The sequence below is a fragment of the Puma concolor genome, chromosome B3 (genome assembly GCF_028749965.1).
Source record: "Puma concolor isolate L17-30 chromosome B3, mPumCon1.1.hap2, whole genome shotgun sequence".
Lineage (NCBI taxonomy): Eukaryota > Metazoa > Chordata > Mammalia > Carnivora > Felidae > Puma > Puma concolor.
The window spans coordinates 3,325,979-3,394,655 of NC_141672.1; the positions used below are offsets into that span (position 1 = coordinate 3,325,979).

A 68,677-nucleotide genomic window follows, 5' to 3' on the forward strand; every position below is an offset into this window, starting at 1 on the left:
TGGCCACTAGAGCGTGGAGATGCTGAGTGCTTTGGGAAGTCGCCCTGTGAAGCTGAGGAGAGAGGGGAGGCTGTTCCCAAGGGGGTGTGCTGTAGGCAGAATAGCGCCCCCCAGCGATGCCCGCCTGACGGCTCCCCCTTCCACCGCAAAGGGGGAGCGGAGGATGCGACAGAAATAAGGTTGCTGATGAGCTGACCTCACAGAGGAGCCCACCCTGGCCTGTCTCGTGGCCTGATGTCATCCCAGGGTCCCTACCAGGGGGAGAGTGAGGCAGAGCTGAGACCAGATGCGAGCCAGCCACTGCTGGATCTGCAGATTGGAGGAAAGGCCTGTGAGCCTAAGAGCACAGGCAGCATCAGGAGGGTGGTAAAGCAGGAAATAGGTTCCCTCCCAGGGCTGCGGGAGGAAGGAACACACCCCAGAGACGCCCAGCCAGATCTCTGACCTCTGGAACAGCAGCAAGGCAGCATCAGGAGGGTGGTAAAGCAGGAAATAGGTTCCCTCCCAGGGCTGCGGGAGGAAGGAACACACCCCAGAGACGCCCAGCCAGATCTCTGACCTCTGGAACAGCAGCAAAGAAAACTTGCAACTTGCATGGTTTAAGTCGCTAAGCTGGTGGTAATTTGTTACAGTGGCAACAGGAAACTCCCATGGGATACATGGGGTCCAGGTCGGGGACTCTGAATGTATCCTCGGAGCTCTCTGGCTAGTGGTTAAAGCTGCCATCTGGGTTGCTGCAGATCCAAGTTTCCATGTTGGATGCAGGAGACAGAGCTGGCCTGTCAAATCAGGGCACGGGGGAGGGGACACTGTTTGGTAACCACCACTGGAAAGCAGGTTCTCCCCACGGAGAAAGACGGCACCGGATCCCTACCTCACACCACACTGGACAGAAGCTGCTCCAGGGTTTGGGCGATGCCGCTGGCGGCAGTGTCCCCGTGAAGCCTCCTGGGAGGCGAGCGGTGGCTTCTCGAGGATGCCACCCACCTACTCGGGCAGTGAGCACGTCCAAGGTACGTGAGGCTTTCGGAACCACAGCGGTGATACCTCCTCTGTCGGTGAAAAAGAAACCAGAGCTACAAACTGAGAGCAGGGACTTGAACAGACACGTGCACACATGTGTCCAGAACACCATCATTCACAGTAGCCAAAAGCCACCCAAGGGTCCACGGACAGATACGTGGACAAACAAAGCGGGTCTATCCATACGATGGAGCATTATTCTGACACCTGCTACGTCAAGGATGAAACTTGAGGACATTAGGCTAGTCACAGAGGGATAAACACTGCATGCTTCCACCTATGTGAGGTCCCTAGAGTGGTCAGAATCACAGACACAGCAGGTAGGATGGTCTCTGGGAGCCGGGGCCAGGGGAACAGAAGTTCACATTTAACGGGGGCAGTTTTCGTTTGGAATGACAAAAAAAGTCCTGGGGATGGATGGTGGTGATGTTTGCAGACCTTACTGGAAGGGTGTTGCTCAATACCCCTGACTTGTACACTTACAGATGGTTCGAATGGTAAAGTTTATGTTGTCTGTGCTTTGCTGTAATAATAATGAAAAAAAGAGCTCTCACTTCAGCTGCACATGCATTAAAATTGGAATGACACCGAGAAGATGAGCAGGGCCCCTGTGCAGGGATGACACAAATTTGGGAAGTGTTCCGTATTTTTAAAGCCTGTTTTATAAAAAAAAAATAGCTATGAGTAATTTCTTTGTTAATGACAGACTTTTTTTTCAAGTTTATTTATTTTGAGAGAGAGAGAGAGAGAGAGAGAGAGAGAGAGAGAGAGAGAGAGAACACAAGTGGGGGAGGGGCACAGAGAGAGAGAGGGAGAGAGAGAATCCCAAGCAGGCTCACACTGTCAGCACAGACCCTGAAGCGGGGCTTGAACTCACAGTGAAATCATGACCTGAGCCGAAACCAAGAGTCCGATGTTCAACCGACTGAGCCACCCAGGCGCCCCAAATGATAGACTTTTAAAAAATCTGAAGAAGTGGGCGCCTGGGCGGCTCAGTCGGTTAAGCATCCAGGTAGGGCTCAGGTCACGATCTCACAGTTTGTGGGTTCGAGCCCCACATCGGGCTCTGTGCCGACAGCATGGAGCTTGCTGGGGATTCTCTGTCTCCTCTCTCTGCCTCTCCCCCACTTGCTCGCGCGCTCTCTCTCAAAATAAATAAATAAACATCCAAAAACCCAAACAAGAGTTTATTCTCACTTTTCGACAGCAACGGTGGGGTGGGAGTGTGGTGGTGGTGGTGATGGGGGTCCACTGTGACCACAGGCTTCACGTGCTCTGCCTAACTTCCCGGCCTTTGCTCCGACCTGGGGTTGGCTCAAGATGTCAGGGAAACATTCCTGGACCGAACAGTGAGACTACCACCTCTTTGCCCTGGGCAGTGAGATTTGGGGACTTCTCAAAAGCATTAACAGCCATATTTTTAAACACAAGAGGAAATTTCTCTGGCAGTCACCCACTTCCTCCTATTTCTTTTGTTTGGCAGAGAGAGAGAGTAACACGCCCCGTGACTCAGAGGCTGTGCCAGGTGTCGGTGGGGCCAAGCCGCTGCCAGGCACTAGAGCAGTGGGATGGATCTAGTCCACAGGAAGGTCTTCTGGGGCAGGAGGAAATCCAGGCTCGGAGGGGAAGAAGCTGGGAGCGAGTGTGGACAAATCCTGCTCACTGAGCCTCAGGGGCACCCGAGACGACAGCCCAGAGGCCATCCTTTGAACCTAAGGAGGATTACCGGGTTTCTGAAAGGACTGCACACAAACAAAGGGCCCCAGAGTGTCATTCCTCTGGACGAAACCTCCCAAGGTATGGGCGTCGTCTTCGCATCTTTGTACTGTTTCCCCATCTTTTGCTTGCTCACTCGGCCTTTCTTTCAATACGTACGGCGTGCCACCCTCCTGGGTGTCACTCGGAGGGTTGGAGGGCCCCACGAGGGGAGGGGGGCCGGCTTGCTCACCATCACCCCCCGCCACACGACAGCCGTCACGGAGCCGGGCTGCTAAGCGCACGGGGGCTCTGATGCGTGCTGGGGAGTGAGAGAAGCCCCAGAACAGAGCGAACCGGCCCGGCCCGACCCCACCAATATTCTTGCTAAGAAATAGCAACGCAGTCGAGACCTCAGGACGTTGTAAGGGCAGGTCTTCTGTTTTGGGCGGGGGGTGGGGGGGCGGATCGTGGCCCCCTGCCCAGAAAAGAGCCAGGTTGGTGTGGGATAAATCGGAATCCCATGTTGGAGGTCGAGGGGCAAGTATATTCTAGGCTCGTGCTGTCTGAGGAGATCGAGTGTGAACCGGGCAGTGATTTCAAGTTCTCAGGAGTCACAGGAAGCATTGAAAAAGAAACGGGTGAAATTAACTTTAGTAATATCTTTTCTTCAGCCCAATAGAGCTGAGGTAGTATTTCAACATGTTTCAACGTTCAATCGGTATTAAAATTAAGGTATGCTACATTCTTTTTCTTCCCCCCTGCTAAGTCTTGGAAATCTGGTGTGTGTTTTACGCTGACAGCACAGCTCAGGTTTGACGTTTTCAGTGCTCAGTAACCACGGGTGGCTCGGGGCAGCCGTGCTGGACAGCACAGCTCTGGAAGGAAGGGGAATGATGTCCAGGCAGCCCCTGCACCTGGTGACAGCCACAGAGATTCCAGGGGTCACGGTTCCTATTTCCACATCCAATCTAATTAATTACTGTCCACAGGGAGCCATCTATGAGAAGTAGACAGGGAATCTCCACCTTCAGAATAGTTCAAGGCTGTCAAAGGCTGTCCTGCTTGGGGCAAAATAATTTCCAACCCACATTCCACTCCTCCTCAACTCTTCGTATTGTTATAAGTTCAGCTGCTTTCACTGAGACGCCCAACAAACAGTGGCTTAAGATAAAGCAAGATAAAACGTGCTTCTCTCATGGAAGATTTGGGTAGGTGGTCCAGGGCTCCTCCGCGATCAGGGACCCAGACCCCTCCACCATTGGACCCCTCCACCGTCCTCCACATGGGGTTCCTGTCTCGTGGCCCAAGACGGCTGCCCAGCTCCTGGCATCACACGTTTGTTCTTGCTAGGAGAAAGGAAGAATAGGAAATGGGGGGAGGGGCATGCGTTCGCCCTTGACGACAGGAAGGCATTCTGCGCCCCAACTTGAAATATACCTGCCTTCTCGTTCTGAAGCTTCCAGGGAGAATTTAAAGTTCAAAACTGCCCCTCCAAGTTGAAGTCCATAAGAATCAGTGTCCAAGTGTTCAAGTGCTTTGGACAGCCCTGTCTCCCAGTTCCTCTCTCCCATCTGAGTCTCATCAGAGCCCGCCTCCTGCAGCTGCAGGCTGCAGTGTCTTGCTGAGGCTCCTCTGGGACCCAAGGCGGAGTTCTTCCCTTCGCATCCCTCCCTCCTTGCAGAGGACCGGCACTGTTGGCACCCCCCTGGGAACCTGTCCCAGATGCACATTCCAACCTGGGCTTCAGCGAGCCCTCCACGTGGTCCTGATGGGCATTCCTTTGACCCTATTTCCTACTACCTCTGTTGGACCCCCCTGTCCGTGCCTCTGGTCGGGAAAGCGCCTTTGCTGCCTCAATGTCGGCTTGACAATGCGCCGCTGATGAAAGCGCAGACCGTGCATCGCCCTGGGCGCTTAGAGGCTCATGGGAAGGAACCGCTCGTGTTAAGCTTTCCTGCTGCAAGGGGGACACGGTGGAAAGCCTACCAGTCTTCTGTGACCCTCGTACAGACTCGTGCCCTGCTGATCCTGACTGGCCGCAAGGAGCCCCGTCCCCAAAGGCTCTTCAAGCCACTGCCTCATCTTCGTGCGTGGTTCCCCTGACACCAGCTCAGCCCACACCCACCCTACTCTGGGGAAGAATCCTGGGCGGGCGCCCCTCCCCCTCCCCGGTTTCCCCCATTCTTCCGAGTCCCTCCTCTGAGCCATCCTTTTGGGTTCTTTTCTTCCAGGCTTCCAACAGTTGGTGCAGGAGGGGAAGTTTCGGGAAGCCTACCTGAGTGTCTCCGCGTCAGCATGGGAAGGGCAGGACTGCGGCCCCCAGTACCAGGCTCTGGCCCAGAGCATGTGGCAGGTGGTCCAGCAGGCTCTGGAGGGCGTCAGGCACGGCGAGGAGCTGGAGCTGAAGCTCCAGGCAGTGCTGGACACTGTGGAGTACACACAGGACAAGCCCCCGAGCCCGGAGGCCGGTACCCTCGAGGATGGCACAGTTGCCACCTGGGGCAGTCAGTTGGAGAGGCTGCTGAGAAATGACGCTGAGGCCCGAGTGCCCACCTGGGACCCCAGGGACAAGCTGGGCCCTTTCCTGGAGAAGCTAGAGGAGGCTGTGAGACAGGGCCTGGGGTCACTGAGGGCGAGCCAGCTGGGGGCCCGCCTCTGGACGATCTACAGCACCTGCTTCCAGGAGGTCCTCCTCAGCCGCCTCTTGGAGCTCAAGCACTCCTGCAGTGCCAGCTGGAACAGCTGCTGCGTGCTGTATGCCTGGGGCAGGACGACCTTGTTTGGGCAGCTGGGGTGAGTCCTCCTAGAGAAGCTTGGGGTCCTGGGTGAGGGCCCCCAGGCCAGGGCTGCGGTCGACACAGAGCCTTTCGAAGGGCCACCTGGGCGGGGCTGGTGGCCAGAGAAGGCAGATGCAGCCCCAGCCTCGGGGACACATGCGTGTCAGTGTGCTTGTCGTGTATATGTGCCGGTGCGTTAGTATGTTAGGGTGTGTTTTTGTGTGTGTGTGGGGGGGAGGGGGGCTCACGGTCCACACTTGTGTGTGACCAGAGACTAGTCTACGCCAACAGAGCCTCTGGCTCTGGTTTCTCAACCCCAGCTGCCCTCTCTAGTCACTGGGCCTTGTGCAGGGGCGAGGGGCGGGCAGCACAGGCTGGGGAGGGGGCGAGGCCCGGCCTGGAGTCCACTGCCCTTAGCGCTGAGCTGTCCTCCATAGCCCAGTCCCTCCCCCAACCCCAGCTCAGCTCTGTGCCCCTCATGGTTCCTTCCAACCCGGCAGGGAGACGCTTCCGAATGCACCTTCCACCTCCCAGAAGCCCACGGCCGGGTACCTCTTGGACTCCATGATGTTTGTGACCTGGATGTCCCAAGTGCAGAAGAAGCTGGTGGGGCTGATCCAGGTAAATGGGTCCAGGAGTCTCCACCACCCAGAGGTCTCCTTGTCCCACATCTGGCTGGGGGACAACAGGAAAGGGGATGGGCCAGGGCGGGCCCCGGATGGTGGGCTGGAGCCAGAGCCCCAGTCCACTCCTAGGGCTGCAGGGGTGATGCCGTGCCCATTCTGGCCCTTGAGCACTGTCACGTGGGAAGTAACCACGTGCCGTGGGTCTGAGGTGTGAGGCGTATCACGGGCCCGGAGAGAGCGCGCCAGACCAGAGGTCACTGTCCTGACCAGTGAGCGCAGTCTGGCCACTTCCACACCGGTGGCTACAGAGCAGGGCTGGCGAGCCTCGGGTGGAAAGCCAGCTGCCCCAAGGTGGGTGCATACGGTTGATCCTTGGCAGACGGAGAGGACTTAAGGGGACGTCGCGATTTCCTACTATGGTCTTTTTTTTTTGTTTTAATGTTTATTCATTTGTGAGAGAGAGTGTAGGTGGGGGAGGTGCAGAGAAAGAAGGAGACAGAGGATCTAAGAGGGCTCTGTGCTAACAGCAGAGAGCCTGATGCGGGGCTCGAGCTCACAAACCTTGAGAGCGTGACCTGAGCTGAAGTCAGACGTGCAACCAACTGAGCCGCCCAGGCGCCCCTATGATCGCTTTTAACAGACGTGACCTCCCATAACGGCATCCCTGGCCGTGGCACAGACACGTCTAGTGTCACGGGCACCTGCGGAAGAGATGTTTTGGGAGGCAGGGAAGCTTTCTGCCTATCTCAGCTAACAGACCGAGAAACTAAGCTTTACGACCGTGAGGTAGAGAATCGGTATCGGCTTAACGGGAATTTTCCAGTAGCTGGTGCGTAAGTGCCCAGCCTTTTCCTCGCCGGCAAACTCAGGGCTCTGAGTTTTGAGGCCCCTTGTCCTTCACGGCTCTCCCCAAAACCGTGGCGTTGCAGTCTGGGCCGGATCAGGGAAGACGGGGCTCCTCACTCCTCGCTGTTCCACGCTCCAGCCGTCAAGGGCTGCGCTGCAGTGTCCGGTGGGCAATTCAGACAGGCAGCCGGAGCGCAAGCAACGGTGCCGCCTTCCGGGTCGTGGCGCGGCCATGCCCGCGAGAGGCACGATGCCGGGCACCCGTGTCGGGTGAGGGCTAGCACCCGCCGTCAGTGGCGTCGGGCAGGCAGCCAGACATCAGCTTCTGGCAGGGCTAGGAGGGAAAAAGTACCGAGGGCTGAGCTGGTGGAGACAATCAGCTTCCAGGCTGCCCCTTTCCACGGCCCGCCAGGGGCCTTCAGATGGAGGTACCTGGGCTAGGGAGGAGACCCAAGTGGGAGTCTGGGCAGCCAACCTGAGGACGCCCCCCTCCCCCGGCCGCACTGTGTTGGCCGTGTGGCCAGCCGGGTGAGGAGGACAGCTTCCCCTGGGGGGACCTGCTAGGGACAGCCTCTGTCACTGCCTGGGGTCGGGCCTGAGAGGTCACACTCAGGTTTCTTCTGGCCAGGAGCTGGTCTCCAGGGCCCTGGGTCTCCCTGGTGCAACCTGGTCCCCAGTGGTCCGTGGTCCCTGTGTCCCCAGACTGTGTGTCTCTGGACCCTGGCGGCCCTCTCAGCTCTCAGCCCACGCCCGCTGATGGGCTCTGCTGTCCGCGAGTGGGAGCTGCCCATCACCCCCAGGCAGATGAGCGGACGGGGATGGGAGCGATGGCCTGGCCAGGAACGAGGAGGAGGGTGTATCTAGACGCTGGGTCCCTCGGCGGTGGGCGGATTTCAGGCTGCTGGTCAAGGGGGGGAGTTCCTGGGCGGGCTCTGGTTCTTACTCGCTCTCCTGTCCTCAGTTGGGGCGGAGCCCTGGAGAGAAGCCTGGGGATCAAAGTTGCTTTTACTGTTTTCTGGGCAGGAAAGGCTGGAGGAGACTCTAGAAAATGTCCTGATCTGCGATCAGAAAAAGTGGGCCCCGTTCTCCCACCCAACGTTCCTTGAAATCTTCCAGGTATTCGCCAGAGTCTTTCCAGCCCACCACATGGGTCCCTGGCCCCTTCCTGAGCGCCCCGCCTGGTGTGTGGGGGGGTGCCTGGAAGGATGGGGTGCTGGGGGGCGATGACTGACGGGTGGCCGGGCGCATGTGCAGCAAGGACGGTGTCAGTGACTGAGGGCGGCAGGCACAACAGATGGGGTCCCAGTGCTGGGCTGCAGGGCGCATCTTCAGGAGACAGGCCTCCTCCTGGAATGTCTCAGCTCACGAGACTGCCCGGGGCCTCAGGTAGGATCTGCAGAGAGACCAGTGTCTGGGGATGCCTCGACGAGAGGGTCAAGCAGCCATGGGGGTGTGGGATGTTTGGCCTCGGAGGAGAGGCCACCCCGTGTGTGGGGAGGGGGGAGGTTTTTTTTGTTTGTTTTTTTAAAGAGGATCTGTGCTGGGAGTTTCTGTTGCTTCTCTTGACTGCTCAGAGTTGGAGGGAGAAAACATGTTATGCATCCTTTATGCCAAGAAGCCCTGTTCAGAGTGTCAGGTGGGGAGCTGGCAGCTTTGTGGGGGGGGGTGGCGGCAGCCTCTGGGCCAGACAGGAGAAGCCTAGCCATGCGTGGGGATGAGGAGGTCGTTCAGGCTGTCTGATTGCAGGCTGATTGGAGGGTTCGAGAGAGGCCTGCAACACAGGTGGGGCCGGGAGGGGTAGTGAGGGCCTGGCGGGAGGCGTCTGCTCTGTGCCACCGGCAGCGGGCAGAGTGGCGGAGGGGTTTGGGTGCAGCTCCCGCGCGTCAGCCCTTCCTATAACAGAGTTGGGGGGGACACGGTCTCCCAGGGTCCGCCGGCTGTGTCATTGGTCCCTGGGTTCCCCCCTGAGAGGCCACTTGCTTTGACTGGCAGCTGCTGGAAGAAGCCATGATTGCAGCAAGACCCACTGGACCATCGGTCACTAGCCAAGTTCAAGCCATGGTTCTGGAAATATTTTCAAAGTTTCTGAACAGGTAAGTGAAAAGGTGGTCGTTGCCTAGAGAAGGAGGTACGGTGTCTGGGTCCACAGAAGCCCAGTTAGAGTGCTAGCCGAGCCTCTGCCCGCGGGCCACCGGGTGCTTGGCCAGTTCCCGAAGCAGGGCAAGGGGTGGGCACTGGCTTTGGGTGCCCCCAGTCTGGCCTGCTCCACCTCCCGCCTGGCTCTGGAGGCAGCCCCTGTGTGACTGCGGAGACGTCCCATGGTGGCACCTTCTGACATGGCGTCTCCAGCCTCCCGTGGCTGTCAAGCTAGTTCCATGGAGGGACTACAGTTAACTTTTACTTAATTTTAGTTAATTGACCTTTAAACACCACCTGGGGCTGGGGCTCCCGTACTGGACAGCAGGACTGGGAGGAAGGGGGAGCCCAGCAGGGCAGTCATGAGCATGCAAAGTCGAATTCTGTCTTTATCTAAAACTTCATGTTTTGCTCATTCTGGATGTTTTGGATCGGTTTTGATTTTTTAAAATGTTTCATCAAAATATTATCTTGGGGCACCTGGGTGGCTCAGTCGGTTGAGTGTCTCACTCTTGATCTTGGCTCAGGTCATGATCTCCTATTTCGTGGGGTCGAGCCCCATGTTGGGCTCCGCACTGAGCCTGGAGCCTGCTTGGGATTCTCTCTCTCTCCTTCCCTCTCTCTCTCTCTCTCTGCCCCTCCCCCCCAATAAATAACTAATAAGAAATGATCTTGGTTACTAACCTTGGCCAGGGACCTGGAAGACTGCCCGTGTCCCCATTTCCTCTGCTTTTCACTGTCAGAGTCCTGAGCCACGCACCCAGCTCTGTCCCAGGCTAAGGATTTGGGTGGGGACTCTGCCTCTTTCCCGACGGGCTGGGGCTGGGCTCAGCGTTGCAGGGTCCTTGGGCCCCTGTGATTAAGAAGCATGCCTTGGGCACGGCGCGGTGTAGACCACATCACGAGGCCCCTTTCTCCGGAGACTTCAGAAGTGGCTGTGTTCACCTGGCCCAGGCTCCATAAAGGGTGGCTGTGAGGCAGGTTACTTAAGAGAGGCCAGGGATATGGATTGTTAGGTGAAATCAGCCAGGTTTTAAATGTTTAAGAAAATGTTGCTGGGCCGCCAGTTTGATCTGTGTTCTAGGGACTCAGACTCGTGAGGGCGCCCCTTCTGTCCTGCTGTTGGGGAGCAGGGGTGGTGTGCTGTCCCGGAGCCTCCCCCTACTCTCTGCTTTGGAGCAGCTTCAGTGGCCCAGCCCGGGCGTGGGGTGCCGGCCTCCCCTGCTTGAGAGCACCCCCAGGCCTCAGCCGACGCTCCCGGGGCTTGGAGGGCGCGGCCTCGTCTGCCCGCCTTCCCCTCCACCGCCGGGGAGGGAGGGCTTCTCAGATACAGCACTGACGCAGCTCCAAGTCCACGGGAAAAGCCACCCCCATCCTGTTCTCAAGCATCTGCCACCAGCGGTCCTCCAGGGCATTCGGTGAAAATGTCTTTAGGAAGCATCTGGCTGCACGGAGCCAGCCCAAGTAAACCCCGGCCGCCTTGTCAACATCTCGGTCCCTGCAACCCACGTTTGTGGTTCTGTGAACGAGGCGGCGGCCGTCAGAGCAGAGAAGGGACCCGGCCTGTGGGGCTGGGGCTGGTGGGCGGGGCCTGCGGCTGGCGGGCGGGCCTGCGGCCGGTGGGCGGGACCTGCGGCCGGTGGGAGGGCCCTGCGGCTGGTGGGAGGGGCTGCATCTCCCTCTTCACACCGCAGGTACCAGGACGAGGCTGTCCACTTCCTGCAGCAGAACGCCACTGCGGGGGCTTTCCCCGAGGTGCACGTGCTGGGAAACTGCTGCATCCTCAGGTGCGTGGGGGCGTGACCCGGGTGTGGGCGGGGCCGGTGGGCCCCGGCAGGCTAGGCAGTGGACGATCCGGATTTGCTGTCCTTCGTGAAAAAAGTGGGGAGAGGAGTTTTCCACTGTACCTTTTGCATTTTAAGGCACGTGGATACAACAGTCTATAAGTACAGAGAGAAAAAACAGTGGGATGGGATAGACAGCAACGGCAGCAGAAATGAGGGAGCGTCAGCCTCCCATCTGTCCCAGGGTGCACAGAGGCGCAGGGGTGTGGCCGGTGTGCTGCAGCTTTGGGGCTGTGGCAGGGCTCTGGGCCAGGCCCCACGGACCCCCTTTGGTTACCCCAACAGGAAAACGTGGCAGGAGCTGAGTCAGGCATGCTTTCCACCTGCAGACCTGGTGACCGCGGTACAGGGTGCCATCCACGCCATTGAGGGCCACAGCCGGGACCACCTCCTGCTTAGAGTCAGAGCCCTGTGCCAGGTGATGCCGTCCCCGCCCCAGCACTGGCGTGGGGTCTCTTCTCCTAGGAAACCTAGGCAGAAGGCGCCTGCCCGTGTCTCCCTGGACTTCTGCCCAGCCCAGCAGAGTCTTTGCTGGGGAGGGACATGGCAGCGATGACAGAATGGGCTAGAGATGTTCCTGGTCAGCCACCCCCCCCCCCCCCTTCCCCAGCTTGCCTTCTCTGTCTGCAGCAGAGGGGCAGGGCCAGCTTCCTGTCTGACCTGAGGTAGGGGTCCTGTCCGATGAGTGGGCTTAGCTTAGCCACCCTGCCACTTTATGAGGCCTGGCCCCCTCCTCATGGAGGGTACCTCCCTCTGTCCCCTCTGGCCAGACCTGCCTCTTCCTTTCTCCACCTGTGTGATTGCTCTCCTGCCAGGCCAGCTGAGGCCTGACATTGGCTCCCCTCTCCCCACCCCGGCTCTGACCGGGCTGCATTCCCAGGCAGGTGAAGTCCCTTCACTGTGTCCCAGAGCCTCTGTGCCTGCCCGGCTTTGTCTCCCCCTGAGCTGTGGCTGCCACACCAGAGGATGAGGTCCCCGAGGATGCCCAGAGGCTGACCCTGGAGCCGAAGCCCTGAGAGGGCGAGGTGGCCTCCTAGGATGTGGAGACCACAGGAGGGAATTTTCCATTCAGATTAGGGGTTCAGGGCCCTGTCCTCATGGGGGCCTCCTGGGTGGAAGATGGGAAGTACTGGTGGTCGGTCTCCACTCCTGCAGTTCTAGCCAGTGGTTCATTTTCCCCCTGGGGACCGGCTCCTGAGACAACTGCCATTGGATTTTCTGCAGAGTTGAGCACCTGGCAAGCCCTGGGGAGGTCTGGTCCTCCCAGGGTGACCAGCAGCCTGTCCTTGCCTCTCCCTGGGCTGTGGCAGACATGGCTTCAATCCCAGCATTCCGTTCTGCTCTGGCCCGATTGGAGCCCCGGGGTCTTTCTCCACACAGAGCTCCAGGCAGGCGGACCTCATGGATTGGACGTTGGCACCGTCTTTTACAGATGGTGCCGATGAGGCTGCGTCATGCAGACGGGGCGCCGGAGGGCTGGGGTGTAGCGGGGACGGGACTTGCTCAGCTACCCTGGTAACACCGAGGAGGCTGGCTTTGCCCCTCTGCCCATCCTCTGTGGCGTCCACTGAGAACTGAGCAGGCCCCAGTCCCGTGTCTTGGGAGTCTGATCTGGAGGGAAAGCATCATCGAGGTCTGGTGCCAGGCCAGTCCTGTGGGGACAAAGGGGAGAGACGCGGGGGGACTCAGGAGGGCTCCAGGGAAGAGCTCGGGTCAGGGGCTGCAGTCTGAATCTGGGGTGCTCTCAGAGATCGGCAGGAGGAGGGTAGACAGAGCTTTGGGACAGACAGTGGGTGAGCTTCTGGCCCAGGACTGTGCCCTCAGTGGGGCGAGGCGGGGGCCCAGAGGCTGGAGGAGACCGGCAAGGGTGGGAGGGAGCACGGCCGGCCTGGGCACCGCGGGCCCCCGTGACATCCGACCCTCCTGTCCTCAGAATCTGCTGAGGGGCCACTTCAGGAGGAAGGAGAGGGATCTGGTCAATGCTCTGCAGTCCCTGTGGCAGGGCCTGGAGGGCTGTCCCAGCCTGCACTCCACTCCCGTGTATGAGGTAGGAGGCCGATTCGGGGGGACTGACTTGCTGGCGGTCACCCTGAGGAGCTGAAGCAGGCACCCCTGGAACCCGGCGGTTAGGGGTTCGATGTGGCTGGTGGTGGGGACAGGCCCTCCACAGACCCGTGCTGGAGGAGTTTGAGTAGCATCCGCCTCCCTGCCCCCCTCCCCCCCATCCCCGAGGGTGCACCGCTAAGGCCAGCCAGACCGTGTCCTGGGACAGCTTTCACTCGGGCCTCTCCATCTTGTCTTGTGGAGAGCAGAGCATCATGCAAAGTTTGCACACGGTGGTCTTTGGGGAGTACGTCCAGGCCCTGGCCACCCACCTCAGGATGCTGGCGCCCAGGAAGTGGGGAAGCCTGAGGATTCAGGTGGAGACGGACATCTGGAAGTTGGACAACATCTTCAGGAAGCACGGGGTGAGCCGTGGACCCCTCGGGTAGGCCAGGTGCTGGGAGGGGGTCGCTTTGTCCTCCCTTTCCGGCTCTCGTCTCTCCCGGCCCCCTGCCTGGGCCGGGTGTGCTGTCCTCGCCCAAACCACACTCAGACCTGCTGGCGCTGGGCCTCGAATCCCACACACAAGGCTGGGGCCGCCTGCTTCCACGGCGACACTGTGAGATAGGGTTGGGGTGTCGCAAGCTGGGGGGAGGCAAGCCCTCCCAGGACAGGTGTGGGGAGCTCAGGAGGTAACTTTGGCGGGACCAGGCAGCTCTGACCAGCAGCGCCCACCCTGGGGCCTGAGGGGTAGACCTGGGCTCTGGGCCTGCAGGTGGGTAAGGGGAATGGGTCCTCCGGAGAGACAGGAAGCCGGGAACACAGGGCCCATGCTCACGTACCAGCTGCTCCCGGCAGGGTCCCGGCTTGGCCATCCCAGAGGAACCCATCCTGGGGATCTTCCAGCTCAGTGAGAACAAGGGCAGGGAGACTGTGGATGATTGGCTGGCCTCCTTCAGGGACAGATTCCCAGGTTATCTGAGGTACGAAGGAGAATAAGGGGCTGGGGAGGGGGTTGGTAGAGAGGGGGACGGGTGAGCCTGCGGAGGTGGGGTGCTGCCAGGGGCCCCAGTGGGGGCAAGGCCGCACCAAAGCATGGGCCCCTGGGTATGGAGGGTCAGTAGCTGCCAGAGACTGAGAACCCTAAGCTGGAGTCTCACAGCTCATTGACCCCTATTCCCAGATAGGGAAACTGAGGCCTGAGAGCAAGGGTCTGGGCAAGGACTTGCCCAGAGTCCCCAGCAAAACATGGCAGGGAGTGCAGGACCATCACTCGCCTGGGGTCTTAAGGGAGGCTGGTCTCCCTGCCACCCTCAGAGTGCTCCCATCCTGACCCGTTCCTAGAGTTCCCAGGGCTCCCTGGTAGGTCGCCTAGGGGTCCCCGGAGGGAAGGGCGGGTGGAGACTTGGGGAATGTGCTAGTGTCCCAGCCGCCCTGGAAGATACTGCTCTAGACTTCATTGGTGGGCACTCCTGGGTACGCGGACCCCGTGGTCACAGGTGCACAGACCCAGAGGCTCACAGGTGCACAGAAGCTCTCTCCTCACTCCCTAGCATGCAGGACCAGCCATGCAGCTCTGTGGACTCGGAGGTTGAGGTCAAGGGAAGATCCTGCTGCTGCTGCTGATCCCCCAGCTCTGCACCAGGTGACTGAGGGTGCAAGTCTCCAGAGCATCCCTCCAGGGGAGGCGATAGGGCAGGGTCCAGCCCTGGGCAGGGTGGCCAGGGCCGTGGCTCTGGAGATGTGGAGGGAACCAGGTCAAAGGGCACAGCCGGATCAAGGTCCAGTTGCCGTAGCAGATGTGGCATGGCCAGCCTGGGTCCCGCACCTTGTGCTCTCGAGCACAGTTCTCAAACGTCTTGATCTCAGGACCCCTTTACTCTGAACAGTCACTGAACTTAAGTGCTGTAGCTTACGTGGTTAAATCTAAGAGTTACCATATTAGAAATTAAAGCCAATAAATATTTAGTAATTCATCTACAATATTGGTTAAAATAGTAATTCACCAAAATGGAAAATTAGTATTTATTAAATCATTAGAAACAAAGTAAATGACAATATATTATTTATATGTGAATATATAGATTTGAAAATAAATTAACATTTATATAGAATAACACTAATTTAGGTATATGAATTTATTTAAAAAAATAAACCCATAACATGTTAACATTATGGCAAATAATGATTTTTAAATGGAGAAATTAAGTATTTTCTGCAATAATAACAACAAACTTAACAATATGGGTGTCATTGTTTTAGATTTTTGCAAAATCTTTGTCTGGCTTACTAGGAGACAGGTAGATCCTCATTTATTGGCTGCCGTGTTCAATGTGTTGTGACATGTTTTGGCTGGAGTATATAAGGAAGGTCCAGCCTCTCATAGACCAGTTACTATTGGGGAAAGAGAGGGTATTTTAATGCCTCTTTTAGGAAATTATGGCCAGTCTGCTTTGATATCACACCTTTCCTGGATAGGTGGTAGTTTATTAAAGATTAGGACGTACATTCTGAAACCAGCTTGATGAATTTTATGAAATTTGCATGCTCTGTTGTAGTAAAGCCCCTCGGTCTACTTTGCACTTTGAAATGGCTCTTCTACCCATATGTGATTTTGTAGCATAGAGTGTTTGTCACCTGGCAAACACAGGTTCACACAGTGATGTGGATCTAGATGTCAGCATGTTTTATCAGACCTTGTCCATAAAGCACCTTTGTTAACATAGCTATCAGTTTCATCAGGAAAGTCTATAGCTGTTGGGAATCCCAGGCTCACAGTGGAAGACACAAGTTTTCCAAAATCCCAATTTTTGCTCGGGAGCTCAAAATTTTATCATTGGCAACAAACACCATCAGTTGTTTACCTTGAAGTGGCCAGCTCACATCATTCATTTCCAAGAACATGCCATCAACAACTGAACAGTCTGTCCATGGGTCATTCTTTCAAGTAAAAGTGGTGTTCCATGAAACAAGTAGCTAGTTCAGCTTGTAACTCAAATGTCAATTGCACAAGTGCTTTTCCTCAGGGCGGCCATCGTCTTTCACTGTGCAATACAAGGGCCAGGTATGAACTGTGTATTTCTTCATGTGGGATCTTAAAAATTTATGCATCACAAATTTTGTGTAAATCACAAATTGAGATTTAACAAGAGTAAGTATTTTTACTCTTTTATCAGCACTTTTTTTTTTTTTTTAATTTTTTTTTTTCCACGTTTATTTATTTTTGGGACAGAGAGAGACAGAGCATGAACGGGGGAGGGGCAGAGAGAGAGGGAGACACAGAATCGGAAACAGGCTCCAGGCTCCGAGCCATCAGCCCAGAGCCTGACGCGGGGCTCGAACTCACGGACCGCGAGATCGTGACCTGGCTGAAGTCGGACGCTTAACCGACTGCGCCACCCAGGCGCCCCTTATCAGCACTTTTTAAAGTGAAACTGGATTTTTTTTTTTTTCCTGTGGGTACATGGTGGTGAAGGACACTAGTAGAATTTGGTGCCACTGCTTTGGTGTGGGCCAAGGTTCTAGCAACTTTATCCACCATGGCTTTTGGGCCATTGGTGTTAAATGTCCACTCAGCGAAAGGGGCATATGAAAAGTTTTGACCTCACAGGTCACCTGAAGGATCCCAGGTCCCTGGGATTCCACTGAATATATTTTGAGAACCACTGATCTAGCTGCACTGGGCTCTTCTCCTGCCCATGTGCCTGCTGTTGGTTGACTCACATGAAATTGTTGATATTTGGTCAGATTGTCTCTACATCTTTGTATGTTCTGTTCCACCTACCTGGAGTGTCCTTCCCATCTGTCGAAATTCTTCTCCTTTCAGGCCGCCAAGTCTGTTGCTCATTTTCTTTCCCAAGATGCACATCACAGTCTTCCTCTGGCCAAGAGCTGTCTTGTCTGTTCATTGGCAAGTGGCTTGATGGCAGAGGACCAACCACATTTGTCTTTGTCCCCCCAGGGTCTGGCAGAACCCTGACTGCCCTGAACAGAGGTGGAGGTGAGCAGTAGCTTCAGGGAACCTCGGGCTGTGGAAGTTGTGTGACTCCAGCAGCTACCTAAGGCAAAGGATCTGGGTGCCCCTGATCCCAGTACCCACCCAGTGGCCACTTCATAAATGACAGCCTGATATTCAGGAGGAAGCCAATCCTTCCGAAGTCTGGACTCTTCTATCAGAAGGAATGCCTGGGGCATTTACCCTGGAACCCAGCCACCAAGCTATAAGGTAGGCCAGGCCTTGTGGGAGGCCACGTGCAGGTGTCCCAGCCAGCGACTCTACTGAGGACCCAGCCAGGGCTATGGACGTGAACCCCAGATGTTTGAGTGAGGAGAGCTTCAAGATTCCTGCAGCCCCAGCTGCCGTCTGATGTATTATCAGAATTAACTTGTGTCTGCACACCTGGACACTTGCCTGGTGTGGAGACCCCCACACCTGGTGTCAGAAGAGCAGTCGCAGGAAATGTCTTGGGTGGACGTTCAGGTACCGCTGCCTCCGGGCTATGTGAATAAATCGCAGCCGACAGGCCTCTGGTTAACTCTAGAGTTGGAAGCAGTCATTTCTCTTTTTTCCTTTTTTTTGTCCTCCTTGTCCACATTCTCCTTTCTGGAAAATTAAAGAGTAGCTCCTGTACATCTGTGTTTGTGGTCTGTGACCTCGACCTTGCATAGGAATTTAAACACTGTGTTTAGCGGATCCCCTGGGCTCAGATAGGTAGTATTTTTATATATATTGTAAAAGAAATGTGCAGTTTGGGTCTGTAGTTCCTTGTTTTAAATTTTATTTATTTATTTTGAGAGAGAGAGAGCATGCACAAGCAGGGGAGGGGCAGAGAGAGAGAGGGAGAGAGAGAATCCCAAGCAGGCTCCATGCTGTCAGCAGGGAGCCCGATGTGGGGCTCAAACCCATGAACCCTGAGATCGTGATCTGTGGTGAAACCAAGAGTCGATGCTTAAGCGACTGAGCCACCCAGGCGCCCCTGGGTCTGTATCTCCTTTTTGTCTCTAGATATATTGAAGAGTTTTCAATTAAAATTTCCCGGTGGAAGGGTCTTTTCATTTTTAAGACCTGGTTTCGTTGCATGATACCGTAGAATGCTGCCTATATGATTTCTATTTCTTGGGACTTATTCAGCCTGTAGCCCTGATCATCCCCATCCTCGACCCCAGCAGGCCTTGTCCACAGGCCACAGCCTGGCCCCTCCCTGGGACGCTGCTCAGGTCAGTGTCCTTGCCCCGGGAGGACCCTCAGCTTGGTGGGGAGGCCCAAACAATCAGGAACATAGCCACCTCCCACTGCCTTTTTTCCAACCCTGGCCCATCCCGAGTCCTTTGAGTTCTCAGAGCCCCCCGCTCAGGTCCCGCAGGTCAAGGTGAGCCTGGGGAAGGGGGCTGTCCCTTCATGAGCTGGGGTGGGAAGTCTTTCTTCCTTTCTTTTGTCTCCTGGTCTCTAGACCAGCAGGATTTTGTGGTTGTGCAGAGTCCAAAACTGTGCACAGTTTTCGGCCTGGAGTCCAAAAGGAGGAGGACCTCACATTCCTTGTGTCTGAAGAAAGAACTGGCTTGTTCGTCCCTGGTCCTCTCTGTCCTCCGGCCCTCCTGCCCAGTGCTGCCACCTGCTGAAGACAACGGCCAGGCCGCCTCCTTCCTGATCTTCCACCGCTGTGGGTCTCGGTCCCTCCTCTTCCTCTCTCCACCCGGAGAGCCCTCTTTTCTCTGACTCGGGCCCAGAACTGTGTCCCTGGGGTTGTTTCTGAGCGGGCAGGGCAGGACCATGGCTGGGAAGGATCGGGAAGCCCTGACATGCTTGGTCTAGGAAGCAGAGCCCCGGGGACAGCCAACGGACCAGCCACACTTTCCACCCCTTTGGACCCAGGGCTGGACCACGGGGAGAGGGTGCTGGGCACTGTGCCAATCACATTACGTAAGCAAGCAGTCTAAGAACAAAACAGAATAAAAAGTTGAAGCCATACGTGTTATTTGAAACCGGCCCAGACTGGTGCTGGGTAGCAGCAAACACTGATCGTCTCCTAAGAACAGTGTCTTCATTCTGGCTGGTTGTCAAAGTACTCCGACAGAGGTGGGGAGAGGCAGATGGGGGGGGGAGGAGAGAGAGAGAGAGAGAGAGAGAGAGAGAATCTGAAGCAGGCTCCACACTCAGAGCAGAGCCTGATGTGGGGCTAGAACCCACGACCCAGGGGTTCATGACCTGAGCCGAAATCAAGTTGAACCCTTAACCGACTGAGCTCCCCCAGGGGCCCCTACAAGGAGTTTTGGGAGGACAATGAACTCCATGCAAAAATCAGCAAGCACATGGGCGAGACCCAGCAGGAACAGTGGACAGCGGGCGGGCTGGCAAAGACCTGGCTCTCGGCCACCCCGTGTATCAGGCATGGACTGTGGAGCGCAGACTAATCGTGCCGGAAGAAATAAATACAAGCTTGGAAATATCTATAGGGCAGATGCTGACTCCCCCTCACTGGGGATTCCTTGTGGCCTTAGGGAGGCTCCTTTGGGACCTCTTGGGGAGCAGAGTCACCGGTGTCACAAGAAAACCCTGTCCTAACATTTCCCCTTTCCTGAGCCTTCCGCATGTTGCAGAGGAAGTTCATAGCTGTCTGCCTCATGTACAGCAGGACCCTGATGCAGCCTCCAGAAATGCATTAGGACCGGTCTCAGGTGCCCTTGCCAGGACGCTGGTCACACGGTCACAAGGGGATGCTCCTATGTCAGCGGAGGCCCCATACCCACTTTACGCTTTGCCCCAGCCCTTGGTCCCAGCGTGCGGGTCCAGTTCTACCTGACTTTGCCCAGTCCCTGCGGACACACGTTTGCCAGACACTGCAATTCCTTCCTCGGATAAGCTAGTCCCCTCGAGTCAAGACTGACGATCCCTCTTTGTCCCGACCCTGGTTGTTGGTCCGAAGGCATGAGGGTTGGAGAGAATGGGTGTGATCTTCTGAGAACGCTGCCGGAGGCAGGGGCTCGTATCTGCCAGTGGCCGGGTTCAAGTTCTCAGAGCCACCCCCCAGATATCCCCGTGCCAGACCCCAGGTGCCCCGATGTGGGCCCCGACGTGGACGTCAAGACAACGCATCTTCCTCGTGGTTCCGTGGCAGAACACACGGCCCGGAGCTCTCCGCCCAGTCCGCTGTGGCCAGAGGGAAGAAATGTTTAAGGCAATGCTGCCACCAAGATGTTAAGACCTCCAGCGCCACGTCTGTGTTCACCCCCTTCGCGGACGTTCCCCTCGGGCCAGCCGAGTCCACCCCCAGCTGTGGGGGCATCACCCCTGCATCGCGGCAGCTTGAGACTCAGCTGGCCGGTCTCTGCTTCACCACCTGAGGACCTTCTCAGGTGCCACGGAATGTGCTTGCTCCACGGCCACGGCACCCTGGAAGTACCCAGGCTTTTACAGTCACTCCCAAGGCTTCCCTCAACAAATAGGCAAGGAGAGTCTGGTGGCGAGCAGCCTAGTTTCTCTGGAACATTCCACATGGTACTTCCCAGGGTTCCCAATGGGATGAGCCTTAATTGCCAATGAGTGGGAACCCACTCACCTGTATACTTTGAACGGATGCTGGAGGTCAGCCTAGGATCTGATTTTAAGGGTGGCAGAGCTGAAAATGCGACAGGTCTCTTACACCAAGGATGGGGCTCTGACAGGAACAGAACGACCTGTAGGCACAGATGGAGATGTTTGGAAGGATGGGCCTGAGAATCATCAACCCCGGATTCCTGTGAGCCTGCTGCAGAATCGAGGGGGCCACCCCTGTCCCCGACAGTCTACGGAGCCTTCACCTGAGGCTGGTAACTTGCAAGGCGTCGCTGGGTCTCTAGGTCCGTTGAGGCCCTGCCTTGTTACGTCCCAGCTGATAAACAGGATTGAATAGAGCCCAGCAGGAAATGCAGTCCCTGCTCTGGGCTGGGGGGCTGGGAACTGCTTCCTTGCCAAAGGGTTGAGGCACCCGGTTGAAAGCCAAGCCGCTGGCTGACTGCAGAAGGGGCCTGCGGACGCAGCTTGAAACCACCAGGGCAGCGTGAGGTGGGGACTGCCGTGAGCCAGGTAGAAATGAGTGAGAGGGGATTTGTCTATTTGTCCTTGTGGCTCAGTTTTCCTTCAAGTATGTTGAAGCTCTTACAGATGCATAAACCGCATCTGTTATGTTATGTTCTCTTGATTAATAGACCTCTGCTCTTTTTATCTCTGATAATAGTCCTTTTTCTGACATCTATTTTATCTGATGCTTTAAGAGCCATATGGCTTTCCTTTGGTTTGACATGGCGTATCGTTTTCCATCCTATTGCTTTCGCTATATTATCTTCATATTTAAAGTGGGCTTCTTATAGATAGCATAGAGTTGTTGTTTTTTTAACCAAATCTGATGATTTCTGCCATTTCACCAGGGAGTTTAGACCATTTGTGTTTCTGTGATCATGTCCTTATCGCCTCTTTCATCTGTGTCATTATTGGTCTGTTTTAACTCGTTGCTTCCTCTTATCCTTATGGGTTCTTTTTTCCTATTTGTTGAATGCCTGATACTGGGAAATCAGATGACAGGAAGCTTATCTTTTTGGTGCTGGTTATTTTTATATTCTGTAAATTTTCTTGATTGTTGTTCTGGGAGGCAGTTAACTTACCTGGAAACAGTGAGATCAGTTGGGGACTTGTGTTTAAGTTAAGGACCCAAGCAGCATTTGGTCCAGGGTGAGTTTTCCCTGCCCCTGTGCATCTACGCCGAGTCAGGGAAACAGAATGTGTGCACCTGTTCACCAAAGCCGGGGCCAGGGACGTCCCCAGCAGCACCCTCAACCTCATGGCCATCATCAGTGGATTGGACAAGAAGTCTGCTAGACCCAAACAAGGGCATATGGTTCAGCAAAGGGAATGGATGGACGACAACTGTGCACAGCCCCCTGTGGAATCCCGCCAGTGAACTCTGCAAGATGCCAGACACGAAAAATCCGTGTTGGGACGTGCACATCCCTGCGGATGACGGCCGAGACAGGTGACACTCATTCTGGTGTTAGAGGACATCACGGAGCTTACCCACGGGGAGGACAGGAGAGGGATTACCCAGTGGGCTTCTCGGGGGGCTGACACATAAGTGCTCACTCTGTGCACTTACAGTCTGTACATATTTCTTCAACTACGTTACACTTCACTTTCAAAATTTGACTCACACAGTTTTATGGAACGGCTCCATGTAGAAATTGCCCCATCCCCAGATGCTGTCCCCGGATGTTGTCAGGGCCTAGACCACAGCCACGCCATCCAGCTTTGATCTTGTGACCTATGGCACAGCCGAGAGGGAGTGAGGCCCTGACGGTGAGATGCACTCACGAGATGTGCTCGTGGCTGCCATCGGGGGAACTAACAGCAAAGCCAGGCTGGCACCGGCTTCTCTTTTTAAACGCCCCCCCCCGGCCCCCGCTTTCCCTCCCTGGGGTCAGCTGCCCCCTCAGCACCTAACAACCTACCCGGCACGGCTTCCTGAGCAAAGCTCTGGCAAACAAGGCGGCCATCATCCTGGGTCTACACTGCGAGTTGTTGCTTAGCACTTCTCTTTCACGACACCTGTTTGTCTCTTCCTGGGACAGCCAACGAGCAAAAGAACAGAGAGACATGGGGCGTCCTCTCAGCATTTAGGAGACAAAGATCAGGGACGGCCCGTCAGAGTTACGGCAACGGGCAGCTGCGAAGGACCCATCGGAGCCACCTTTCTGGGGCCCATGTGACCATCTACGGAAAGCAGGGTGACTCCAGCCAGGAACTTGGTGAGGGAAGTAATTAGTAGCAGGAGGCTAGGGGACCGGGAGGGACACAAAATGGTGATTTCAAACTGCTAAAAAGCAAAAAACTCATTGGAAACCACTAGATGTAGAATTTGTTAAACAACGTAGGGGGACTCCCCATCTGACTCGGAGCCGGTCCCCTGGCTGGGAGGGCACGTGGGTGGGGCGACAGGGTCTCCAGGCAATTCGGAAGCCCCGAAGCTCCAGTCACGCCCAAAGCTGGAAGAGGTTTCTGAGGGGGAACGATCTGCCGCCATGCCGAACACCATGTCGCTCACGAATGTCACTTCATTTCTCAAACACACCTGGACGCAGAGACACGAATAGGAGCGAGGGAGGCCTGGGGTTAAGGATCTGCTGTCTCGAGAGGAAGGAGGGATTCCGGCGGTTCATCTGAGACATCTCTACCGGACTGCATGATAGGGAAGGATTTGGCACGACAGAGCCTGGGTCACAAGCCTCACCCCGAGGGTGTGGAGCCTCAACGACCCTCAGGCTGTGACCCAGAGCCATGGGCGCCCGCATCACCGGGGGCTTGTACACGAGGCACCACATGGGTCCCGCTGGAGAGCACGGAACACTTGGAGGGCAAGGACAGAGCCCTCCCTGGAAGGACCTTAAGGTCCACAGAGGCAGGAAGGGGCAGGAGCTGGAGGGCAGGTCAGAGGGAGCCCCTCGCCCAGCCTGAGTCTGGGAGAGGGGAGGGAGGCAGCTGCAGGCAGACAGCTGGTCAGCAGGGCCCCTGGCACAAAGCCACCGAGGTCCTGGTCAGGCTGGCAGGGGGCTGGAGGGAGGCACCTGCTGCCGGCCTGTCCCAGGATGGTACCTGTGGCACCTGTGAAGGTGGGTGGGGGCCACCTGCTCCTTGCACCGGGCCTGACACAGAGGGCCCTGGTGTCCGAGTCCAGCCACCTCCCCAAGGCCGGCCTCCATGGGCCTCACAGCTGCACTCCCTCACTGGTGGTGAGCCCCATCCCCGTCGGGGCCCAATCCTGGCCCGGGGAGGGAGAGGTAAGGAGCTCAGTGTGGGGGCTCAGGCTCCCCGACCCGGTGGGCCCAGCTCTGGTCTGCCCCAGGAGTCTCCTCCTGGGGTGTCTTCACTTCCATTTCTAGAAGCCTGGGCTTCAGCTTCCAGAGCATGGTGTCTGGGGCCCCATCCCCACCCGGAGAGCTGGGGGAGCCCTCGCCAAGTGTGATGCCCTCCGCCAGCTCCATTTCTGACTCTCCCTGTGCGTCCCATGGGTCTCCGTCCTTGTCCTGGAGAAAAGCCACGAAGCAGCTCAGGTGGGAAGTCCCCTGAGCCTGGCCCTGCTCTCTCCCGTCCCTGGGCCCCCCACCCCAGGCATGTGGACCAGGCCCGGCCGGAGGGCAGAGCAGGGTACTGAGCGAGCTCAGGAGCTGACTCCCTATCTGGCAGGGCCTGGCACTGGGCGCGCTGCAGCACAGGCTGGGGGGGAAGGCGGCTGACCTAAGGGCAGGATGTGCCCCTGGTTAGGAGGGAAAGTACCCACTGGCCCGGGGGGGGCAGGCTCTCTGATATCTTAGATGCCCCCCACTTGCTGTGGGGGCTGGGGAGGGCCTGGTGGGTTTGACCTAGAACCTACTGTGAATTTCGTGTCTCCGTGTTCTGCAACCGGCTCAACAGGTGAGTTGAGCCGACTTTCCAGGGCCGGTCCTTTCTGTCACCGTGCAGGTGCCCTTGCTGGGGTGCACTTCCGGTCTTGGTGCTGGGGCACGCCCCCCACCGCTGCTTGCCCTTCCTTCTGCTGGGACCCTGCGGACCTCCGGACCCCCATGCTGGCCACACATTACAATCGCCTGGGCAGCTCTGGAAGAACAGCTTCTGTCTGCTTTGGCCTGAGCCAACGAACTGGGGATTTCTGTGGTTGAGGACTCCAGGTCCTCCAATGAAGGTCTCGAGGGGTCCGGGCCCAGGAGTCCTGCTTTACTCCTGTGGGCAGTGGGGGGCCCCTGGGGGGCTGTTCCCGGGCGGTGTGTGCTCCTCCTCTTCCCCTTCCCCCGGGTCCAAGGTGCCAACAGTCCCTTCTGGGTCACACCCACAGCTGCCTGGTTCTCTCCGCTTACTTTCCTGAGCCTGAACGGGTGGCATTCAGACTGGGTCGTTTCCTTCTTGACCCCTGTGTTTTGGGGTTCGGCTATAATGTCTGGGACAGTGTGTGTTCCTGTACACGGGCTGTGTTCATTTGCCGGGGGTTTGGCCCTGCAGGGGCCCTGCCTCTGTCATCACGGCCAGGCTGGTCACTGGCTGGGCTGGAGCCATGCCCTCCCATCTGGGGATTCCTCCTGCCTCTCGGTCTCTGGCACTTTGGCAAGGATGTCCACTGGTCTCAGGGGCTCTTGTCTCCAGCCACTGTGTGGTCGCTGCTGGTCCTGCCTCCGAATGCTGTCCTCACTTGTCCCTACCCTCCTCCTGTCTGCTCCCCGCCCCTCCCGGGCTCTGCTCCGGGGCACCCCTCAAGATTCCTCACCCCGATGTCTGCCCTGAGACTCTGTGCTCCATGCCTGGGACCCTCGATGCTTCTATCCTGGACGCACCCTCCAGAGACCAGTCCTGTAAGGTGTCTCACCCTATGGGGACTCTAAAGAGGGTCTCATGAATCCAGTCACCTGGTGGACCGCAGTCCCAGCCCAGCACCTGCCCACTTACGCCCACCCCCAACCTGGTCCCTGCTGGCTGTGGGCACCTCTCTGTCCTGGGGACAGGACGGCTGTGACTAGGCGGGCCCAGGTGGCAGGGGGCTCTGAGGGTGGGGGCTCCAAGCTGCAAGGGCAGCGCGGTTCTTGGGGGGCTCCTTTGAGCTATGAGGTCTCCCCACCCTTCCTTGCCATGTCTTGTGTGGCTCCTGCCCCTTCCTCGTGTCTGTGACCCTCAGCAACCACCTGCCCCTCTCTGAGCCTCAGTTTCCCCATGTGAAGTCACAGGGTGGGCTCTCCTGTCCCAGGAGTAGCTGCAGGATCCCCCACGGTGGGGTCAGACCAGGGCCAGGCTCTCCCTCCCCTTGCTGACCTGACTGTGCCCTGGTGCCCCTGGCTCACCCACCCCTGCTCCATGACCTGTCCCATTGTCCTCTCTGCGGGGTAGGGTTTTACTCTGCGACACTCCCCTCAAGCTTGAAGAGGCCTCCACCCTCCCTGAGGAGGGTCTCCAGCCCTCTCCACCCTGACTGCTCCAGGAAGAAACACAAGCAGCACCTACTGGGCCAGGACCATCCAGGGCTCTCGGCCCGTAGTTCACTGAAGGCAGCACTCCTAGGTCCTGTGTCCCAGGGGCCCGTGCGGCCGAGCCGTCCCCCACCCCTGCGTCCTGCAGAAGCCCCATCCTCGCCTTCCCTTCCTGTAGGGCCCAGCCTGTCCCTTCCTCCCAAAACTTTGGGTACTTGGCCTCTGATGGCTACTCCAAGCACTCACCTGAGCCTCTCCTGCCTCCCTGGAGGCCCCAGACCCTCCTTCCAGGGCTTCTGGATCCTTCAGGCGAGTCTGAGGTAGGGGTTGTAGGTTCTGACTTTTGGGGTGGTGGTGAGGCATAGTGGGGGTGACATGGGGGTAGGTGGTATGGTTTCCCTACCTCAGTGACTTGCTCAGTCCCTGGGGTACCCCTGACTCTGGCAACTGAGACCTGACCTTGGGGCCTGATCTAGCATCTCCTGCCAGGTGCTGGGGACAGGAGGGTGTGGGGATGCCCGTGACCCCTCCAGAGTTTGGAGACCCAGGGTTCCACCTAGAATCTTCTGGGGAGTATCCTGGGGTCCAGCCTTTGAACACCTTTGCCCAGGCCTGGCCTCTGAGGAGGAGTGAGAGGCCAGGGCTGTGCCCCGCTGAGGGCCCAGGTACTTTCATGGAGGCAGGACTGGGGTCCAGCCACCGTGGCGGATGAGCTACGGGGCCCCACGAGGCATTCAGACATGGGTCCCGGAGGTTGTGGACCACCCCAGGGGAGGATTCCCTTCACATAGGGAGGAGAATGGTTTGGTGATAGAGCTCGCCCAGCAGGTCCACTCAGGCTCCACCCAAGGACCACATGGCCCTTCCTGACCCGAGATGGGGACACTGAGGCCCAGATGGGGACACTGGTGTCCTGTCCATCCCATCCTAGGACATTGCTGCCACCTCAGTTCCCCACCTCCACCACATCCACCCTGGACCTGCTTTTCTTGGGTGTTTGGGGGGCTCAGAAGGAACACCTGCTATGCCAACACTGGACGGCCTCCCCCCTCCCTGCTGGCCCACCGCCTGCGTCCGGGGGCACAGAAGCCACTTGCCTGGACCCACGCAGGCTTGGCCTGGGAGACTCGAGCAGTGACCTGGCCTGTCCCCCTTCTCACTCTCGTGCTGGGGAGTCCCCGTTGGGCTGGGAGTTTGGTCTAAACATACTGTGGGGGTGGCTCCTGGCCAGACTCTGGGACCTGGGCCTGCAGAGGGAAGGTGGCTCCCAAGACTGGGTGCTGGTCACTGTCCCAGCTGGCCACCACCACCTCCGGCCTGTTTGCTCCCTCCTCCCCAACCCCTCTCCCCCACCACCTCTGGGGCCCTGCCCTAGTTCAGGCCTCGCCTCTCGCCTGTCCATTCCTGTCTTCTCCCTGACTGCCCACCCACGTGGCCTGGTGTCCTGGCCAGCCCGTGGCCCCTCTCTTCAGAGCAAAGCAGCTCTGCGGGTCCCGGAACCTGCCCGTGGCTCCTTCCCTCTTGGACACGTGCCCGCCACTTTGGCTGCCTCGGCCCCTCAGGCCTGGCTGGGAGGACCCCACCTCCTCCAGGAAGCCCTCGGTTTGCCTCTCCCTCCCACCCGCACTGGCCTCTCTGCGCCTGAACAAGCACCCCCACAGCCTCCCCTGTTCCTGGTGCTCAGCACGTGTGCCTCTCGCTGGGCCATTCTGGGTCCCTCCCCGGTCGGGTGCTGTTCCTCCCTGCGTGCAGGGCTCTGAGGCTGCGGCCCCGGCGGCCCCACCTTTCCCTGCAGAAGCCACATCAGGGCAGGCAGGGGTGTGGCAGCGGTTGGGGCTCTTCGCCCCAGACTTCCCTAGGGCACACCCCAGTGGGCAGTGGTGCCGACACCTGGGGGCTCAGCACCAGGCCCACCCTCCCCCCACCCCCCAGCTCTCAGCACCTTCCGAACCCCGCCTGGAGTACACCCTTCCAGGCTGCACGGACGCCAGGGGCCCGCTGTGGAGTGCTGGCTGGGCCAAGCCGGGGTAGGGGGGTGGGGCAGACGAGACCCCCAGGGGCCCCCTGAACAGAGACCCCAGCCCTGAGGGCCTGCCATCTGGGGGAGGGGAGTGGGGCTGAGGTCCTCCACGTGGCCCCGAGTCCACGTGACACTTGCCTGCCCGAGAGCCTTGCTGTGGCTCGGGAGCCTCGCCGTCAGGAACACACGTGCTCCGGCTGGTCCAGAGACACCCCGCGCGGCTCCCAGGCCGTCACCTCGCTGGGACCGAGTGCCTGCTCCGGTTGCCAGGATCCTGTCACCTCTCTCTTCCTTCACGTCCCATCGGTGGTGTAACTGCTCCCACTGGTGGAAACTCTGAGAAAACCTCTCAGGACGGCTTCCTGCACCGGCTGCGCCTTCTGTCTTTCCCGCGAGGGTCGTCCTCCTTGGCCTACGCGTGTTCCTCCCGGACCTCCCACGGCCCCTTGTTTCTGTGGGGTCGGTGCTGATGCCCCCGATCTCACGCCTCCTTTTCTAATTTGAGTCCGTTTTTCTGAGTGCATCTAGTCAAGCGTCTGTCAAGTGTGCTGCTCTTTTTTTTTTTTTTAACGTTTTATTTATTTTTGAGACAGAGAGAGACAGAGCATGAACAGGGGAGGGGCAGAGAGAGAGGGAGACACAGAATCGGAAGCAGGCTCCAGGCTCTGAGCCATCCGCCCAGAGCCCGACGCGGGGCTCGAACTCACGGACCGTGAGATCGTGACCTGAGCTGAAGTCGGACGCTTAACCGACTGAGCCACCCAGGCGCCCCAAGTCTGCTGCTCTTTGAAGGAGCCAACTGTAGGTTCCACGTCCGGGTTTTCCCCTATTTTTCCATCCTCCGTGTGTACCTCCTCCCTTCTCCTGACCCTGAACCTGGGCTGTACTTCTCGCTCCTGAAGTCAGGTCCGCTGGCGGACTGGTTCCCCTTTTTCACACGGCGCTTGCCGCACAGCACCCCCTCGGCCCTGCTTTCCCCACACCCTCACACCCCACTCTGCTGTGTTGTCCTTTTCGCTGGACTTGAGCTGGTCTCTGACTTCCCTGTGAGCAGCCGTGGGGAGGGGCTCAGGCGCAGGGGAGGGTAGAGGCTTCCGTGAGGCTTGCACCGAGTCTGGGAGACCGAGGAGCCAAGGGCCTGAAGACCACGGAGTGGGCCCCTCCCAGGCCTGTGGGAGGCTGGGGCCAGGGCCCCAGGGGGTGTGTCAGGGGCTGGGTTCCTGGGACAGATGCTGGGCCGAGTGGGGCGGCTGAGGGGGGGTGCCTGGCAGGGGCCGGGGGCAGAAAGGGGAAGGGGCGTTGGACACAGAAGGGCCTTCCCTCAGGTCCCGGTGACAAAAGTTTATCAAAGGACAAAGGGAGTGATATGTCATGATTCCCAGGTGGAAACCGCCCAAGAGGAAAGGGGTCTGGAGGGGCTCGGAGCAGAGGCAGGGGTGCAGGGGTCCCAGGCACAGGAGGGGGCACGAGAGACATGGGACGCAGTCTGAGGCTCCCTGGCAGGCTCCCCGCTTCATCTGCCCTTGAATTTTGGGTCTCCACCACCCCCCCTCCCCCGGCCCCAGGAGGCTGGTGGGGGCAGGCTCCAAGTGCACTGCCCAGGCAGCCCTGAGCCTGAGCAAGGCCGGCCCGGTTCCAGCACCAGAGTGGATCAGGAATGGCCCAGGAATCCCTGCGTTTCCTGGGACATTTCTTGAAGACACCCCCTCACTTGTGTGCCACAGACAGAAGGGCCTCCCTTGGAAGGTGGGGGAAGCCGGGGACTGCCTGAGGGGCCCTGGGTGGGGGTGGGGTGGGGTTTGGGCAGAGGCCAGGGAGGGAGGCTCTCCCCAGCACCAGCCAGCTCTGCCTGGGCTGTGCTCACCTGGGGACAAAGAGCTGGCTCACAGGACACTTGCCCCAAGATCTCCAGGCTGACGGGGAGGCAAGGCGGAGGCAGTATCAGCCCAGCAGGTGGAGACAGAGAGACCTGGTCCTGTGTCCAGGGCCCCAGCCCCATGGCTGCACAGAAGGGCAGAGGACCCTGCAGGGCCTGTGTCCCTAGGCCTGAGCCATTCTGGACCGGGACCCGGTGGTCAAGCTGGAGGGGGTGCCTGGGCAGGGACCCTTTCTGACCGTGGCCCCAGGACCGCAGACTCCCCAGTACCCGTGCTCTGGCCCCACATCCTGCAGGCAGGGAGGGACCCATGTTTTACCTGCCCAATGGCACACTGGGGCATGGAGGGGTGCTGCCTGAGGCCCCCCATGCGGCTCAGAGTCCAGCTGTGTCCTCGGCCGAGGCCCGGGCATGGATGGGGCCAGGACTGTTTGTCGTCTGTGCCTGGGGACCTAGCCCTGTGCTGTGCCCTGCCCACCGCAGACACAGGCTGGGCTCTGCTGTCGGGGCGGACCGAGGCTTCCAGAAGGAGATTCCCCACCGAGGCCCCACTGCCCACCAGGAGAACTATGGTCAGCTCAGCCTGTGCCCCTGCAGGTGATTAAGACTTTCTCTCCAGTAAGGGGGATGGGACCTGCCTCAGGGTGGGGGTGACACTGTCCAGGGAGGTCCCTGAAGATGGGAGGTTCGGGGCTCATCGGGGGGGTGGGGAGGGACTCTGGGTCCCCTGTCCTGTGAAGAGAGAGGGAAGGGCCTGAAGGCCAAGGCCAGCCCCTGCCTGTGCTGGGAACTGAGGTCTCCTAGGGCGTCAGTAGCAAGGTTCCTGATGTGCTTACCTGTGGGGATTGAGTTTGTTTCCACGTTAGGAGGGAGGCGACCGTCCTATGAGGACAGAACCGGCCACACGTGAATAACCGTTACTCGCATGTGCCTTTAACAAAGTGACGTAGCGATGAACGTTCAACTCTCCCCTGTTGAGTTGTTTCGGTTATGCACCGGAAGCGTCTTCCAACGACCGCCCTCGAGCGACAGCCACCCGAGTCGCTGTAAGTAGTGACCTGCGGGGAAGGGCTTTCCGCGGGTAAAACAGGCCCAAGAAGACCCCAACCCAAAGTCAGCAAGACTTTCAGTGCATTAGAAGTTTTTCCCAGAAATTCTCTCCCGCCACCAGACAGTAGGCCGATCCGCTCTTTATATGGTTTCATTCGGTTTCCACGCCTGGGCGGCATCACAGCGGCGAAGGGTTTCCTTCCAGAGACATGCTCCCCCGGAGAAGACAAAGCCAACCCTCGTCAAAGGGTGTGTTGCAGAAAGTGCCCCCACCTGACTCTGTGTCCCCTGGGAATGTGCTTCCCCGGAAAGAGCCAGGAGGCAAGGGCAGCGTCGCGAGGAAACGGGGAGACGCGCTGGAATAATTCCCACAAGGACAAATATTCGGAACAGAAAATGAAAACCATTTGCCCTCCATTTTCCTGTGCGGAAATACCATGCAAGCCCCTCGCCCGGGCTGGGCTCAGGTCAAACGTCTGGGTACAAACGCAGAAAGTCAAGTCTCCGGGTCGGAATTTACGCTGTAAAGGAGGTTGAGCTCCAGGCCCAACTATTGGGTCCACGTGCCTACAGTCTGAGATTCCCAAACCTCCAGACAAAGCCCATGGCAGCGCGCATGTGAGGGAACAGTGGTGTCCCCTCCTGGAACGTGGGCACACGTGATCGTGGTCCTTCAGCCCCGCCCTCCCGGAACAAGTCAGGTCGGGGGCCCCAGGGACCCCCTCCATAGGCTTCACAGGCACCGTCCTTTCAGGTCCCCACGTGTTCTGCGTGAAATCTTTCCGTGAAGGCCTTGGGAGCAGTGGGGACGCTGAGCGTGCGTGACCGACACAAGCCAGGACACAGGTAAGGACCCGGTTCTGGAGAAGGTCCTGCGCGCAGCCGTCCTGGCGAGCTTGGGCAGCTGCGACAGCGCAGGGGGGACCTGGGCCGGCGCCCTGCTCGCGGCCCCGGATCAGGAAGCCTCTGGGCTGGCGGTGCTCTGCCCCGAGGCCATCGAGGCCGGTCCCGAGACGCCCCAGCGGGGATGCGGGAACACGGGGGACCCGGGACATGGGGACCTGGGGCCTCGGGGGCTCAGGGGCACGCTCAGCGACCCGTCGGCCGCGCCACCTCCGGCCGCCGCGCCGGGACGGGGGCGGGACCCGCGGGGGACGTGGCGGCGCCACCCTTCCGGGGCCGGGCGGGGACTCACGCCACCGGGCCGGACGACGGGGGCGCTGATCCGGAGACCCGGGGCCGCCTCCGCCCCGGCTGCGCCCCGCCCTGGGTCCCCGGGCCTGGCGAGGCCTATCCGTCCCGGGGTCCTCGGCCCTGCGCGGCTGGGGCGCGGGAAGCGTGGCGGCGCAGGAGGAGCCGGGAGGCGGAGGGTCGGCCTGGGGAGCACGGTGTCCGGGGGCGGGGAGGGGGCCGCGACTCTGGTCCCCTCCCCACTCCAGCCTGCAAGTCCGGGAGCGACCGGAGGGCCGAGTGCCCCGTGGGCGGCCTGGCCCCGAGGGGGCGCTCCTCGCAGGCTCCCCCCTTTCGAAGCAGGGCCCACGGGCTCCACGGCGAAGGCCCCCTGCCCCTCGGTGAGCAGCTGGCGGAGGGACCACCGCGGCCACGAACCAAACCGAATGAGACGTTTCACACAGCGGGTGTGCGGAGATGAGCCCTGGGGCAGATCTGGGCCGCCTCTTTGCTTCTCCTCCACTGGTCGTTCCAGAAGCGCATACGTGGTCAGACACTGGGTGTTGGACCCCTTGAGATGCTCCCAGTAGGAAGCAAGGGTGACCGCTTCTCCACCTGACCTTGTCACCAATGCCGGGCTCCCAGGCAGTGACCCTGGACGGAGAGCCCAGCATCAGGAAGAAATGCCACAGGAAACACCCCTGGTGCCAGGGGGCTCCCTGGAGGGACAGCCCTTCTCTGGGCCTCTTGTCATAGAGGCAGAAGTCAGGGAGATGGCCATGGGGGACACGTGTGGGGAGTGTCCAGGTGTGGTCCTGTGCGTGATATCTGTGGGGCAGCTTGTCATGGGGGGGGGACCTTCTCCAGCGCCCTCACCCCCTGCGTGGCCAGCAGGACAGACGGAAATCTAAATACAGACGGAAATCCCCACCAGTCTGTCGCCCTGACCCTGGTGACTCCAGGACTCTGCAAAAGCCAGTATTTGTATTTAGTATCATGTTTGCTTTCCACATCCTTCATCTTTTGTGTGTAATGTCATTTCTCTATGTCTTTTTATTTTATTAAAAAAATTTTTTTAACGTTCATTTATTTTTGAGAGAGGCAGAGACAGGATGCGAGTGGGTTAGGGGCAGAGAGAGAGGGAGACACAGAATCCCAAGCAGGCTCCAAGCTGTCAGCACAGAGCCCGATATGGGGCTCGAACTCGTGAACTGCAACATCGTGACCTGAGCCGAAGTTGGCCGCTCGACCGACGGAGCCACCCAGGTGCCCCTCTCTCATGTCTTTCATCTACTAATCCGACTGGCTGGAAATAGAATGCCTGTGGCTCTGCTTGTGGTGGCCTGGCCCTAGTCTGTTCAGCACCTCTTTGGACCACGAGGGTGATCTGAGCGGATGATGGGAAGCCCCATAAAGGAGCATCCCTCCAGAGAAGCCGGCACTGACTGCTGCTGGCGTCCTTAAGGACCTACCCACCTGGGCTCACTTGATGTTCATTGTTCAGCTTGCTGTTTCCAGGACTTCTAAGGGAGGTTCAGTTTAAACCCAAACCTCTGTGAGGACCAGACCCTTGTTACAAATCTTAGGGAAAATCTTTTGCTTTTGTCCTCGAAAGAATACTGGACGGGAAGAGGCGCCTGGGTGGCTCAGTCTGTTGAGCGTCTGATTTCAGCTCGGGTCATCGTCTTTCACTTCACGAGTCGGAGCCCCGCGTGGGGCTCTGTGCTGCCAGCTCAGAGGCTGGAGCCCGCTTCGGGTTCTGTGTCTCCCCCTCTCTCTGCCCTGCCCCTACCAGCTCTCTGTCTCTCTTTCTCTCAAAAATAAAGAAAAGCATTAAAAAATTAAGAAAAAAAAGAATACCGGACAGGACAATTTTTCTCCCCTGCTTTTGCGGATAGTTGGAAAACGTTCAAAATCACTCGTTCACTGAGGATATGGGCCTTCTAGGAGGTGCAGCTCGTGTGGGGGTTCTGCTCCTAACTGGGAAGCTTATATAGCCTCAAAATCTTGCCATCTGTCTCCATGACGCCCCAAACCCTTGATGACGGAGGTTGTGAATTCCCCAGGGCGGCTGCTTACCGCTACCACTTTGGTTTTCAGCGGCTTCTCTGTTTGGGCCATGTCCCTTTTTCCAACATCGCAGCTATGCAAGAAAGCGTTTTGTAACAGTTCATTCAGAATTTCTAGTCTCGAAGGTTTCTCCCAGTTATCTCCCCTACTCTATGGGCAGAAAGGGAGGAACCGCTGGGCTTCGGGCTGAGTGAATGCGTGTGCATCCACGCTCTCGCACTCGCTGGCGGAGGCCGTCCACGCGCGTTTGCGACATTTCCAGCAGCTCTCAGGGGGCTCCGTGCGTGTCCCCCACCCGGGGAGGTTTGCACAGCTGCTCTCTGCAGATGCCGTGGCCGCTGCTTTGTCCCCAGGAATGCTGTTTCTCCTCTCTGCCTGGAGGTACTAAGATCCCAGTTCCTCCCAACTGGGAAGAGACCTGGAGGTCAGAGAGTCTCTGTGGGCTCGGGGCCTAAGGCTCAGAGGGTTTAAGACTCCTTAGCACGATAGGCTGAGATCATGAGACAGGCCAGGAGACTGGGGGACGGGGCGCACCGGGCACATGGTGTGAAGTTTGCTCCTGCAGGCCCCCTCCCATAAACGTCGGGGCCTCGGCTCCCACTGGAGACAGATGATGGATTGACTGGTTTGCCTACCACTGGGCAGGTGAGTCCAAATGTGGGCTGTAGGATTAGGACGGTCCATAGCGCAGCCCTCCGAAGCCATCCGCTCCAACTCAGACCTCATCTGTGATAAGGTAATAATTTTATTTATGTTTTCTTGAGTCCCTTGGACTTCTCTCTCAAGTGTCTGGGTCTTGGGCAGGAATAATGAAAGTGTCATTGCCTGGGCTCCTTCACATCCCTACATTAAGCCCCGTATTATTCTCCGCCATGCTCCCCAGCCTTTTGGACACAGCCAGCCTCAAGGAGCAATTGTGTAGTGAAAAAGTCATATAGCAGGATAATTAGGGTCTAATTCAGAAAGGCAAGAATTTATTCAGTTATTCAACAAATGGGGTCCGTTTTGCTGGGATGCATCATATGGTTTCATAAAATTCAGGGTGCCATGCAAACTCGCACAGTAAAAATCACGCACTCCAGGGGAAAGCAGAGTCGGGTCTGGACACTCAAAATGTTTCATCAGCAACACATTTAAAAACAGATAGGAACCGGGGCGCCTGGGTGGCTCAGTCGGTTAAGCGTCCGACTTCGGCTCAGGTCACGATCTCGCGGTCCGTGAGTTCGAGCCCCGCGTTGGGCTCTGTGCTGACAGCTCAGAGCCTGGAGCCTGTTTCGGATTCTGTGTCTCCCTCTCTCTGACCCTCCCCCATTCATGCTCTGTCTCTCTCTGTCTCAAAAATAAATAAACGTTAAAAAAAAGAACAAACATTGTTAAAAAAAAAAAAACAAACAGATAGGAACCTAATAAAAAGGATAGCACAGTGGAATACGTTAAGTTGTTATTTTAAACACATTAATACAATAAGAGATATGGCCCTTTGTCTCAAAGGCCCAAAGAGCAGTGGACACGGGGAGGGTGCAGCTTGCGGCCCGGGAGACGGGACAGCTGGAACACCCGGCGGGGGCGGTGCGCTCACGGCACGGCAGTCACGAGGCATCTGGGGGACGCGTGAGGGGAGCGTCTGTGTGTTCTGTGTATTCCCACACACCTCGGTCCAGCCAGTGCCGTTTTCCACGTTTACCTCGCAAAGAAAATCGCACAAAATGCAAAATTCACGCTATGCGGGCCTGGCTCCCGCATTCTTCAGTCGTGCTGGAAAAACTCATTTCCAAAGCCTGTGTCACGGCAGAACCGTAGTCGTGGATTGTGCCAACCACATGGGAGGCACTGATATCTGTGCCAGGGGGCTAGCAGTGAGCGGTGTCGGGGGGCTAGGTCGTGGGAGGGACAACAAGCAAAGGAATTCAAAGAGTGTAATGGGGGCCCCTCCATTCGTAAGTGGAAAACTAACCCCCAAAGTCTGGCATTAGGTGGGCACTTCGGGGAGTGATAAGGTGACGGAGACCCCAGAAAGCTCCCTTGCCCCCCACCATGAGGACACAGTGAAATAACAGTTGTCCGCGAACCAGAAAACGGAATCTCACTGAATCCGCCAGTGCCTTGGCCTTGGCCTTCCCAGCCTCAGAACGGAGTCAGAAATGTTCGCTACGTCCCCCAATCTGCGGTAATCCGTTCTATCAGCCCAAGTGGACCGGGGCGGCAGGATAGTAAGTGACGATCTGCGGTAGGTGGCACTGCGGTAGTTCCCCACGGCCTGGGGGCTTTTGGACAGGAACCTGCTGTGTCACCAGTCTCCAGGCCAGAAGTCCCAGATCAAGCTGTCGGCAGGGTGGTTCCTTCCGTGGGCTGCGGGTGGAGAATCTGTTCCGGGCCCCTCTTCCTTAGCTTCCGACGATTTACAAGCCTCTTTGGCTTCTAGAACACCAGCCCGACCTCTGACCTCATCTTCAGGTGGCATCTCCCTGTGTGCACGTCTGTGTCCAAGTTGCCCCTTTCAGAAGGACGCTGGTTATATTGGATTAGGGGCTGTCCGTGGTCCAGCGGGACCTCAGCCGATTACACCTGCAACGGCCCTGTTTCCAAATGAGGTCACATTCCGAGGTGCGGAGGGCTGGTGCCAATGAATATGGTTGGTACCAATGTGCGTTCTGTGTATTCCCAGAAGTAAGTGACATTTGAGCAAAACACCTAAAATGAGGGAGTGGGCCATGCAGACATCTGAGGGAACAGCATTCCGGGGGGAAGGAACAGCAAACATAAGATTCTGGGATGAAACGCAGACTGGCACGCTGAAGGAGTGGGGGGAGGATGGTTGTTGTGTCTGGAGGAGGCAGGGAGAAGAGGGGTGAGCGATGCAGCGAGAAGCAGAACGATTCGGCGATGGGAAATCCGTCAACTCTGAGTCATAAAATTAACAGCATTAAAGGAGAAAAAGCTATACATTTATCAGAGAACAACAACAATGACAAATCTCAATACAAGTTCTAAGGTATAAATAGACTAAACTTTCCTTTTATGATGAAGGATACCCATTACAGGACAAAAGGATACATCATATATTTTGTTTAATGTTTATTTATTTTTGACAGAGAGAGAGAGAGACAGAGCATGAGCCGGAGAGGGGCAGAGAGAGGGGGAGACCCAGAATCCGAAGCAGGCTCCAGGCTCCGAGCTGTCAGCACAGAGCCTGACATGGGGCTAGAACTCACCAGCCGTGAGCTCATGACCTGAGCCGGAGTCGGACGCTCAACCGACTGAGCCACCCAGGCGCCCCAAGGATACATCCTTCAATGGTATGTCGTAAAGGCATTTCTGTCAGTCGGAGCTCTGTGGTTCAACATCGATATTTTGGAGTCTGGCTAAAGCAACAAGAAAAGGAAGCGAACTGTGTACTCACCACTGTTTGCAGATAGTATGTCCCCCCGGCCCCCCCGGAATGAGGCATTTTCAAACTGTTAGAATGGAGTCAGCTACCTTTTACGCCCTGGTCTCGTAGGCTGGGAGTCCACCGTTTTGGCCGTCGTCGTCGCTACGGAGCCCGGCTGCCCCCGGCCTCCACTGCCCGCCACGCCCCCTGCCATCTCCTCGGGGCTGTCCGTTGTCGCTGCTCGCGGGGCTGCTGGAGCCCAGGTGCTGGCACACGTGCAACCTGGAAAAGGGAGGGACTTTGCGGGCAGCCCTGGAACGACGAGGAAAGGGCACCAGCGGGCGCGCGTGCCCCTCGCTACCGCGCACCAGGGGACGATGCCGGGGTAGGACGCACACCGCTCCCTAGGGTACTCGGGCAGCAGTGGCAAGTCAAGGACGCTCTCTGGCATCAGATCTCCCCGCTCCCCCGTTTTCCCCTTCCAGGGTCCCCATTCCTCATCTCCGAGGTCACCTCCAAAAATAAACCATTGGCCCACAAGACCACGTCCCATGTCATAGCTTCTGCTTTTGGAGAGAAATCGAATTAAGAGAAGTGACCGGGGCGCCTGGGTGGCTCAGTCGGTGAAGCGTCCGACTCCGGCTCAGGTCATGATCTCGTGGTTCGTGAGTTCGAGCCCCGCGTCGGGCTCTGTGCTGACAGCTCAGAGCCTGGAGCCTGCTTCGGATTCTCTCTCTCTGTCCCTCCCCACTCATGCTCTGTCTCTGTCTTAAAAATAAGTAAAACATTAAAAAAAAATTTCTTTTTTTTTAAAAAAGAGAAGTGACCCTAAGAAGCAGAACTTCTGAGTAAGATTCTAAGGTAGATCACACCCTCAGACCCCATTGGAAGGACGGTATGGCTGGTGGTGAGCGAGCTGGTGATGAGCCTTGGCCTGTGGCACAGGGACAGTTAACTCAGGGGGATGGATTAAGGTGTGGTGCAGGGGAGGTGGGGCGTGGTTCTGTGTGGCAGGGGTGGGGTTAGCGTGCTTTCCTTAACGGCTTTAAAAGCCTGAACGAATACTAACTTGACAGGCTCAAATTAGCCCACTGTCGGTTCAAGATACTCTCCGAAAATCAGCCGCCCCTGGCAATATCAGGGCCCCTCATCGCCTGCAGGCACAGGGCATTTTAGGATGAAAACCAGGTCCAGGATTCCCCGCAACTCATGATGTCGTTACTTCTCTCTTCAGTCATGTATTTAATCCCCAGTTCGACCAACAAGGGTGTTTTATGTTAATCAAAATAGCAAATTATCATACTGTCCATTTCTATCATATTGTCTGTTGGAGAGTCTCTTTCAAATTACTTGACCATACTTTAATTTTTTTTAAATGTTTACTTATTTCTGAGAGAGACAGAGCACGGGCAGGGGAGGGGCAGAGGGCACGGGAGACACAGAATCCCAAGCAGGCTCCAGGCTCCGAGCTGTCAGCACAGAGCCGGACGTGGGGCTCGAACCCACGACCTGTGAATCATGACCTGAGCCGAGATCAGACAGTTAACCTACTGAGCCACCCAGGCACCCCCTACTTGACCATACTTCATAGCCTCTTGTTCCTTGCTCAAACTTTTAAGCTTCTTTTTTTTATTTCTTTAAACACATGAAACATAATTATCTCATCTGTCTGATAACACCAATGTCTGCAGTTTTCCAGACGTGGTTTTCTTGTCTGTGTTTCCAACGGCTCTCATTCACGGTGTTTTTTTCCCTGTGTGTTTTGTGACTTTTCAGCAGCAAGTTGCCTACGTTCCCTCCAAAGCTATCTGTGGGAAGCTGTTGAAGCCTGCCTTGAGCTTGCCTCCCTCCAGTGAATATTTGCAGTTATCCTTTTTAAAGATGCATTTTTACTTTTGTTACTTGCGGTCAGAGAATGTCTCATAAGCCTTCTCTATTTAGAAAGCGAGTTGTCTGTTGTGTTCCATATATAATTAATATCACAGGTCAAGGGTGCTCTGTGCACCGTTAATAGAAAAGCATGTTCTGTGACCACAAACACCAGTGTGAAAGATGTATCCCGTTGTCACTTAAACGTCATCTCTGAGCCTATGCTGCCGGGAGCAAATTCAAGCTCAGTCAGAACTGGGGCCCTGTCCCCTCCCCCCCCCCAAGGGCTACACCAAAATGACCGAGATCAGTGGCACCCCGACACAGGGAAAGCGTAGTTATCTCCGCTTTCAGCCCAGGCCTCTGGGTCCCCCTCAAGTCCTAAGGCACCTGTTTGTGCCCGAGTACAAGGTGAGTGGAGTTTACTCAGGTGGACGACCCCAGGACTTTCTGCCCAGCCGCCAGGGTCCCCTCTGAATCAAGGAATGACAAGAACGCTGCCCGAGAGAGACTGGCAGCAGCAGGGTCCGACCTGGAGGACCCTCTAGAACTAGGATGACCGCAAAGCCCTGTTGCCAAGGACCCCGCCGGTCGATGCTTTGCGGCCGGGTGGATGGGTGCACACTTTCATTTTCAAAAGTGGCCAGTTTTGACTGGTGAGTTATGTGGTCCCTCTTAGGTCAGGAGGGCATGATGGAAAGCCAGGGAAGGTTTGAGAGAGGGAGTAAAATGTGAGTTACATTTTACAAAGTTCATTTGGGCTTTGGTCAAAGGCAAAGGGGTCTGGAGGGGGCCAGAGTAAAGGCAGGGGCGCGAGGTAATCGGTACTCCGCGCACAGAAGTCGGCGGGGGAGGGAGGAGGGGTGCAGGAGTCACTTGGGACCTTCAGTCTGAAGCTCCTTCGCAAGTTTCCCCTTCCCTGGGGTCCTCCTGGTCTGGGGAGGGGCCCCAGCTGCGCAGCCCAGCCAGGCCTGACCTAGAACGAGGCCAGCCTGGCTTCCGGCCACGGGGCTGGCTCTGAAATGGTGGAGAAATCCTGCGTTTCCCGGGTAGACATGGAAGGGATCAGGTTACCTTCTAGTCCCGCGGACAGAAGGGGCTCTTCTGGGAAAGGGGGAGCGGAGGGCAGGGACTGTCGGAGAGGCCCCAGCTCGTCGTCAGGTGGGGAATGGGAGGGAGGCCGAGCAGGGCCTGGCAGCCTGGGGACCCGCCGTGAGCGAGGTCGAAGGGGGGGCGGGGGGAGGGGAAGGAGAGGTTTGGGACGTGGAGCTGGTGGGTAGGGCGGCGCCGGATCGCCCCAGGCCGGAGGCGGGCCAGACAGTGGGGTAGGGAGCGGGGCGAGAGGCGCGCGGGGCCCGGACTCCCGGGACCCCCGTCTGGGCTGGGGGAGCTCTTCTCCGCCGGGTCGCAGCCGGCCTCCGCGCGCCCGCCCCCCGGGCCCCTTCCTCGCCTCCGCGTCCCGCCCCGGCCCCCGCCCCGCCCCTCCCCTCCTCCCCTCCCGCCCCTCCTCTCCCCTCTTTCCCTGCCCCTTCTCCCCGCCCCCGCCTCCGCGCGCCATTCCTCGCCGTCCTCCGGCCGTGCGCCCCGCCAGCCGCGTCTCGGCCATGGCAGGCCTGGGGCCGCGACCCGCCAAGGGCTACCGGGTGGTGCTGCTCGGGAGCGTGGCCGTGGGCAAGACGGCGCTGGCCACGCAGTTCGCCTGCGGCAGCTTCCCGGAGCAGTGCGAGCCGTCGGTGGAGGAGCTCTTCAGCAAGGTGATCGAGGTGAACGCGGCGCCCGCCCTGCTGGAGATCGTGGACACCGTGGGCGCCGAGCACCTGGTCACCCTCAAGGACCTGTACATCAAGAACAGCGACGGCTTCGTGGTGCTCTACAGCGTGTGCAGCGAGGCCTCGTTCGAGGCGGTGCGGCCGCTGCGGGAGCGCATGGGCCGGCTGCGGGGCCCCAAGGCCGTGCCGCTCGTGCTCGTGGGCACCAAGGCCGACCTGGACGCCGAGCGCCAGGTGCTGACGGCGCGGGGCCGCGCGCTGGCCCGCGAGTGGCGGTGCCCGTTCCTGGAGGTCACGGCCAAGAGCAAACTGATGGTGGACCAGGTGTTCACGCAGGTGGTGCGCGAGGTGGAGGCCCTGGCCCCGCCCGAGGAGCGGGCCCCGGCGCTCCCCACCCATGCCCAGGACACGTGGCCCTCGGAAAGATTCATTGGCTGACGCGCAAAGGTGACTTTTTAGTGTGTTCGGCGCGTTTCTGATTTCTGAAGCTCAGTCCTCCTTCCCTGCCTTTTTAACGAAAGTTTTCCGGCCCAAGACAAGTGATGATGGCTTCTGTGTCGGAACTCAAACCAGCGCTTTGGACTGTTGGCCTGAAAACTTTGGCCACTTTGTTTACCTCTTACAGGGCTCTAGAAAACCCAAAATTCGTATTGTTTTCCTGGACGGAGAGTCCCAGCCTTTTCTTCACATGGGATTTGTTACAGGATTCTCTTTTTTCCCCCTTTTGATAATTAATGCCTTCGAATGCACCAGACCTTTGAAATTGATTGAGGAACATGAACTAAAGACTTTAAGCCTTGGATTCTGTGAGGTTTTCATGTGTTTCCCTCTCATCCGCAGCCTTGCATTGCAGCAGTAATATTTTCCTCTCTGTGTGTTTCTAAATATAGTTATGACATACACAGCGTTGGTTTGAAAGGGATATTGTATACCCTGGGAGGGGAACACGTAACTGCTCACACACAGCTCAGCCTGCCTTCAGCTCTGTAATTGACATCTAGTCGATGTTGAATCTGTACACCGGGTGAAAATAAAGTGATTTTAAAAGGTGATAGTTTTAAATATCTGTCTCTCTAATACTTAAAGCTACAGTTTCTACAGTTTGCACGCACGGTCTCTGCTCCTAAGCTGTTTCCCAGGAAGCTCGTTAGGAACCAGAGGGAAAATGGCTGCATCTGGTATGTGTTTCTTGTTGCCAGCGTAGGTGTGTTTTTGTCTCTGCATGGTTTACAGTGACATGGGGACTCCAGGAGAAGCAAGCCGTGTTTGAGTCTTCTCGTATAGTTTTCACATAACGAGGCAAGAAAAGTTTTCTTGCACCCGTTTAAAAACATTATGGTTTTGTAATTTGAAGAATTACATGAGTTGCGTGTGCTTTTTTTTCATGTTAACACATTTTTCAAATTTAGGAACCTAGCCTTACCACTTAAACGTCCTTCTAGGAGAAAGTAACAAGAAAAACAAAATTAAATAAACAAGAATGCTCAAAACTATGCCAGGGATCTGAAAAAGTTCATTTTGTTACAGGGAAGTTATCTATACAGTGATGGTTATACGGGCTCTGGGAGCTTTATTTATATTATATGTGTTGGGTGAACAGAAGGATGGATTTTATTTTAACAGAAAAAGTGTAAGTATGTTAGAGCCTGTCAGTGCCTGACAGCCAGTTCACCAGGGGAACGGGCTAGGCTGGGTGACACCTGTCTTTTATCTTTTCCTCTGTCCCTGGGCCTCGGGGGAGGGAGGTGTTGGGCACTTACTTGTGAAGCCTTGAAGTCCAACCTATTTACTCTCTCCTCTGACCCTCTGTGTTCTGGGGTCATTCCTCCTGGCTGAGTTACCCACATCCCCCTCCAGGACATTTCAAACACAGGGAGGAAGGGAGGGGGTCCTGCAGAGTGGTGAAGGGTGGGGGAATACCTTCCTAGTCTCAGGTGTCTTCCTCCAAAGCTGCCCCTTCCTCTGCCCGAACAGAAGCAAAAACCCAAGACTGTTACTGGAGTGGATGTTGGGCTGTGCAGAGAAAGCACGCAGGGCGTGAACAGTGTCCTGTCCCCAGCCATGAAAGCAGGGCCCCCGAGGACTGCAAGCTGAGTGACCCTCTGGGCCTGCCTGCCCCTGCTTCCCACCAGCCCTGTCTTTCTGACTCACCACCTGCTTGCACTGAGGCCTCCTGGGAGGTCTTGTGTCCCTGAATCCCTGTGCCTCTGGAAGATCCGTTCAATCCAGGAAAAAATTCACAAATAGCCATTTCTTCGTTTAGATTCCTAGGACCTCCTCAGACCCTTCCACTCAGATCTACATTTTGGCTCAGAGCCCAGGGTGTTCCTTGCTGACCGGTGAACATAACAAATACTCAGGCCCACACGATCGGCTCCTAGGACCTCAGGAATATGTTTGAAGCCGTTCTCTGCGCACGCAAGCGCGCATGCAAATACATGTAAAATTCAAGACCGACATACCCGATTTTCTTTCTCTTCCTCCATTTCACGTGTCTAACTTCCATATGTCACACACAGTTGCCTGGAGTCCCTCTGGAGTCAAGTGCAGCCTAACTAGAGTGAACTTGAAGCAGCAGATATGACTGCTTGTCAGGTCCGGGTGCCGTGGTCCATGGAGGCACTGCCTGGTGGGGGCGGGGTGGGGGGGGTACCTGAAACGGGCAGCCTAACTCACCAGCCTGCAAATGGTGTTACCATCTCAGGTCATTCACAGCTGGGCCCTGGGCTGGGGGCCACGTGCGTGCTCAGCATAACTGGGGCACGTGAAACTGGTTTCCCAAGTGGCTGTGACATTCCCATGCCCTCCGGCATCCGATGCCCGTAAATGCCCTGCAGCTCAGAGCACCTGCAGCCTCCCTTCTGGCCCGTGTGTTGTGGGTTCGTCTGTATCGTTCAGATCGCTGGTGATGCTGAGAATTCTCTGGGAGGGTTTCAAATGACATTCGATTTCTTCTCCAGTGAAATGCCTGTTCTTTTCGTCAGCTTTTAAAATTGTGTAATCTGTCCATTTCTTCTTGGTTCTTGGAGGTTTTACTCTGTCTCTGGGGTGGGCAGCCTCTGGGATGCCTCCAATGACCCCACCTCCTGGTACGCATGCCCTGTGTGACTGCCTCCCCTTGAGGGGGGGCAGGACCTAGTGACTCTCTTCTGGGAATACAACAGGACAACAGTGATGGGAATGTCACTTCTGAGATTAAATTCCAAGCCACTGACCTCTGCCCTGCTCGGCCTCCTTCAGAGCCCTTGTTCTGGAAAGGCAAGCTGCCGTGTTGGGACTAGCCTGGTGGAGACAGCCATGTGGCAAGGAACTACTGTCCCAACCGGCAGCTATTGAGGACCTGAGACCTGCCCACAGCTCCTAAGTGAGCTTGGGAGGGGGGACCCTTTCCCAGATGAGCCCTGAGATCTGAGCAGCCCCCGCCAAGCCCTTCCCACAGCCCGTGAGGGAGTCTGAGCGGAGCCCCAGCTGAGCCGCAGAGGCTCCTGACCCACAGACACTGTGAGATGGTGAGTGTGTATTGTTTTACGCCAGTAAGTTTTAAGGTAATTTGTCATGCAGCCACGGACAACTACTACAACTGTTTGGTACCTGGACTAGGGTGCCGACATACAAATATCTGAACCAGGCCGTGGGCAGAGCCAGGTGGGATTCTGAGGAGTGTTAGGTAAGCACTGAGGCATCCTGGACAGGCCTTTAGTGGAAAGCTGGGCTTTGAGGACGCTGCCAGTGAGGGCGCACAGGAAGTGAGGAACAGGGGTCTTGTGACATAATGGCAGAAGCGTGGCCACCTTGTCATCTGCAGTTGTGTGGGGAGCAGTGTACCCGCTGCAATCCAGAAGCCGATGGGTAGATTTCCAGGCCGAGTGCAGAAGAAGCCGTCTGGCCTCTTCCTGTGCCTTATGGTTTCATTTGAGCAGAGAGACAGGCTGAAGGCACTTGGGAAACTAAAAGGAACCGGTACCTGATAGTTGTCAAAATTCGCAGTTTCTCCAAAGGACAAAAGATGCTAAAATTAAGAAATGACTTCCCGGGGAACATCAAATCCGGGAGAATTGGTCTCAGATGAAGCCAGGGGCGCCTGGATGGCTCAGTCGGTTAGGCGTCCAACTTCGGTTCAGGTCATGATCTCACGGTTCGTGGATTCGAGCCCCACGTCGGGCTCTGTGCCGACAGCTTGGAGCCCGGAGCCCGCTTCAGATTCTGTGTCTCCCTCTCTCTCTGCCCCTCCCCCACTCACGCTCTGTCTCTGTCTCTCAAAAATAAACATTAAACAAATATTTTAAATAAAAATGAAGCCAAGGGTGTGAGTACGTGAAGCCCTTTGTCAAGACCTCAGAAAGATCAAAGGTGACAACTCAGAGTACTGTTCAGTCACATGACGGGCCTGTTAGAAAGATGAAGATGTACCCCACAAATCCTCTCTCCCAAAGACAGGGCCTCTGGGAAACCTCAGCAGTGCCCCTCAGCCATCTCAGGAGGAGCCCAGCGTAGAGCAGGTTCATCTCAAAGAGCTTTGTGGGTGCACCTTCTTGCTAACGGAGCGAGCCCAGTCCCCAAACAGATTTGTGCGCGTATCTTTTCTATTACAGAGTTAACCCCAAATCACAGGAGATCCACAAAGTTTTTGAGAAAAAGTATACCAGTCCAAACACGACCTGTTTGGACTAAAAAAGGACAGAGCCATTCAAAATGAAAAGAGACTTTGGACACCCACACCCCCAGGCTGCACAATTTTACTGGAAGGAAGCAGGCTGAGAAAACTGATTGCAAACATGTGCTTTTCTTTAAAAAAAGGGGGGGGGTTTGAAATCAGGAAGTGTGTCTTCCGGATCTGTTGTCCCTTTTCAACATTGGTTTGTCTACTTGGGATCCCTTGAGATTCCATACATATTTTAGGATGGGTTTTTCTCTTTCCGCAGAACATGCCATTGAGATTTTGATAGAAATTGCCTTCACTTTGTAGATTGCTTTGGGTGGTGTAGACACCTTTATAGCCTTCAATCTTCCAGTTCGTGACCATGGGACCTTCTTCCATTATCTCTGTGTCTTCTTTCAGCAATGTTTTGTAGTCTTCATTGTACAAGTCATCCACCTCCTTGGTGAGGTTTATTCCTAGTATTTTATTCTTTCTGATGCTATTGCAAATTGTGTTCTTAGTTTCCTTTTGGATAGTTGGCCATTGTTAGTGTATAGAAATGCAATCAATTTTTGTGTGTTGATTTTTGTATCCTGTAGCTTTCTGAACATATTATCTCTAACAGTTTTTTTTAATGAAATCTTTAAGGTTTTCTGCACTTAATATATCCATGTATATGTCTGTCATCTGAGAACAAAGATAATTTTATTTCTTCCTTTCCAATTATAATGCCTTTTTTTTCCTTGCCCAATTGCTCTGGCAAGAACTTCCAGTTATGAATAGAAGTGGCGAAAGCATGCATTGTTGCCTTCTTCCTGATCTTAGAGGAAAAACTTTCAGTCTCTCATCACTGAGTATGATGTTCCCTGTGGGCTGTTCCCATATCACTTCTATTGTATTTAGCTTCCTGTATTTCTGGTTGGTTGAGTGTTTTTATCATGGGTGGACATTGAATTTTGTCAAGTAATTCTTTTTGCATCAAGTGAGATGATCATGCAGGGTTTTTTCCCCTTCATTCTGGTAACATGATGTATTACACTGATGGCCTTTTTATGAGGAACTTCTCTTGCATCCAGGAATAAATCCCACTTGGTCAGTTTACAAACCCTTTAAAGTGTTGTTGAATTCTGTTTGCTGGTATTTTGTTGAGGGCATAATCGATATTTCCCCCCAGTTTTATTGGGATATAACTGACATGGAGCCTGGTGTAAGTGTAAATTGTACAATGTGATGGCTTGACACATGTGTATACTACAAAATGGTCAGGTTAGTTAACACATCCTTCACCTCACCTAATTGCCATTTTTGCTGTTGTTGTGATGGGAACATTTAAGACCTACTCTGTTAGCGACTTTCAGGCATGATTTTTCTAAATTTCTTCTTCCATTACCTATTCCCTGTTTTATTTCCCCTTAGCCGGGACCTTGGCTGGTTGGAGGTTTTCATCTAGTAGTAGGATCCAAACATACCCAAAGGATCTGAATTCTCAGCAGTCTCCTGCCAGTTTGGGGTTGACATTGTTTTCTGATAACCTTTCACAACTGGAATGGAAGTACCAAGAGGGGCCTCCAAGAAACCACTTAGTTCCTGGGAATAGTAGCTAGAGGAGCCAGTTCCTTGACCACCCTTTGACTCACGAACTCCCATATTCTGGCTTTGGGAAAAACAGCACTCCATATAAGTAACCGTACTATGACTATAATTGAGATAACGTCACAACCTGTGAGATGGAGTCCCATCTTTTCAGAGTGTGCTAAAAGGAATCCTCAGGAGGTCATTCAACCTACCAGATCACTGCTTCCGGATGAGTGCATCAAAGACCAGCGGGTTTCATGTGCCTAGCCCACTGCTTCACATTTTTTTTTTGCTGTAAAATTACTCTCTACATCAGAGAAACGATCCGTGGGCTACAATAAAGGTCCACAAGGCATACTGGAAGTCTGTGGGGGGCAGTGCTTCCAGGGCGTTACAGGCAGTGAAAGCAGATCCACATCCAGAAGAAATGTCTGTTCCAGTGCAAACTGCTGTTCCTTCCACGATGGAAGAGGTCTAATGTAATCGATCCTCCACCCAAGTGACTGGCCGTCCCCCCAGGAAATATCAGGGGCTCACCATTAGTCTCTGCTCTTGGGGGTTAAATTCTCAACTGGGATGGTGTCCATGTCAGACTCGGTGAGGCGAAGCCCATGGGTTGGACTTTGATGTTGAGCCCACGCCTGGCCCCCATCCCTGCCTCCTTGGCCACTCTGTACGTGGGCTCACTGAACAAGCCCGTGGCTGGCTGGCTAAGGAGACTGGCTGCTGGGCACAGAATGGACTGTCCCGTCCAACCGATTCCTGAAAGCCTCGTCTGCGGTAGATGCCTTTTGACAGGTACTCACAACGTGGCAAAGTATCTGCACAGCTCATGCCTCCCCAGAGCGGTCCATCCTCTTATGCCTTTCCCAGACCACCTCATTTCCGGTCTTGCAGTGTGGTTTTCTCAAGGCTCTGGTGATCAAGCCAAGCCATTAATAACTGCCCATGAGTCAATATAGAGCCATACTATTTCTGGCTATCTTTCAGAACAGGCACCGTGCTTGAAGTAATGAGAGGCTTCTCTTTCCTCTCTGTCCTTTCGGGCCACCCCTAAGTGGGACTGTAGGGCTTGAGCCGTCCCTTCCGCGCCATTTGTAAACCACGATCGAGGTTTTTCCTTCTCAGTCAATTAGTCATAGAGACCTCCCTGTGAGGTCATAGGTTTGGACTGTGGGTGAGGAGACAACGTAGCAGGAGTAGGTGGGAGACGCAGCCCATCAGCACATTTGACAGACTTTTCAGTTTTAGTGTTTTGTTCTTTTTTAATGTTTATTTATATTTATTTATTTTGAGAGAGAGCATGCATGTGAGAGTGTGGGAGGGGCAGAGAGAGAGGGAGAGAGAGACTCCCAAGCAGGCTGTGCACTGTCGCTGCAGAACCAACCCCGTGCAGGACTCCATCCCACAAACCATGAGGTCGTGACCGGAGCGGAAACCAAGAGTCGGACACTCAATCGACTGAGCCACCCAGGCGCTCCCAGACTCTTAGACACATGGTGCACTGAAAGCAGTTTCACCAAATGTCTTGCTGTAAGAGCTCAGGGCTCCCCAGCCTCCCAGCCTGCATATATGCCTATTTTCTTGTTTCGAGAGAGAAAAGCAGCCCCTGACCCGGGGGTGGGGTGGGGTGTGGGGAGGGTGCTGGCCTGACCCTGGTGGCGAGACCACTGCGTTCTCCTGCTGAACACAAATGGTCTCAGAGGAACTGACGTCAGCCAGACAAGACCATTCTGTGACCGTGATGGATCAAAACCAACAAGAACAATCTGCGATCACGGCTGAATCCAGGCGGAAATATGGACGATTTCGAAACCACAAAGTGGCCAACCCTTCTCCCTCTCGTGGTTACTGTGAGTGACGGTTGCTTTTTCACCTGTTACAGCTGACCCTTCAACAGCGTGATGTTTAGGGGCACTGACACCCCACGGTGCAGTTGAAAATCTGTACATGACTTCTGACTCCCCCAAACCCAGCAACTCAGCTGCTGCTAGCCTGCTGTTTACTGGAAGCCTTACTGATGACATAAACAAGGCACATTCGGTATGTTGTATGCAGTATTGTATTCTTACAATAACGGTAGCCAGAGGAAAGAAAATGTTATTAAGAAAATCATAAGGAAGAGAAAATACATTGGTAGCGATGGGCTACAGTTGCTACAAATATCCACATATAGGGGCGCCTGGGTGGCTCGGTGGGTTAAGCATCAGACTTCAGCTCAAGGTCATGATCTCGCAGTTGACGAGTTTGGGCCCCGAAACGGGCTCTGTGCTGGCAGCTCAGAGCCTGGAACCTGCTTCGGATTCTGTCTCGCTCTCTCTCTCTCTCTCTCTCTCTGCCCCTCCCCTGCTCACACTTTGTCACTCTTTCAAAAATACACAAACATTAAAAAAAGGAAAATATCCACGTATAAGCGGACCCTTAGAGTTCAAACCTATCTTTTTCAGCCTTCCTTCCTTCTAGATAAGATTTATTATGATATTCAGTCATGCAATGTCCCCCACTTCTCGACAGTGTTCATTCTAAAGCAAAGTCTGTTTTCTTGAACTTTACTAAAATTACCTCCTCCAAGCCTGAATCCAAGGGCTCTCTAGCACCTTCCCACTGAGACACCCCATGGGTCCCCATGGTATGTGCTCCCCTCACTTGCCCAACAACAGGTGCGTTCCTGTGGTCTTGAGCTAGTGGACCCTGATGCCACCCGTGCCTCGTACGTGGCATTAAGGCTGCGTCATTTCCAGCAGCAAATCCTGTGACAGGCAGGGTGCGGGTTCTGGGTAATCTAAGCAGGGGTTGATTTAGCAGACGTAATCAGGTGCTTACAAAACTTCTGCAAGAGTTCGAGGAATGGGCTCTGAGCGGCTTGGGGGCGGGGAAGTGTTGGACCCCTGAACCTGGCCCTGGAGTCAGGAGTTTACACAACAGCCCGAGTGACCATCCTGGGCTCTGGCCCCCAAACAGAGCGGCTGCTGCTGCCGCCCCGGCATCTAGGTAGCTGGGAGGAGACACTGGATGGAACCTGCTTGGAAAGTCTCCACGTCTTCGTGGCCTTCCCTTCGTGACCTTGTCTGTAGCAAAGAGTGAGCAGTGGGGACATGGCCGCCACCCCTTTCCCCCTTCCAATCCGCCGGGAGGGGGCGCACGGTGGGCAGAACCACACTCCCACCCAGGTCTGAGATGCAGGGGGCAGGGCACAGGCAGTTGTTAGCAGCTCCCTGAAGGTGGCCCTGAGTGACTGCCTGCCCACTTCTGGAACTTTCTCTTTCCTTCTTTTTCTTCTCCTCCTTCTAAGAAAACACATTTTTTAACCTGACTCCACTGGGTCTGAACTTGTGACATGCTCTAGCTTGCTCCTCCCCTTGACCTTGGGAGGGGTGAAACCCTGGCTGCTTCCTTTCCCTTCGGGTTCCTCTCTAACTCTGACTCTTTCCAGCCCTGGGGAGCCTCCCCAGCCAGGGCCCACCAGGAGGTGGCTGTCTTGAGCGAGCCCAGTGGGGTGCAGGCCCCTCTTGTCCTCCCTGGGGGCCCACTGAATAAGTCTGTCCCCTGTCCTCCCCCACAGGGTCCAGCAGCCCCTGTGGGGTCCAAGTCTAGGACTCCCACCGGGGTCCTAAGGCCCGAGACCAGCCATCAGCTGTGACAGACATTGGCTCCTGGGGCTACTGCAGCCAACCTGTGGGAGTCCGGGGCCCGGGGTGGGGCTGGGGTGAGCACTGTGGGGGCCACTAGTCAGGGGTGGCTTCAGGGGAAATGGGGCCAGTCAGTCTGCAGGGAACGAAGGCCCCTGCGCTGTGTGAGGGCGTCTTAAGGAGGGAAGGTTTTGGGTGCTGAGGAAGCCCTCGTGGTGTCCTCCTTCCAACATCCATCCTGTAGGGTGTGAGCCCCTGGGCCCCTGACCTGGGCCTCCCAGATGGGCTCTGATGCCTTCTCAGAACCTCAACCCAGGAGGTCAAGGGCTTCTGGAAGGAGACCCCTGAGCCTGTCACACTAGCCCCTTGTGAAGTTCGTGTCAGCCATGGAGTTAGGCCTAGTCCCATCCGGGGAGGAGGGGGTGGGGAGGTGCAGCCCGCAGGCCAGGCCGGGAGAAATGGCTTCTTTGGAAATGGATGCATTTTCCTGGATGTCGGTCTGCTGCTTGGAGAGGCCTGGATCTGGAACACAAGGCAGTCACAGACCCCCACACAGGGCAGGGCCAGAGCCAGGAGGAGCCCAGGACACAGGTCCCCTCGTGGTGTCTGTGCTTTGGCAGGGGTGGGGACAGCTCTGGGACAGACTCACCAGGGAAGCAGGAAGGCAGGGAAGGAGTCTCCTCTACGCTACACCTAATGACAGTGAACTTTGCTGCCTCCAGGTTGATTCAGAGGGAGGGTTGTCTCCCCACCCCCTTCTGACAGGGGAGGTCCCCATCAGGGTGTAAGGTGACACCACTGGTGGAGGGGAGGGAGCTTGGGGGGGGGGGGTGGCCCACACAGCATGGGAGGAAGGAGGTGAGTCTTCTGGTTTCCAAGGCTTCCAACCCCTGGGAGGGATGGGACAGTGGCTCCCCGCTTTCAGCTGGGAGCTGAGGTTTTTGGTTTTGTTTTTCTGTTTTAGGAGGTGGGAGGGTGACGCCATCAGCTTATTTAAATGCGATATAAAATCTTAACAGAGTTTCCTTGACAAACTTGTTTAGCTGTTACAGACCAAAACACTGGTGCGGGGTTTGTTTTATTTGGAAGCTCGCACTTTCTACAGCCGGTGCAGGAAGGACAAATCAACACAAACCAAAACTTTTTATTTTTTATTATTATTATTTTTTAATTTTTTTTTACGTTTATTTTATTTTTGAGAGAGAGAGAGACAGAGCATGAGCCGGGGAGGGGCAGAGAGAGAAGGAGACACAGAACCTGAAGCAGGCTTCTGGCCCTGAGCTGTCAGCACAGAGCCTGATGGGGGGCTCAAACTCACAAACCGTGAGATCATGACCTGAGTCGAAGTCAGACGCTTAACTGACTGAGCGAGTCAGGCAGCCCAAGTGTCTGACTCTTGATTTTAGCTCAGGTCATGATCTCACGGTTTGTGGGTTTGAGTCCTGCATTGGGCTCTGCATGGACAGCGTGGGGCTGGTTGAAATTCTCTCTCTCTGCTCCTCAACTGCTTGCTCCCCCCACCCTCTCAAAATAAATAAATAACCTTAATAAAATAAAATTAAAATGGATGCAAATGGGTTAAAGCAAACAATGGCAATTCATTGGCAATGGAAATAGTAACTGCCCTTATCCATGTCGGACAAGGTCACTAGGACACCGATGTGGAAGGCTGAGAGAGGCAGCTGACACACGGACCTGCAGACAGACAGACTCCCCACTGGGCCTGTGCTGCTCAGGCGTCCCTAGATCCTTCTCTGCTCCTCGGACCGACCCGGGGACCAGGGGAGCCTGTTTGGCTCTGCCACAACGAGCCCCGCTTGGGCAGGATTCGCTCATCACCAAGGTCAGGGGCAACTCGAACTGACCTGGATTTCGGTCTGTCCTGCTGGCCCACAGCTGCTGGCCACGCAGGGGGTGAGGCCGCTGGAGAAGGTCCCCCCCCATGACAAGCTGCCCCATGGACATCAGGCACAGGACCACACCTGGACACTGCCCACACGTGTCCCCCATGGCCATCTCCCTGACTTCTGCCTCTATGACAAGAGGCCCAGAGAAGGGCTGTCCCTCCAGGGAGCCCCCTGGCACCAGGGGTGTTTCCTGTGGCATTTCTTCCTGATGCTGGGCTCTCCGTCCAGGGTCACTGCCTGGGAGCCGGGCATTGGTGACAAGGTCAGGTGGAGAAGCAGTCACCCTTGCTTCCTACTGGGAGCATCTCAAGGGGTCCAACACCCAGTGTCTGACCACGTATGTGCTTCTGGAACGACCAGTGGAGGAGAAGCAAAGAGGCGGCCCAGATCTGCCCCAGGGCTCATCTCCGCACACCCGCTGTGTGAAACGTCTCATTCGGTTTGGTTCGTGGCCGCGGTGGTCCCTCCGCCAGCTGCTCACCGAGGGGCAGGGGGCCTTCGCCGTGGAGCCCGTGGGCCCTGCTTCGAAAGGGGGGGGAGCCTGCGAGGAGCGCCCCCTCGGGGCCAGGCCGCCCACGGGGCACTCGGCCCTCCGGTCGCTCCCGGACGTGCAGGCTGGAGTGGGGAGGGGACCAGAGTCGCGGCCCTCTCCCCGCCCCCGGACAGCGTGCTCCCCAGGCCGACCCTCCGCCTCCCGGCTCCTCCTGCGCCGCCACGCTTCCCGCGCCCCAGCCGCGCAGGGCCGAGGACCCCGGGACGGATCGGCCTCGCCAGGCCCGGGGACCCAGGGCGGGGCGCAGCCGGGGCGGAGGCGGCCCCGGGTCTCCGGATCAGCGCCCCCGTCGTCCGGCCCGGTGGCGTGAGTCCCCGCCCGGCCCCGGAAGGGTGGCGCCGCCACGTCCCCCGCGGGTCCCGCCCCCGTCCCGGCGCGGCGGCCGGAGGTGGCGCGGCCAGCGGGTCGCTGAGCGCGCCCCTGCGCCCCCCGAGGCCCCAGGTCCCCATGTCCCGGGTCCCCCGTGTTCCCGTGTCCCCGCGTCCCCGCATCCCCGCTGGGGCGTCCCGGGACCGGCCTCGATGGCCTCGGGGCAGAGCACCGCCAGCCCAGAGGCTTCCTGATCTGGAACCGCGAGCAGGGCGCCGGCCCAGGTCCCCCCTGCGCTGTCGCAGCTGCCCAAGCTCGCCAGGACGGCTGTGCGCAGGACCTTCTCCAGAACCGGGTCCTTACCTGTGTCCTGGCTTGTGTCGGTCACGCACGCTCAGCGTCCCCACTGCTCCCAAGGCCTTCACGGAAAGATTTCACGCAGAACACGTGGGGACCTGAAAGGACGGTGCCTGTGAAGCCTATGGAGGGGGTCCCTGGGGCCCCCGACCTGACTTGTTCCGGGAGGGCGGGGCTGAAGGACCACGATCACGTGTGCCCACGTTCCCCCAGGAGGGGACACCACTGTTCCCTCACATGCGCGCTGCCATGGGCTTTGTCTGGAGGTTTGGGAATCTCAGACTGTAGGCACTTGGACCCAATAGTTGGGCCTGGAGCTCAACCTCCTTTACAGCGTAAATTCCGACCCGGAGACTTGACTTTCTGCGTTTGTACCCAGACGTTTGACCTGAGCCCAGCCCGGGCGAGGGGCTTGCATGGTATTTCCGCACAGGAAAATGGAGGGCAAATGGTTTTCATTTTCTGTTCCGAATATTTGTCCTTGTGGGAATTATTCCAGCGCGTCTCCCCGTTTCCTCGCGACGCTGCCCTTGCCTCCTGGCTCTTTCCGGGGAAGCACATTCCCAGGGGACACAGAGTCAGGTGGGGGCACTTTCTGCAACACGCCCTTTGACGAGGGTTGGCTTTGTCTTCTCCGGGGGAGCATGTCTCTGGGAGGAAACCCTTCGCCGCTGTGATGCCGCCCAGGCGTGGAAACCGAATGAAACCATATAAAGAGCGGATCGGCCTACTGTCTGGTGGCGGGAGAGAATTTCTGGGAAAAACTTCTAATGCACTGAAAGTCTTGCTGACTTTGGGTTGGGGTCTTCTTGGGCCTGTTTTACCCGCGGAAAGCCCTTCCCCGCAGGTCACTACTTACAGCGACTCGGGTGGCTGTCGCTCGAGGGCGGTCGTTGGAAGACGCTTCCGGTGCATAACCGAAACAACTCAACAGGGGAGAGTTGAACGTTCATCGCTACGTCACTTTGTTAAAGGCACATGCGAGTAACGGTTATTCACGTGTGGCCGGTTCTGTCCTCATAGGACGGTCGCCTCCCTCCTAACGTGGAAACAAACTCAATCCCCACAGGTAAGCACATCAGGAACCTTGCTACTGACGCCCTAGGAGACCTCAGTTCCCAGCACAGGCAGGGGCTGGCCTTGGCCTTCAGGCCCTTCCCTCTCTCTTCACAGGACAGGGGACCCAGAGTCCCTCCCCACCCCCCCGATGAGCCCCGAACCTCCCATCTTCAGGGACCTCCCTGGACAGTGTCACCCCCACCCTGAGGCAGGTCCCATCCCCCTTACTGGAGAGAAAGTCTTAATCACCTGCAGGGGCACAGGCTGAGCTGACCATAGTTCTCCTGGTGGGCAGTGGGGCCTCGGTGGGGAATCTCCTTCTGGAAGCCTCGGTCCGCCCCGACAGCAGAGCCCAGCCTGTGTCTGCGGTGGGCAGGGCACAGCACAGGGCTAGGTCCCCAGGCACAGACGACAAACAGTCCTGGCCCCATCCATGCCCGGGCCTCGGCCGAGGACACAGCTGGACTCTGAGCCGCATGGGGGGCCTCAGGCAGCACCCCTCCATGCCCCAGTGTGCCATTGGGCAGGTAAAACATGGGTCCCTCCCTGCCTGCAGGATGTGGGGCCAGAGCACGGGTACTGGGGAGTCTGCGGTCCTGGGGCCACGGTCAGAAAGGGTCCCTGCCCAGGCACCCCCTCCAGCTTGACCACCGGGTCCCGGTCCAGAATGGCTCAGGCCTAGGGACACAGGCCCTGCAGGGTCCTCTGCCCTTCTGTGCAGCCATGGGGCTGGGGCCCTGGACACAGGACCAGGTCTCTCTGTCTCCACCTGCTGGGCTGATACTGCCTCCGCCTTGCCTCCCCGTCAGCCTGGAGATCTTGGGGCAAGTGTCCTGTGAGCCAGCTCTTTGTCCCCAGGTGAGCACAGCCCAGGCAGAGCTGGCTGGTGCTGGGGAGAGCCTCCCTCCCTGGCCTCTGCCCAAACCCCACCCCACCCCCACCCAGGGCCCCTCAGGCAGTCCCCGGCTTCCCCCACCTTCCAAGGGAGGCCCTTCTGTCTGTGGCACACAAGTGAGGGGGTGTCTTCAAGAAATGTCCCAGGAAACGCAGGGATTCCTGGGCCATTCCTGATCCACTCTGGTGCTGGAACCGGGCCGGCCTTGCTCAGGCTCAGGGCTGCCTGGGCAGTGCACTTGGAGCCTGCCCCCACCAGCCTCCTGGGGCCGGGGGGCGGGGGGGGTGGTGGAGACCCAAAATTCAAGGGCAGATGAAGCGGGGAGCCTGCCAGGGAGCCTCAGACTGCGTCCCATGTCTCTCGTGCCCCCTCCTGTGCCTGGGACCCCTGCACCCCTGCCTCTGCTCCGAGCCCCTCCAGACCCCTTTCCTCTTGGGAGGTTTCCACCTGGGAATCACGACATATCACTCCCTTTGTCCTTTGATAAACTTTTGTCACCGGGACCTGAGGGAAGGCCCTTCTGTGTCCAACGCCCCTTCCCCTTTCTGCCCCCGGCCCCTGCCAGGCACCCCCCCTCAGCCGCCCCACTCGGCCCAGCATCTGTCCCAGGAACCCAGCCCCTGACACACCCCCTGGGGCCCTGGCCCCAGCCTCCCACAGGCCTGGGAGGGGCCCACACTGTGGTCTTCAGGCCCTTGGCTCCTCGGTCTCCCAGACTCGGTTCAAGCCTCACGGAAGCCTCTACCCTCCCCTGCGCCTGAGCCCCTCCCCACGGCTGCTCACAGGGAAGTCAGAGACCAGCTCAAGTCCAGCAAAAAGGACAACACAGCAGAGTGGGGTGTGCGGGGTGCGGGGAAAGCAGGGCCGAGGGGGTGTTGTGCGGCGAGCGCCGCGTGAAAACACGGGAGCCAGGCCGCCAGCGGACCTGACTTCAGGAGCGAGAAGTACAGCCCAGGTTCAGGGTCAGGAGAAGGGAGGAGGTACACACGGAGGATGGAAAAATAGGGGAAAACCGGGACATGGAACCTACAGTTGGCTCCTTCAAAGAGCAGCAGACTTGGGGCGCCTGGGTGGCGCAGTCGGTTAAGCGTCCGACTTCAGCCAGGTCACGATCTCGCAGTCCGTGAGTTCGAGCCCCGCGTCGGGCTCTGGGCTGATGACTCAGAGCCTGGAGCCTGCTTCCGATTCTGTGTCTCCCTCTCTCTCTGCCCCTCCCCTGTTCATGCTCTGTCTCTCTCTGTCTCAAAAATAAATAAAACGTTAAAAAAAAAAAAAAAGAGCAGCACACTTGACAGACGCTTGACTAGATGCACTCAGAAAAACGGACTCAAATTAGAAAAGGAGGCATGAGATCGGGGGCATCAGCACCGACCCCACAGAAACAAGGGGCCGTGGGAGGTCCGGGAGGAACACGCGTAGGCCAAGGAGGACGACCCTCGCGGGAAAGACAGAAGGCGCAGCCGGTGCAGGAAGCCGTCCTGAGAGGTTTTCTCAGAGTTTCCACCAGTGGGAGCAGTTACACCACCGATGGGACGTGAAGGAAGAGAGAGGTGACAGGATCCTGGCAACCGGAGCAGGCACTCGGTCCCAGCGAGGTGACGGCCTGGGAGCCGCGCGGGGTGTCTCTGGACCAGACGGAGCACGTGTGTTCCTGACGGCGAGGCTCCCGAGCCACAGCAAGGCTCTCGGGCAGGCAAGTGTCACGTGGACTCGGGGCCACGTGGAGGACCTCAGCCCCACTCCCCTCCCCCAGATGGCAGGCCCTCAGGGCTGGGGTCTCTGTTCAGGAGGCCCCTGGGGGTCTCGTCTGCCCCACCCCCCTACCCCGGCTTGGCCCAGCCAGCACTCCACAGCGGGCCCCTGGCGTCCGTGCAGCCTGGAAGGGTGTACTCCAGGCGGGGTTCGGAAGGTGCTGAGAGCTGGTGGCGGGGGGGTGGGGGGAGGGTGGGCCTGGTGCTGAGCCCCCGGGTGTCGGCACCACTGCCCACTGGGGTGTGCCCTAGGGAAGTCTGGGGCGAAGAGCCCCAACCGCTGCCACACCCCTGCCTGCCCTGATGTGGCTTCTGCAGGGAAAGGTGGGGCCGCCGGGGCCGCAGCCTCAGAGCCCTGCACGCAGGGAGGAACAGCACCCGACCGGGGAGGGACCCAGAATGGCCCAGCGAGAGGCACACGTGCTGAGCACCAGGAACAGGGGAGGCTGTGGGGGTGCTTGTTCAGGCGCAGAGAGGCCAGTGCGGGTGGGAGGGAGAGGCAAACCGAGGGCTTCCTGGAGGAGGTGGGGTCCTCCCAGCCAGGCCTGAGGGGCCGAGGCAGCCAGAGTGGCGGGCACGTGTCCAAGAGGGAAGGAGCCACAGGCAGGTTCCGGGACCCGCAGAGCTGCTTTGCTCTGAAGAGAGGGGCCACGGGCTGGCCAGGACACCAGGCCACGTGGGTGGGCAGTCAGGGAGAAGACAGGAATGGACAGGCGAGAGGCGAGGCCTGAACTAGGGCAGGGCCCCAGAGGTGGTGGGGGAGAGGGGTTGGGGAGGAGGGAGCAAACAGGCCGGAGGTGGTGGTGGCCAGCTGGGACAGTGACCAGCACCCAGTCTTGGGAGCCACCTTCCCTCTGCAGGCCCAGGTCCCAGAGTCTGGCCAGGAGCCACCCCCCACAGTATGTTTAGACCAAACTCCCAGCCCAACGGGGACTCCCCAGCACGAGAGTGAGAAGGGGGACAGGCCAGGTCACTGCTCGAGTCTCCCAGGCCAAGCCTGCCTGGGTCCAGGCAAGTGACCTCTATGCCCCCGGATGCAGGTGACTGGTGACCAGGTAGGAAAGGGAGGCTGTACAGTGACTTGATGAGCTGGAATTCATTAGAAATAAAAACCCGTCTGTGAATGACAACGTCGAGAGAATGAGAAGTCCAGCCACAGACTCAGAATATTTGCAAAAGACACATCTGATAAAGGACCGGTGTCCAAAATTTCCAAAAAACTCTTAAAAGTCAACAGTGACAAAACTGACAACTGGATATAAAAATGGGCAAAAGACGTACAAAGGTGACGAGTAAGCACAGGAAACGATGCTTCATGTCTTACTTCATTAGGGAAATAGAAATTCAAACACTACGAGGGGCGCCCGGGGGGGCTCAGTCAGTTGAGCATCCGACTGCGTCTCAGGTCATGATCTCATGGTTTGTGGGTTCAAGCCCCGTGTCGGGCTCTCTGCTGATGTCATGGAACCTGCCTGGGACTCTCTGTCCCCCTCTCCTTCTGTCCCTCCCCCGTTCTCACTTTCTCTCTCAAAACAAATAAACACACAAAAAAAAAAAAAAAAGAAAAGAAAATGGCTAACTCATCCCAGAGCTATTTCCACAGAGTAGTTCACAGTCTGTAAAGCTATTTCCATACAAAGGAAAAGAAAAGAAAATATCTCTGGAATTCTACAGGAGTGGGGAGTCACCGGCTCAACACTGAGGGGAGACAGGGCCCAGTGGGCTCGGCCAGGACAAGGAGGCAGGAGAGCATGAGGGTTCCGGGTGAATCAGAACAGTGATTTGATTGCCTCTGGGTTCAGGGACACAAGCCCCTGCCTGCCCAAGGTGGGCGTCCAAGGGGACCCCCTCCACGCTGTACTGTGCTGACGCAGGGCCTCGCCCTCAGGGTGAGGGTCACCCAGATAGACCCGAACCCGGCAGTGCACTCAGTGGTCAATTCAATCAGAAGGACTCTGGTCAGGGCCTGGCAGAATCACATGTCAATCCTGTTCGGGGAGGCGCCCTCTCCCTCCGCCTCGAATCCTCGCTGCCGGTTCTTCTCAAGGACACCAATGTCACCAAGCCCCATGACAGAAGCCAGGACAGAAGCCCCACAGACAACAGAACTGACTGGCCATAGTCTGTTCATAGTCAGACATAGTCTGTTCTCTTGTGCATTCAAGACATAAAAGAAATGTTTGCAAGTATGTGCAGAGGAGAGAAAGCTGTAAAAAGTCACCCAGAAATTCCACCTCCAATATCAGTTATTAGTGATGATACTTTTTAACTTAAAAAAATAATGTTTGTTTTTGAGAGAGAGAGAGAGAGTGAGTGAACAGGGGAAGGGCAGAGAGAGAGAGGGAGACAGAGGATCCGAAGCAGGATCAGAGCTGTGAGCACAGAGCCCGACGCGGGGCTCGAATTCACAAGCTATAAGATCATGACCTGAGCTGAAGTCGGACGCTTAACCGACGGGGCCATCCAGGGGCCCGGAAACTTCCTGTAAATAGAATCCCAGTGCATGTCTGGGTTGTGTCTGGTGTTTTGTTCAACATTTTGCTTGTGGGATTCATCCACGTCATTGGGGGTAAATTGTCGTTTTATGGTCACTCGTGTGGCGTTCCACTGTGTCGATTTGCCACGAGGCCTTCATTGGGACGGGCATCTGGCTGTTGTCATGCTCTGGCCGTCATGAGTGAGACTGCTGGGCCCCTCTATGACAGATCTCTTAGTGAGCGTCCTTCAGAGTAGGTCCCTTCCGGTCAGACCAGGCTGGCCCTGAACATTCTCTGTGCTCCTCATATGGCAGAAGGGCCGAGGGGCACAGAGAATGTTCTGGGCTCCCTGTTCTGGGGCATTGATTCCCCATCTGTGAGGATTTTGCATTCAGTCCTCAACAGACAGCCATTGAGACGCAGCTTGTAGGGCACACAGCTCCCAAGAAGAGGGTCTGCACCAGGGGTCAGGAAACACAGGGTCAGTCACGAGCAGAGGGGGAGGGGAGACATGGGCAGGATCTCGCCAGAGGTTTCCACCAGAGGGAAGGGGCATGGCGGGTCAGTGGGTTTAGAATTGGCTAGATCGAATCATTTTGGTGGGTTCTGGGGGCATGGCGACTGTCCCTAGTTGTCTGGAACCTGGCTCCGGGGTGACTAGGGCAAGAAATGGTGGCCCAGAGTGAGGGGGCCTGGTAGAGGCGGTGGTTGGGGTGCCAGCTCTGGATTTGGTGATTTGCGTACCCAGGATGTGCTCCCAGGGGACTGCTTTCTTGACCCTGGCAGAGGCAGTCCCTCCAAGGTCAGCTGGGACCCTAGATGTCGAAGCATCAAATGTAGAATCTGGAAGGCCTGGTCATGACACGTCCTCAGGCCCCTCCCTTGTATTACAGCCTGAGGTTTCTGAGACAACACACATTGTGGGAGTCTGAGCCACAGGCCAACATGAAGGGTCCCTGGTTTCCGAGCCTTTCTGTCCATCTAAAGCTCAGGCCAAGACAAACATCTTCCGAGAAATGTTCCTTTCATTAGGAAACCAACTAAGAATTAAAGCACTTTTGTTATATTTCATCCAAAATGTCTAAGCATTCTGAATTTTGGAGGTTTTGTGGGGACTCCCATCCATCCGAATTCTGGAAAGACAAGAGGCATCTCTTTGTGGTTTTTTTGGTTGGTTGGTTGGGTTTCTTTTTGTTTAAGCCTTTACGGTTTTAGAGCGGTTTTAGGTTCCCAACATAATTGAAAGCAGAGTAGAGATTTGTCACCCATCTCCTGCTCCTGCAAACGTGTGGCTTCCCCTGCCAGAGGGGTGCATTTGTCCCCAACAGTGAGCCTACACTGACCCGTCATTGTCACCCAAAGCCCAAAGTTTACTTTAGAGTTCACTCTGGGTGTCGCGCATTCTATGGGTTCGGATAAAGGTGTGGTGACATAAGTCCGTCATCATAATGTCATACAGAGCAAAATCCTCTGCCTGCTTGTCCCCTCCTGCCCCCAGCCCCTGGCAACCACTGATCATTCCACCGTCTCCATAGTTTTGCCTTTTCCAGAATGTTCTGTAGTTGGAATAACAGCCTTTTCAGACTGGCTTCTTTCAGTCATTCGTATGCTGCCTGACTGGCTTTATGTTTCCTCCCTGGCTTCTCACTGGCATCTGCTTTGCAACGGATGCTGCACGCACCCTATCCAGGACCGAGAGGATCTGACAGCCCATGGTGTCCCCATCGCTAACGGTCACCGGAACCCGGCCGCCTGCACTTTCTCTCTGCAAATGCCGGCAGCTCCCTTGTTCGCTCTCCTCTGGTTGTGAGTCTGAAGAATTTCAGGAATGTGCTACAAGCCACGTCTGCTTGGTAGACTAACACGGCCCCAGCTGGGATGCGACCTGGCGACTTTCCCCTGTGGTTTCCGGGACCCCAGGTAGTTCTTGTGAGCTCACCGGTCAGAGAACTCACCAGTTAGAGGAGTCTTTAGTGGAGGCTGTAGACCAGCAGTGAGCGGGGTGCAGGTGCTAGGGGACTTCTGTCGTGGTCTGGGGTCAGGGACTTAGCCTCTGAGGTCTCTGGGCTTCATGCCTGATCCATCATAGACTCACCGTGGGCAGGGCCAGGGTGTGAAAACAAGGTCCTGCTTCCCCGGCAGGGCTGTTCTGATTTCGGGGGCTGGGCCCAGGTGCTGAGCTCTGGGGGAGCCCCGGGGCGGGGGTCTGGATCACCGCTCAGCATGGGGATGCCGGCCTCAGCCGGCAGGCAGGTGTCCGGGCAGCTTCCAGGGGCTAAGAGTGCAGCCAAAGCGGATGGAGTTTTGCTCTAAGTGGTCATTTCGAAGTGGTCTCCCAGACTCCCGGCCCCCAGAGAAGAGCTTGGCTTTGCAAATCTCCCCAGAACCGCGCACACCTCCCGCCATGTGACAGGTGAGGGAGTCTCGGTTCTTTGTGACTGTTCTCAGAGCCATCAAACCTGAAGGAATGGGCCGGAGCCAACATCTCACTGTTGCTGTGGGAGTCACCAATGATTTCTGCCAATTCAGAGCTGGGCAGACTCAATTCAGATTTTAAAATCAGGCTCCCAGACTCCGCTTAAAAACATGCAAAAGGCCTTCCGGTTCTGGTCAAATGGAACAACAAGAACCAGGTTTCCTCTCTGACCTAAACACCTAAAAACCTGACAGAAATACACGAGAGGACAGTGGTCAAGACCCCCCTCCCTGTCCATGGGCTTCAGGCAATGCCGGACCGTGGGAACAAGTGAGGGGGCCTGTGTTCCCCACTGCGCGTTGTCTGGAGCACTTCCAGGACACGAGGCGGCGGTGGGGGGGGGGGGACCCAGCGTCTCCCGAGTGCAGTCCAGGGAACCCACAGGGTTAGAGCCCGCGGGCCAGAGTACCGAAGGGCACACACAGAGAGTGCTAGAGCCCTGCAGAGGGTCTCCCTGCCGTATCCAGCTGAGAACCGGCACACGCAGGGAAACCTCCCTCCGCGGGGCAGGAACTGCCCACGGGGACCGGACACAGCAGGGACAGTTGTCCGTTCCCGTCCGCCAGAATGGGAAACTCATCCTTCACGTGACAGTGTAAGGGTGCTAACGGGGTCTTAGCGCAGGAGTAGGGAAAATTAACCCTAGACCATGTGCTTCTTGGGTCCCACCCAGTAACGGCTGCACCCCAAAACAAAGAGGGGGAATATTTACAGATACAGAAATATCCAGCACCGGAAAGGTAATCTTCGCATCGTCTGATTTCCCATTAGAAGCACCAGGTGTGCAGGGGAAAGGAAATAGACCTGATACCAAGGAGAAAAATCAATCAAGACGGACCCACAAATGGCACAGATGAAAAGCACCAGGAGATAGAACACAGTGTAACCGGGGGACACATATTTCAGAAGGTAGATGGAGCCAATGTCGGAGACGATGCCATCGGAGGGTGCTGGGCAGCTTTCTATAGAAAAGAAAGAAAAGAAAGAAAAAGAGCCCAATTGACATCCCATTCACCACTCTGCAGAAATATCCTTCAGAAACAGAGGCACAGGGGCGCCTGAGCGGCTCAGTCGGTTAAGGGTCCAACTCCCAGTTTCGGCTCAGGTCATGCCGTGGTTTGTGAGTTCGAGCCCCGCAACGGGCTCACTGCTGTCAGCCTGTCGTTGGTGCAGAGCCTGCTTCGGACCCTCCGTCCTCCGCTCTCTCTGCTCCTTCCCCGTTGTGCTCTCTCTCCTTGAATAAATAAATAAATAAATAAATAAATAAGGGGTGCCTGGGTGGCTCAGTCGGTTAAGCGTCAGACTTCAACTCAGGTCATGATCTCATGGCTTGTGGGTTCAGGCCCCAAATCGGGCTCTGTGCTGATGGCTCGGAGCCTGGAGCCTGCTTCGGATTCTGTGTTTCCCTCTCTCTCTGCCCTTCCCCTGCTTGTACTCTCTGGCTCTCAAAAAATAAACATTAAAAAAAAATTTTTAGTAAGTAAATAAACAAAACATAAATAGTCTAAACTCCTCCACGAAAAGGCAGAAATGGTCACATTGTTAAAAAAAAAAAAAAAAAAAACCCAGCAAGACACCACTATATGCTGCCTACGAGAAACACTTCAACTATAAAGACAGTAGCTTAAAAGCAAGAGGATGGGGAAAGATATGCCGTGTTAAATCAAAGAAAGTCGGAGTATCTCTGAAAACATCAGACAAGATAGATTTCGGAGGAAAGAATAAACAGGGCAAAGGGGGTCAATTAATCAAGAGCATAACAACTCTAAATGTATATGCACCTAATAAGAAAGCTTCAAAATAAATGAAACAAAGTCTGATCGAACTACCAGGAGAAGCAGACCGCATCCCCACGTAAGGATAGCTGGAGAATTCTACGCCCCTCTAATGCACGTGGGCGGAAATTCAGGAAGGAAACAGACTTAGACATCGCTATCAACAAACCTGACCTAACTGACATTTATAGAACACTTCACCCGACAACAACCCAGAAGGCATGTATTTGTGAGTGCACACAAAACATTTGCCAAGACAAACCATATTCTGGGCCATAAGGCAAGTCTCAGTGAATTTAAAAGTCAGACAAGTATTCAAGTCATACAAAGTATGTTTTCTAACCTCAGTGGAATTAAATTAGCAAACAATGATAGAAAGCTCTCTGAAAAAAAAAATCCTCAGATATTTAGAAATGAAAACCACACTTCTAAGTAACCCGTGGGTCAAAGAAGGGCTCTCAATGGAAATGTAAGAGTATTTTATTTTTCTTTAATTACTTTAAAAAATCAGAGTATGGTTGGCATACAATATTATGTTAGTTTCAGGTGTACAACGTAGTGATTCAACGTTTATATACATTATGAAATGTTCGCCACAAGAAGTCTAGTTACCACCTGTCACCATACAAAATTGTTACAATACTGCTGACTATATTCCCCAAGCTGTACTTTTCATCCCAGCGCCTTATGTATTTTGTAACTGGAAGGCTGTACCTCTTAACGTCCTTCACCTGTTTCAACCACCCTCCTCCCCACCCTACTCTGGCAATCGCCAGTTTGTTCTCTGTATTTATGAGTGTGTCTGTCTCGTCTTATTTGCTCATTTATTTTTCAGATCCCACTTATACATGAAAGCATACAGTATTTGTCTCCCTCTTTCTTATTTCACCCAGCATCACAGCCTCTAGTCCATCCACGGTGTTGTTCTTTTTATGACCCAGAAATATTCCATTGTGCATCTCGACCACATGGCTTTTCTCTTTGAAATTAGCTAGTGTCTGGGGGTTAACACTTTTTACATCTTGCAAATACGCTGTTTCTCAACAATTTCACCAAGTGCCTTTAGCGTCCTTTGGTAGATCATCGTTCTCACTTCTTTACCCCCTTCCCAGTTTTAGAATGACACCTCCATTTCCCTTGCCACGTGACTTCACAGTATCTCTCACTGGACTACAGGAAATATATTTCCCCTTCCCATGGATCCTGGGCTCGGCCATGCGACCTACTTTAGCTAATTCAATGTTAGCAGACAGGACACAGGCAGACAGCACACGGGTAGGGGTGCCTGGGTGGTGTAGTCAGTTGAGCACCTGACTTGGGCTCTGGTCACGATTTCAAAGTTCGTGGGTTCGAGCCCTGCATCAGGCTCTCTGCTGTCAGTGCAGAGCCCGCTTCAGATCCTCTGTCCCCCTCTCTCTGCCCCTCCCCCACTTGCTCTCTCTCAAAAATAAATAAACAAATAAAAGAGCTTGAATTAAAAAAAACATGCTCGGGGCGCCTGGGTGGCGCAGTCGGTTAAGCGTCCGACTTCAGCCAGGTCACGATCTCGCAGTCCGGGAGTTCGAGCCCCGCGTCAGGCTCTGGGCTGATGGCTCAGAGCCTGGAGCCTGTTTCTGATTCTGTGTCTCCCTCTCTCTCTGCCCCTCCCCCGTTCATGCTCTGTCTCTCTCTGTCCCAAAAATAAAAATAAACATTGAAAAAAAAATTTTTAAATAAAAAAAAAAATTAAAAAAACATGCTCGGGGCACCTGGGTGGCTCAGTCGGTTAAGCGTCCAACTTCAGCTCAGGCCATGATCTCATGGTTCGTGCATTTGAGCCCCACATCGGGCTCTGTGCTGACAGCTGGGAGCCTGGAGCCTGCTTTGGATTCTGTGTCTCCCTCTCTTTCTCTGCCCCTCCCCTGCTCACGCTCTGTCTCTCTCTCAAAAATAAACGAACATTAAAATTTTTTAAATTAAAATATGCTTGTGAACTTGGGTTGGGCTCATGTCCCAGGTGGAGGCTGGTCCATGGAGAATAAAGAGACAAAACCGAACTTAACCCACAGCCTGGAGATGAGCCCAGCGAACAAGCATCCGTGAGAATTGCAAACCTGTGAATGAGAACCAGACGCTTCTTGTTTGGAGGCGAGGTTGTTTGCTCTGTAGCAGCCCCATCGGTGCTGTTACAGAAACCCGACGGCACATGCTCTGTGCCACAGTCGATCCTCTCACGGGAGGCTGCAGAAATGGTGATTTCGTAATCCTTACATTACTTCTGCCCACACTAGCTGGCATCCTTCCAAAACGATAAACATTCTCTGCTTTCCTTTTTACTTTTTCAGCATAACTATCAAGTCGTGGGTTTTATTTAGTGAACGGTTTACAATTGATTACAGCTGTGATTCCTTCTGACTCTAAATCCTACAGCTTACTAGTAAGAGCCTTATTCAGACTAATGTCCTTTTGACATGTCCCCCCTTGAGCATTGGGCACTCTTTTGCTTCTGTAGCACTGGAGGATGTCTGCCTGTCTAGTTTATCTGTATGGTTCCTGAAATAGCCAGGATGATCAACAGCGATGACAGACTAATGTCGCCCTAATCGAGTGGTAGCCCGGATCACTGCCTCTGTGACAGATACGTTATCTCTACCCAAACAGATCAACCCGGCCTCTGGCACTGCGTTTCGGCCACTGATGTGGCAAATACGATCTTTTCAATCCCCATAAATAAAGAGGTTCAAATAATTTGCATTGACATGGAAAAGACAGCAGAACACGTTTACTGTCCCCAGGACTCTTAATCCTCCCCGTCACAACGTCCTGCACCAAGGCCTCGAGCTGAGCAGAAGAGTATGCAAACTCACTGTTTTGGTAAATCACACTCACGTGTCGCCCAGGAAGTAGCAAGCACTCTGGATGCACTGTTAAGTCACACGTGTGCCAGGGAATGGGGCACAGACCTTAAATAAATTCTGGGTCCTGCACGTTGATGATGTTTTTAGGGATCCGGTGATCGACAGTGTGTCCGTATATTCCCTTTGAGGTAAAAGAGAAGTCCTATACGTTGTCCCTTCAGCATGAGTAGGGCCCAGAGCTGCCCTTTCACAGTAGGTCCCACGGTGCTCAAAATATCTGCACTAGGTAACGATGCTGTGGGAAATCTGTGGCGAGCCTAATGGGGGAGTCACAGGGCAGAGCCCCTAGGGTTCTGGGGTGAAGGCATGACACACAGAGCAGGTTTGAGAACGAGATCCTGGCACGCCACTGGGTCCTAGTAGAGTCTGAGCACCTGGCTACAGGACGTTAGGTAACTGTGAGGACATAACTGGTGTTCTGGATGGGACATTAGAAGTACTACCAAGTCCTAGAGTCAGGTAGACCAGCAGAAACTCATCAGACAGCGAACGATGCCAAAGTGGGATCAAGCCAATAAGCTCCCTGGGCAGGTGGTCGAGACCCACATGTGACCCAGCTCTCCCGTGCTAACACTTCTCGTTCAATACACACACCTACGCCTTCATGAGACGTTTCCGAAGACTGGCTGATAGAAGAGGACAGAACTTGGCTTGATTCATAGATAGAAATGCTTGATATTGTGTTGTAAGCTAAAGATAGATTGCTCCCGCACTCGGGATTGTCCCTAAGGGACAGTGGTGAAGTGAACCCCACCCCTGCCAGCAGGCAGAGCTATGAGAAATACACATGGCCATCTGATTTAGGGGAGGGGGAGAGGCCTCGGGTAAGGTTATACCTGATTCCTGGGCAGCGCTGAATGGTTGGCCGTTGGGTTAGGGATGAGAAAAGAGTAAGGCTGGAAGACTGGTGATCAGGGGTTCTGGGGAAGAACATGTGAACATGAGGGGGCTGGGCAGGAAGTGAGCAGATCTTTGCATCTCACCAGAGCCCTCCCTAGAGCCCCTTCCCTTAAGGAAGTGCCTGACAACCTGGCAGACAAGATGACTTTTCCAGTAGGAGTCAGCCAGCCTCTGTCCTCCTCGACCCGAACACTTGCACAACGGGACCCTGGCCGGGAGCACGATGCTGGCAGAGGCGGAGGCTGTGCGTGGACTCCTCACTGAGATTCATCTCACTGGTGAAGTCGCCAAATGTTGCCCTACAGCTGAAGAGATG

The 68,677-nt window shown here is 56.1% G+C and overlaps 2 protein-coding genes, 2 long non-coding RNA genes and 1 other non-coding gene across 13 annotated transcripts; 4 read left to right on the top strand and 1 right to left on the bottom strand.

Moving 5' to 3' along the window:
- Positions 1–609: 609 nt before the first annotated feature.
- LOC112855899 (uncharacterized) lies at positions 610–17,623 on the top strand. 9 transcript variants are annotated; one of them, XM_086708735.1, is made up of 13 exons: positions 616–1,013; positions 2,511–2,820; positions 4,953–5,514; positions 5,999–6,119; positions 7,994–8,086; positions 8,963–9,063; positions 10,801–10,893; positions 11,236–11,368; positions 12,884–12,997; positions 13,263–13,418; positions 13,852–13,976; positions 14,547–14,638; positions 16,955–17,623. In XM_086708735.1, the coding sequence occupies exons 2-12, from the start codon at positions 2,592–2,594 to the stop codon at positions 14,617–14,619; spliced, it is 1,800 nt and encodes a 599-aa protein (XP_086564861.1). In that variant the 5' UTR covers positions 616–1,013; positions 2,511–2,591; the 3' UTR covers positions 14,620–14,638; positions 16,955–17,623. The 9 variants fall into 9 exon arrangements, 5 of the variants coding, with proteins under 5 accessions (XP_086564864.1, XP_086564861.1, XP_086564860.1 ...); XM_086708734.1 differs by having other exon boundaries at positions 4,953–5,512; positions 5,994–6,119; XR_015251985.1 differs by lacking the exon at positions 13,852–13,976 and having other exon boundaries at positions 614–1,013; positions 4,953–5,512; positions 5,994–6,119.
- On the top strand, positions 1,568–1,674 carry LOC112856567 (U6 spliceosomal RNA). Its single transcript, XR_003223136.1, has one exon. It is a non-coding gene; the product is annotated as a U6 spliceosomal RNA (small nuclear RNA).
- Positions 17,624–37,408: 19,785 nt separating the features above from the next.
- LOC147579664 (uncharacterized) lies at positions 37,409–39,472 on the top strand. Its single transcript, XR_015251989.1, has 2 exons — positions 37,409–37,450; positions 39,301–39,472. It is a non-coding gene; the product is annotated as an uncharacterized LOC147579664 (long non-coding RNA).
- Positions 39,473–40,957: 1,485 nt separating this feature from the next.
- On the top strand, positions 40,958–42,214 carry LOC112856442 (ras-related protein Rap-2c-like). The gene has a single exon (XM_025920003.2). The coding sequence runs from the start codon at positions 40,998–41,000 to the stop codon at positions 41,598–41,600; it is 603 nt and encodes a 200-aa protein (XP_025775788.1). The 5' UTR covers positions 40,958–40,997; the 3' UTR covers positions 41,601–42,214.
- A 12,020-nt stretch (positions 42,215–54,234) lies between these two features.
- Positions 54,235–56,688, bottom strand: LOC147579665 (uncharacterized). Its single transcript, XR_015251990.1, has 2 exons — positions 56,167–56,688; positions 54,235–55,553 (listed from the first exon to the last, which is right to left on the bottom strand). It is a non-coding gene; the product is annotated as an uncharacterized LOC147579665 (long non-coding RNA).
- Between the last annotated feature and the right edge of the window lie 11,989 nt (positions 56,689–68,677).

Excerpts from the sequence above, each read along its gene's own strand:
- LOC112855899 (XM_086708734.1), top strand. The coding sequence starts at position 2,592 with ATGGATCTAGTCCACAGGAAGGTCTTCTGGGGCAGGAGGAAATCCAGG. Across the intron at positions 13,419-13,851 it reads ACATCTTCAGGAAGCACGGG|GGTCCCGGCTTGGCCATCCC; the intron begins GTGAGCCGTGGA and ends TGCTCCCGGCAG. Across the intron at positions 13,977-14,546 it reads AGATTCCCAGGTTATCTGAG|CATGCAGGACCAGCCATGCA; the intron begins GTACGAAGGAGA and ends CTCACTCCCTAG.
- LOC112856442 (XM_025920003.2), top strand. The coding sequence starts at position 40,998 with ATGGCAGGCCTGGGGCCGCGACCCGCCAAGGGCTACCGGGTGGTGCTG.